Source organism: Erinaceus europaeus, chromosome 2 (genome assembly GCF_950295315.1).
Source record: "Erinaceus europaeus chromosome 2, mEriEur2.1, whole genome shotgun sequence".
NCBI classification, from domain to species: domain Eukaryota; kingdom Metazoa; phylum Chordata; class Mammalia; order Eulipotyphla; family Erinaceidae; genus Erinaceus; species Erinaceus europaeus.
In genome coordinates this window covers 145,430,822-145,502,910 of record NC_080163.1, presented here as the reverse complement: position 1 = coordinate 145,502,910, position 72,089 = coordinate 145,430,822, and positions in this window count along the sequence as shown.

Genomic DNA, 72,089 nt, shown 5'->3' with positions numbered 1-72,089 from the left:
AGAGATAAATTGACAGAGGAATGGGAGACAGAGAGCAAGAGAGAAAGACATCTATAGCACTGTTTTAACACTTACGAGGGTGTGCCATCACCTAGATCTCAACTTCGTTTTGTCATGCTTTATCTTCATTATTTGTTGGAAAAATTAATGAATTACCATTTTAACACATTTTAAACAAAACTGGAGTGTTAAAATAATCTCTTCTTTTATAACCACTTACAACCATTATTACTAGATATAGTAGTACTTTCATTACACAACTGTAAAATTCAAAGATCTGAAATTAGTGTTCCATTATTATGTAGTCTTTATTTTTTTTTATTTTGCCTCCAGGGTTATCACTGGGGCTCGGTGCCTACCTTATGAATCCACTGTTCTTGGAGGCCATTTTTTCCCCACTTTTGTTGCTCTTGTTGTTCCCATTTACTGTTGTTGTTATTGTTGCTATTGTTATTTTAATGTTGGATGGGACAGAGAGAAATCGAGAGAAGAGGGAAAGACAAAGAGGGAGACAAAGACACCTGCAGACCTGCTTCAAAGCCCATGAAGCAACCCAGTCCTTGTGCTTTTCCCTGTGCACTTAACCCACTGGGCTACTGCTGGCCCCCATAGTCTTGTTTTATAAGTAAAGGCAATGCATTAAATCATAGTGCTAATGATAAAACAAGCATCTTCTAGAAATTCAGATTTTCTATTTGTCATTAACTACAAATTTATAGTACTACTAAAAGCCAACAATTCTGAGCACAACTTAGAGAGAACAATTTCAAATATTTTATTTTATTTATTTTGTATTTGAATAGGAACGGAGAGCTATCAACAGGGAACTGGGAAATAGAGATAGACAAAGAGAGGTATCTGCAGTATCGCTTCACTGCTTGTGAAGCTTCCCCCCCCTGTAGGTAGTGACAAGGACTTGAACTGGGGTCTTTGTTGCAATGTAATATATGCACTTAACCAAATACAGTATACCACCACCTGTTCCCCTAAAGGACACATTTAAAAGTAGTATATGAAATGACAATTGAATACTAAATACAATTTTAATACCCTCAACTATGCAAGTCACAGGAGCAAATATAAGAGGAAATTTGCACTGAAAATACATATGCCTGTAAGTTCATATCGAGTTCTCTCAGATAAAATGATACAAGCCAAATTTCTAGTCCTAAAAGTACTATATTCTATGGAATCTTGAACTAATGATCAGATAAAGAATTTTCTGCTAGCTTTAACTTCAATTCAGAAAAATCATCAAATGTAATAAAATTATATTGCATCTTGTATTGTTGATAGTTGTGTTATTTCCTCTCCTTGAGTCATTTCACTTTTTATGTCCTCACTAAAAATGACTCAAAAACTAGTATGAAAAATCCTTTCTGGCTAGTGTATCTAAGAATAATAGGGTGAGGAAAAAATGTTAGCTTGAATAGTTTTACCACATTATCAACAGTAAGCAGGCACTTTAGTCAGATGAATAGTTCATTTTATAGGAATGTGAACTTAGTTTCAAGGAGTTGAAGTCTCTTCTTCAAATTCAGAAATTTAGTCATACTAAGATTAGACCTCAACTCATCACTTTAACTGGAGTCATCAAATGATCTTATTACTCTGATATATTATAAAAACTTTCCAGAAAAAAGCCCAACTAGGAAAGACTGATGTAATACTTTTTCTACATTATTTGTAATTTTTAAGTGAGGGAAGAAAATTAAGATTTGTCTTAATGCTAGCACTCAATATTCACCACCATCCCAAAATTCCAGTAAACTTTATACTTTGGGCCCATTATGACAGTGTTTTTATGTCACCATTAATACAAATCTCTGAAGACTGCATGTACCAATGATGAAACTCCCTGACACTTCTATCTACCATACATTTCCATTTGAATAAACTATAAAAACTTCAAATGAATCTTGCTCACAATTAAATCCATCATTTAATGCCTAAAGTTCTATTACAGATGAAATTTTTTAAAAAGACATTATTTTCAAGAAAACAGATGATTTGTACTTCAGATGGCACATAAAAATCTTTTTATCAGGGGTGGGGCGGTGACGCAGTGGGTTAAGCACATGTGGCGCAAAGCGCCAGGACCGGTGTAAGGATCCCGGTTGGAGCCCCCGGCTCCACACCTGCAGGAGAGTCGCTTCACAGGCAGTGAAGCAGGTCTGCAGGTGTCTGTCTTTCTCTCCCTATCTCTGTCTTCCCCTCCTCTCTACATTTCTCTCTGTCCTATCCAACAATGAACAACATCAACAATGGCAATAATAATAACCACAATGAGGCTACATTAACAAGGGCAACAAAAGGGGGAAAAAATGGTCTCCAGGAGCGGTGGATTCATGGTGCAGGCACTGAGCCCAGCAATAACCCTGGAGGAAAAAAAAACTTTATCCAAAGTTTACAGAGAAAATTATAAGAATTTATGAACAGACACTAGAGATTAATAAATTGGTTTGACATACTCATTCAGCATAAAAAAAACAATCAAATTCACATTTCAACCCCAAAAATGGAAACATGGAGAGTTTCATGGACCAAAGTGATCAGTGATAGAATCATATGTGGCTTAAGTTATTTAAAAGGCAATAAAAATCTCTAGAGACTAGAAACATAGCATATAAAAATGAAATAAAATTTAGTTAAGAAAATCTACCATATTACCCTAAGGAACTCAAATGTTCAAGAAGAGATGAATTGCTAAAGTAGTGGTATACAGATAGATAGATGACAGATAGATAGATAAATAGATAGATATCCAATTGAATATTGCTCAGTTGTATGGCATGTTTTTTTCTACAACTTGAATGACACTTGAAAGAAATAAGTCAGAAGAAGCATTGATTCCATAAAATCTCACTCATAGGTAAGACCTAAAAAAATAAAAAAAATAGATAAAATGAAATGTGAACTTTGATTAGCTATGATCCATTGCAGCAGATCCAAGGACTCTAAATTAGAGACATGGGGGATGTGTGGCTATAAAGAGCTATGGGAACCTAGTGTTTTATGGTGAAGAAGATAAGCTTATAGAGGATATATTATGCAGACACCTAGCATGAGAAGACATAGCATTGTATACCTCTGGCAACACTCTTGAAAATTAACATTTAACCAATAATGTGAGCAAAAATAAAAAAAAAGAAACTCTCAAATGCAGAGTTGTACAAAGTGATTAGGTATACACTCAAAAGTGAAGCTTCTTGAATAACTTCAGCATTTCCTATTACATTGAAAATATATGTTACTAAAGTGATCAATATAATCACAAATAAGCAAGAAATAAAAGCTATAAATGTTGAGGGATAGATTAAAATAATATCTGTATTTGCTGGTTAATTACTTAATATCCTCAACTTTCAACACAGTATTATTATTGTGTCTCCAGAGATACATCACTGAAATTGATTTTTTCAGACAGAAAGAGTGATACAGAGACAGAGAGAAGTGGAGAGAGAGACAGAGAAACAGAGAATGAAAGAGAGAGAGAGATAGAGAGATTCTGACTAAGACCATAGCACCAAAATGTCAAAGCTTCCTTCAATTTCTTGGGTGTGGTGCTTGAGCCAGTGTTACAACACATGACAAAGCAGCACACTATCCGAATAAGTCATTTTTCTAGCCTCAATCATAAATCTTTAAGGAATGCAAAACAACAATACAGTATGGCCTATATACAGGAAAAGAAAAAGAGAAATCATAAGTCAAATTTAACAAAAATATCAAGCAACCTTTATACACATAGTCAAATTACGTAAGGGAACCATACTTAAGGAAGTAAAATAAGGGACTAGTCTAGTGAGATATCCCATCTGGCAGCACACCTGCCTTGCCATGCACAAGGCCCAGATTCAAGGTGCCAGTGTTACAGCATTTGGGGAAACATTGGCATCACACTGTCTTCTGACTATCAATCTATCTACCTACCTACCTATCATCTATCTCTTTCTCTATTATCTATCACTTTATCTGAAAATCACAGTCCAAAATAGAATAAATGCTATAGAAATCTGGATAAACAAAAAGCCATAATTGCCAGAGCTATCCTGAGAAAAGAATAATGGAGACATCACATTCCCTGTCTTGCGACTATAGACCAGAGTAACAGTAGTCAAACGGGAATTGCATGACATCCTATTTGTAAATATCAGAAGCTGAAAATTTTTGCCTTTTTCATTGGACTAGACCACATTTTTAAACGTAAACTGAAAATAAATGGGTGTTATTAGATCACTCTTTTTGAAAGTGGAAAATAATCTTGCACAGGTAGTTAATCATGATTATTTATCCCACCATATTATGTTTTGCTCTGTTCTGTCTGAGAAATGAAGCATATAGTGAGCCTTATGTACAAAACTCTTAGAGAGCTTCCCACTGTGCAGTTCTTAGCTCCTTATCCCACTTTGAAATCCAGCCTATGTGAAGCAGACATTATTTCTTCACTATTATGCATAATAAGTATTACAGTCTATTTGTCAATGATTAATTACTGTATTTCTCAAGAGACAAAATGCTGAGTGTTTTCATATGCTAATATATGCCAAGCTGCCAATGCTAACTCAGCTCTCTAATCCTAACACTCACCTTAAGTGAAAGAATATCACTGTTTACTGCCAAGTTGTCATTTGCTTGAAAATGAAATAAATATCTAAGGAGCATTTTAGTGATAGACCTGCTTTTCAGCTGACAGATCATTCCTTGTTATCAAAAGGCAAATATATGTCAATGTGTGCATTACTTAAGACTCATGAGATAATTGCTTCAATTTGTCTGACAATCTGATAATGTCATTTGCACAACTGTGAATGATGTCAACAATGAGTGAATGTACTTGAATGATATTAAAGGTGTTAAACACAGTTAGGGGGAAAGGGACTCCCATTGAAATATCTTTGCCAGATAAAATTCTAGATAATTACTTGCTTCTTTAAAATTCTATGTCCTTAGTATGGACAGGAAAATGTTTGAAGACATTTTCTCTGTCTGGAGAAAAGACAAGACTGTCTCAGAGAAACATAAGGACAGCCCCACCTTTGAAAAAAAGAAGTTCTTCTGACATTATCCTCCCTTTTATAATACAAAACAGAGTAATATTTTTATATATATTTTAAATTTTTTATTATACTTATTTATTTTCCCTTTTATTGCCCTTGTTGTTTTTATTGTTGTTGTTGTTACTGATGTTGTCGTTGTTGGACAGGACAGAGAGAAATGGAGAGAGAAGGGGAAGACAGAGAGGGGCAGAGAAAGATACCTGCAGACCTGATTCACCACCTGTGAAGTGACTCCCCTGCAGGTGGGGAGCCAGGGGTTCAAACTGGATCCATACATGGGTCCTTCCGCCTCGTGCCACATGCGCTTAACCACTGCACTACTGCTCGACTTCCAATATTTTTATACTTAAATGTGACAATAAAAATCTAGGTTGCAAGAAACCTATTTTAAAAGGGTGTGTTTTCTAACTGGAAATAAGGATCTCATGTCGGGCTGATGGTGGTGAATGGTGAAGTCCACTATTGGGGGCCCTTTTTCCCCTCCCCCCACACACACACAACCTGCTGGGTTAGTGAGTGAAAACCAGTAGCCTGTGGGAGGCAGCTGCTTAGGCCTGTGGCTTAGGTTTAAAAGTTGTTTAAGAACTTGGGGTTCTGAGTTGGCTGGTCAACAGGAGCATTTTCTCACAAAGTATCCTGAGGTTCTTCAGTGGTGGGATTGGCATATTATTAAAGTTGTCTTTTTAATATATTAAATAAAAAGTAAGCAAAGCAAGTTTAGATTTTAATAATCTTTGTAGGATCTTTAAGGTCTAACACAGCTTCAACTGTCTCTTCAGCCCTGTTTTTTGATGACCTGGACTCAGAGCTAGTGTCCAAACACTTGTCATTTTGTATCCTGATATCCCAAAATGGGAAAAAAAATGTTACAATACAAAGGAATTAGTCTTTTATAATATTCAATTCTACTAAAAAATTCTGCATCCTTGATTTAAATTTGATATTGTATATATCATCAAATGAGAAATCAAAGACTCAAAGTGATGTAAAACTATGCCTATTCTTTCAAGAACTACTTTAAATTTAAAATCATATTAATTGCTATTTTCAAAACTGTCTAATAGTGGACAGGCAAAATCATGTAAAATGATATCTGATGGATGTGGACAAAGTATTTCATATTGCATGTTTTTTAATTTTTTTAAAATATTTATTTATTCCCTTTTGTTGCCCTTGTTTTATTGTTTTAGTTATTATTGTTGTTGTTATTGATATCATTTTGTTGAATAGGACAGAGAGAAATGAAGAGAGGAGGGGAAGACAGACGGGAGAGAAAGATAGACACTTGCAGACCTACTTCACCTCTTGTGAAGTGACTCCCGTGCAAGTGGGGAGCCTGGGCTTGAACCGGGATCCTTACAATGGTCCTTGCACTTTGCGCCATGTACGCTTAACCCACTGCGCCACCACCCGACTCCCTGCATGTTTTTTTTTCTAGCTAATTATAGCTTTCTTGTTTGCTTAAATGAATATTATGCCATTTATAATGCTAATGAATTTTATGTATATTAATTGTGCTAATAAATGAAAATTAATTATTACTTTGACTGGCCCAGACTATGAATTTAAAGTATCTCTTTCATTATTATTAATAGAATAACATGTACATTAAGTCAGTTCTTAACATCTTTAAACTGCAATTTCTTTATCCATGAACTGTATATAATATTAAATCAGATATAACCAATTAATATGAAGTGTAACAGTTATGTTAGATGCAAAAATTGGCAAGTTGTATACAATAAATATGTTTTGTAGAAAATATTGTCTTTATCTTCTCCAATATACAATTAAAATAGAGAAATATAGTATTTTCTCACAAGAAGGCATTAGCAAGCTTCAAAATTAACTGCAATGAATTTCTATTTTATTATTCACCTGAGCTGGTACTAGCAGCAGATTGTGCCTGGAGTAATTGTTCAGATCAGTGGTCTATGGCCAAGGACAGAAGAAATGAGACTTTTAATTAATCCACAGTAGAAACCTGAGAGATATAATAATAGTTGAGGCATCTGCTGAACTATAAATCTCTGAACAGAAATGACCCTTTGTTTGACTTCAATTCAATATTTGGATAATTATAGATGCAACATGAAGTTTATCTCAAATAAAACATTCTTATTTAACTTAGAATGTAAGCCTATAGTGCATTAGTGCATATACATTTGAATTTTACCATAACTGAATACAAAAATAGAGGCTTAACAAATTTTATTGAATTCACACATTTATCTTACAGACATTTACTGAAATGATAGCAGATAATTCATTCTTTCATTTTTATAATTAAAATACCTAAATACTAAAATAATGAAAAAGAAGTTATTTGCATGTGAAAATAGTGAACAGATATTTGGAAGATTTATAGCAATTATATCATTGTAATATTTTTTAAGAGGGTGGAAATCTTAAGTGTTGAGTTGGGGATAATTAGATAGCTCAGTGGACTATCCCAGAACGCCTATATCTAAGTTTCCAGGTTATTTCCAGAATTTTGTGTAAGCACTGACAAATGGTGTTGTTTTATTATCTTTCATAAAAATGAAATACAGAGGGAGTCAGTGGTAGTGCAGCAGGTTAAGCGCATGTGGCACAAAGCGCAAAGACCTGTGTAAGGATACCAGTTCCAGTCCAGGACTCCCCACCTGCAGGGGAATAGCTTCACAGGCTATAAAACAGGTCTGCAGCTGTCTCTCTTTCTCTCCCGCTCTGTCTTCCCCTCCACTCTCTATTTCTCTCTTTCCTATCTAACAATGACAACATCAATAACAACAACAATAATAACAACAACAATTAAAAAAGGGCAACAAAAAGGGGAAGATAAATATAAATAAATATAAATTTTAAATGAAATATAGAGTACTTTTGGCCATATGGCTATGGGGTATAAACAGAATAACTTTGCTCTACCCAGTCAGCTAGGAAAGAAACAAAAATCACATGAAAACAAAATATGAATCTCACAAAGACACTGGTGAGTACAGACACATGTGTTGCTTGAGGACAGAAAAGGATTTAGGGAGAGTTTCCTGGGACCAAAACGCCAAACTCAGGGATATCTGGCACATAAATTGGAAACTGGCAGCTGAGGTACATGACTTCAGATCGTGAGTTAAATAAATTGAGAGAGAGAGAAAGAGAGAGAGAGAGACAGCACTTATGCCACCAAGAGTACAGACATATGTGGACTGAAAGTGGATAAGGGAGTGATTCCCAGAACTAAAGACCAATACTCAGGAAAGACTGGCACCAAATTTGAAGATTGGTAGCTAAGGCACACCACTTCCAGGTATGAGTTTAAATAACAACAAAACTGTTTAAAAGAAAAAAAATCACCTAAAAACTCACAAATTTACAACTATGATTTTTTGGGTTTCCAATGCTGTTGTTCCACAGAAGCCAGAACAGCAGAAGGGAGACCTTCTAATGACATGGAAAACACTGACCCAGCTTGGTAATTCAGAATTAAATCTCCTCTCCCCCACTGAGATATATAAACAGGGAAATTGAACACTTCAGCCACAGTGCTTCCAGCTGGCACAACAATGGAAGCCACACTAAATGTGGAAACTGAGAAATACACAAGACAGAAATGACAGAAACACCAAGTGGCCAGACAGGCACAGCTCTAGAACAAATGACAAGAGACCCAGTTGAGAAAACTCAATATAAAGTCAATTCAAGAAACTAAAGAATCAAGAACCCAGTAATCATTTTTACCAAGGAATTACAAAGTACAGAAAAATACCTCTGAGCAGAACTACAGGGCATAAAGGGCAATCTGAATGTAGTTCAGGTTGAGGTAAGAGGCCTCATAAGCAGTGTTAATCAGATAGAGGAGAGAATATTAACACTAAAAGGCACAGCCACCACACTCGGCATTTAAAACTCCTGGAGAGGAAATGTCTGGGAAAAATGAAGCACTTCTCTATGAAATAGCAGAGTCTATCAGAACGAAGAACATCAGTTATTGGTATCCCTGAGGAAGAGAGTGAGAGAGGAAATTTTTAACAGAAAATTTTCCATGCCTGAACAATAGTCTAAATATAGAAATACAGTAAGGTGAATGCACACCTACACTTCTTAAACCAAAATGACACACACAATGACATATTATTGTAAAACCATGAATAATGAAAAAAAAAAACTGAAGGCAAAGAAGGGAAGTCATAAACAAAGGCAGAACCATCAGACTTTTACCATATTTCTTATCACAAACTCTAGAGGCAAGGAAGAAATGTAATGGCAGGTTAAAACTGGATTCTTGTGCATTGTAACGTGTGTTCAACTGGGTGTTCAGCAGAACAATTGAGAAGGAAGTAGGAAATACGGGAAAGAAGAGAGACACCTGTATGTAGCACTACTTCACCAGTCAGGAAGCTTTCCCCCTGAAGGTGAGGACCTATGCATATGACTCTTGAGGTGTTTTCCTGACATTTTTTGTAACATTTACTGAGTGATTTTCCTGTCATTGTCATCCAATGCATTCATAAGTTTTATTTTAATTACCTAAGACTATTCATTATTTTCCATTTATTTTATATACAGTATTTTTATTTCTTGGTTAAAAGTATTTGCATATTTTTAAAAATATTATACATTTCCTTTGCTATGAGATCTGGATTTTTTTCTTAAGATTGTTAATTGACTCTTCTATTCTTTTGTCTCTCTTTTTTTTTTAAAACCTGTCACCAGGGTTTGAACAAGTCTTTCTGTCTATATAATTCTACTACTCTCAGCAGACTTTTATTTCTTTCAAATAAGGACAAAAACAAAAATAAAGCAATTGCACTACACCAAACTGAAAAACTTCTGCACATAGAAAGGGCCCATCACCAAAACAGAAAGTTAACTTTCTGAGATCAGTATGTTTCATATATCAGATAATTCAGATTACTAATAACCAAAATATAAGTAGTAGGTAGAAGAGGATAGTACGTTAAGGAGAGGGAGGAGAACCACCACAGCATTGCATATGATGAATCGAACATTAAAAACATATAAATAAGCAGTAAAAATAACAACAACAACAATAATGGAAATAGATGGCTGCCAGGAGCAGTGGATTCACAGTTCAGGTATCAAGCCCCAGCAACAACCATGGAGGAAAAAAAAAAAAATATATATATATATATATATATATATATATATATATATGACAATGTTAAAAGGTTTCTTGAAGAAAAAGGCACACCTTAATAATACAAATATTAATTTGAGGATCATGAAATTCTTCTCCAGCTGAATTTTGGCCCAGGAAATTAAACATACAGAGCCAATAAAGTAAGTGCTGGAAAAGGAGCTGTAGACAGTAATTTCAATGTCAGGAAAGTCTGCCTCTAGTTCAGAAGTTAAAGGAAGATAAACACTTAATTAGCAAAGAAGAGAGGCTTGTGCTAATGTTTAAAGAATCATCAATCACTGGAAAGATATTAATTGTGATTCAAAAATGTGACTCTTATTTTCAAACATAGCTGATATAATTAAGTTTACATAGTGGGCCTATAGTACTGAATGGATGAGAAAATGACCTGAATGGAGGATATGTTAACCATGTAACATAGCATGGTATGATAAACTTCAGTTATGTATCCCTCATTGCCTAGTGATTTTCATTTATTCCTGGAAGAACTGTTTTATCAACAAAAGGAGAAAATACCAAGTTACAACAGTAATATTCTGCTCCAGGTTTTGTTTTGCTCCGAGGAAAGAATTGTAGCACATTTTGAAGGGGAGATTCTAAGTGACCAACCTATCTGAAAAAACTTCTTGCTGGAGCTCATGTGGGTTAGTTCTCAGCCAGGAAGGTAAATGACCAGTTGTCCCTCGCTCATTCAAGAGACAACGCGATATAGGCAAGAGACACTGGGGAGCATTGGGACACTCTCATTTAATGGCAGATGAACATAGGTTTAAATAGAGAACCAAACAAAGAACATTTTTCAAATATATCAGAAATTACAGGTTTCTTAAAGGTCAGCTTGTCCCTATGGAAGGGGGCTGGTATGACAGGAATTGATGAGATACATAAAGGTCAAGACAATTATTCTCCATGATGTAAGCAACCTAATTATCCAAAGGTATTTATAGGAGTTAAATCAGCAGGGTGAGATAGAGAGAAGATAAACAGAGCATGATAGTTATCAAAGCTATAAGGAAATAAAATTTGGAGTTTCACTGACTGATGTCAGGGAGGTGTTTGATGGAGTATACTTTCTCTAGTGATCAAAAGTGAGGTGATTGTGTTAACTCTGGGTGACTATGTGAACTTTGAATGAACCTTAAGGCAGGCAGCCATGTGGCATGCAGTTAGTGGGGAGAGGCAGTGAGATCTCTGTGGGCTTGAGAGTCTGAAAAGGGAGAACTGAGTCTGAGAGTCTGTTTTCCCCTTTGCTCATCTCAGTGAGAGAGGCTGACAAGGGGGTGTCTTTCCCAGACCTCCATCCAAGGATGGTGGGAGTTTTCCTTAAGCTTTATCAAGCTTACACATAGTCCCATAACTTTTCTTCCCTATTGCACTAATTTTGTACTTATTAATGATACGCAAGAAAATGTTCTGAATGGAGAAACAATCTTTTGCAGTTTCTTATCCAACTCAGTCTTTTCATTGAATCATCATCATTAAGAACTATAGAAAAGCAATCTTACTTATGCAACAAAACCACTTTGGATACTGTGATATAAGAGAAGTCTGAAAAGCCCCATGCTCATAATTATTGCAACAGATATATTAAAGTCAAAGATCTGCATCTGCATGATAACAAACCATACATACTCCCCAGGTGGCTTATTAAATTGTAAACATTTTTCCAGGCAACATTTTAGAAAACTACCTTGACATAAACCACTAGTACATTGTCTTCTTTATTATCTTTTTGTCTTAAACTTTCATTTTCATTTTCAGTTTATTGGGAGATAAGCGATCTATAATATGGTTGTTGACATATGGGCACACCAATACCCCATAGCCTTTCTCAATACCTCCTAATTCCTCCCTCTTCAGTTTTTTTTCCCCCCACATTAGTGCAGTATGCCCCGCCAGTCCAATATTCCCTTTGTGTTTTCATTTCCAGTTTTTTTTTTTTATGTTCCACTTACAAGTGAGACTAAGTGGTACTTGTTCTTCTCTTCAGACATATTTTAAGAAGTTCTGACACAGAAAGTCATACTATTTATCAATGCCACAATAACAAAGTTAAGCAAAGTACTTCTACCTTTTCATTTTTTTGAATTCCATGTTATTCAGAATTTAGATATTTATCTATAGTATAAAATAGGGAATAAAAGAAAATTCTCAAGCAATGGCAACAAACTGTTAATAGTAAATTTTAACTTCTTTTCAATCTATCTAGTCCTTAAGAAAAATTCAGAAACTTACTTTAAATAAATGCCTTATTTAAAAGGACACTTGTAGAGAGGAATAAATGTAATACTCTTGAAGTCAAAATAATATAGCTTATAACATTCCAGAAATCAAATTATTTATTTCATGTTTGATATATAGTGCCTTTTTTTGCCGAGGTAGTAAGGATTTAAAATATTCATCTGTTCAAGTACATAAAGAATACTTTGATGCAAGACTATAAAAAATTGATAATTATTGGTTACAGCCATCAATGGGACAATACAACATGATAAAAGACTACTTAAAATTTGAATATTGTTGTATGTCTTGAGAAAAATCACAGGCTCCATTTCAGTCACTTAAACCCATAAAATGGGAGTGGAAAAAAAAACAAATGTCTGTTTAATATGCTGTATCAACAAACAATATGCTTAGAGCTTTATATATGATATATCACTTAGCCTCAGTAACAATGCAATATGATAACATTATTCTAGCAACCTTTCATACAAGAAAATTGAATCTCAGCATGGTCAAATTATTTGACCAATATCATGCAAATACAGAAAATAAACCCACTTTGGCCTAACTACATAGCTTATAATTTTCATTGCTGTTTCAAATTATGCTTCAAAATGAATTACTTTTAATTTTCTTTCTGTAGAATTAACTAAAAGCCTCTATATTAAATTCAAACATTCCTCTGGGGCACAGAAAGGATAAAGTCACTTGTGTTAATGCTTCCTTACTGCCACTGCCTTCTGCCTATGAAAATGTTTCAGTTTGAATAGTTTCTCCCGTCTGCTGGATTGGAAACTTGATATCATATACATCACTAGGAATTCAACAATACTGGCTTTAATAGTCTCTCTCACATACTCTGTGTACATGGAAAATTTATATTAACATTATGAGATTCAGTTTCTTTACCTATCAAATATGGTTTCTAGTAAAACAGCACACACTTTTGAGAGTGGTTGGAAAGATAAAAACAGTTGAGATTTTTTTTCTACCTAGAATATGTGAAATATTTAATGAAAAAGTTGTTATATAGTAACTATCATAATATATGGTTATAACACTTTACTTCTTTCCTTTTATTTTTTTAACCTGAGCACTGATGGTTTTAGTGTTGCTGGGCATCGAACCTAGTAGCTCAGAGCCTCAGGCATGAAAGTCAATTGTGTAACCACTTTGCTATCACCCAAACTCTATTTGTAATACTTCCTATTATCATTACAGGTACTAATCTTCAAAACATGCTATAGTCATTTCTCTTATAGTCCATATTATTTTTATCATAAAATAAAATAGCCACTATGCCAATATAGAAAGATATTTTATTAAATAGATCTTACCTCATTCATCATGTCCTAAATTTGAGTCTAGATTTTATTGTAAGAAAGCTCTTTTATTTGACTAAACCAATATGTTAACCCTTAAATGTTACCTTATCAAATATTAATTCATTTAGCTTATCTATTATATCAAGACCAAATACCTATATTTGATAGTACCACTCATTACTGTTATATGTCTGTTTACCTGTTTAATGTTAAGTAAAATATTGCTATAAAGTAAGATACATAAGTGCATATGATTAATAATGGCATTTTCAGAGATATGCTTTCTTTCTTTTTTTCCTTTACATTTGAAGTAATTATAGACCTACAATAAGTTGAAAGGAACAGTGCAAACATGTCTTTTGTACTAATAGCACAATTTTCCATAATGCTAACATTGTACATGGTTACTGCCTGCAATCAAAACAGAAAATCTAAGATATCAGCACTAAAAAACTAGTGAAAGATCTTGTTTCACTGGCCTATATATGAAATTATTGTTATACTTTTATTTGTATTTCTATGGCCTTTAATACTATTGATTAATTTTGTAACCAACAAAATCAAGACAAAACTAATCTCTCATCGTGACACACTTTCATACTCTCATTAAATCACCACTTCTTTTACCTAACATCCTCTAAACCACTCACAATTTGCTTTATTCCGTGTTCTTCAAAGAAACAGAAGCAGTAAGAATGTGTGTGTGCACTCAGTCACATTAGAGAAACCCCAACCACACAGGTTAAGTTAACTGACTGAAAAAGTCCAGTAACTAAAATTCTATTTTCATCTAGAATCACTCACTAGTATACCCAGAAACAAGGTTGAATATGAGAGCTGGTTTGTAATGTTAAGCTGGCATAAAGTTAATTATCTCTGTTGCTCAATTATCTTGAAAGTGATATATTCATTAATATTATATGTACACATTTGAGACTGGTCACTTTTACTTAACATTATATCCTTAAAAGTCATCAAAGTAATCATGTGTACTAATAATGTGTTCATTTTAACTGCTGTGAATTGTTCCCATAATTTAATTGAATCAGTATATAAATCTCAATCTGTGATTGATTTTGGTCTTTGAAAAGCTTGTAAAATATTTGCATTGTTATTTTTTTTTAGTCATACTATTAACCTGTCACTTCTCTTGACTAGGACACAGCATATACTTGAACAAGTGGTAAAAAATAATTAAAAATTTGATTGGCATTGATCTCAGCTGCATAGAAAAGTACGATTTCCAGCTTTATGCTTATCATACTTCAGTGTCTGCTAGCTTAACACCTCCTATAATTGACATATATCAGTGTCAAATGCATTGGGACATTTCTCTATTTATGCCTTCCTGCTTTTCTTTCCTCTTTCCTATTACCAAGATAGGTTACTTGACAAATGGATTCAAAATGAAAGAAAATCCTCACTAAACTGGTAACCAACTAGGTTATTTCCTTTCTTTAGAAAATGTTTTCCGTTGGGCTTTGGTACACCCAATAAAACATACACATTACTATGTGTGAGAATTCAGGTGTAAATTCCAAGTTCCTTACCTTCATGATGGAAGCTTCAGGAATGGCAAAGGAGTACTACAGGTGTTTCTCTCTCGCTCACCCTCTGTATATCTCTCTGTCTGAATCAGGGAAAAAAAGGTGTGAGAGAGAAACAAAAAGGTCAATAGGAGCAGTATAGTGTGATATTGGCATCTAGTTGTATTAATAACCCTGGTGGTGATAAGAAAGAGGGGGGGGGAGAGGGATGAATCTAGAAAGAGAGGGATGTTAGAGGAGAGAAGAGCTCAGATTTTTTTCTTGTTAAAATTACCTTAAAAAACAAAATCCCTAGAAGTTTTGGTTAAGCAGATATGAAATGATAATGCCCTGGAATATGAATTTTAATATTCTGTTAAAAAACTGACATGTTTTAAGAAAGATAGGTAGTGTTTGAGAATACAAATAATAACAAAGTGTCGATTAATAAAGACAAACATAACAATTAATTACCTTTATACTAATTCCTTTAAAACTTTAATCAAAGAGTTATTTGGGAGTGCTTAAAGAATTGTTTCCAGGGGCCAGGTGGTGGTTCACCTGGCTGAGCGCATGTGTTACAATGAGAGAACCTATAAATTTAAAAATGTTGAAGTCATCCCAAGCATTTTCTGACTACTGCAGAATTAAACTAACATTCAACACTAAATTGAATGTTAAAGGAAGTAGAAAAATATAGAGACTCAACAGCACTGAATAGACTGTGCTAGGGCACAGTTGTTTGAACTTTCAATTCTTTACTATTAATTTTGATCATCTTTCTATATGCTAATTTGCTTTTTTAAACATTCCTATGTGTACAATTCTTTGATAAATATTCCTCAAACATTCTCTCTATTAAGAGGCATTTTTTTTTCTAGGAAACAAAATTTTAACTCATACTTACATGACTGCAAACAATGAAAAAATCAATTGAACAGAAAGACATATTTTCAGTATAAATTTCCTTAAGGTTAAACACAAGGTTTAAATGTTGAATTTACTTTTCTTTAAAGTTTAGTTAGCCTTTATGCTGCTTGAGTATTGTTCAAACTCTCACAGACTTGTGTGGAAATTGAGAGTGGAAAATAAATGGTGTTGTTAGTAAAGCTGAAAACTCTGTGGTATTTAATTATGCAGCAACCAAAAATAATAAATTATATTATAATAATAATTTTTTTATCTTATAGGACTTTGAACCCTGATGCTGCTGTTTAACTTTGTAATAATAGTGAAAATTCAAGCATAGAAAATATACAGACGAGTAGGTACAACAATAGACAATAAGGGATTGGCAAGATAGCTCATCATGATAATGCACCTGCCTTATGATATGCAGGACCCAGGTTTGAATCTGCCTCCCACAATACTGAAGGAAGGTTTGGTGCTGTGGTGTATCTTCCTCCCCCTCGCTTCTCCTCTCCCTGGCCCTGGCCCTCTCCCTCTTTCTCTCCCCCTCTCTCCTGTCTCCCTTCCTCTATCTGAAAATGTACACTGGAATAGTGAAGCCCCAATGATGGCAGAAAGTAAAATGGCCAATAAAACTTCTCTTAAAAAATAAATAGGTGTATTTTCTATGGCTCACTCTGTTTCTATACAAAAAGTCAGCCCAGAACAGTGAAGTCCTAAAAACAAAAATATCTATATCACAGTACACCATTTTCAACCTCCTAAATCTGTAAATTATAAAGTTAAAGCTATTAAGTAAAATTATTTTAACTACACAAAAAGGAACACAATTGTATGACATTAGCAAAGATATTAATTGTTAAACTTACATTTGAAGATACCTCTGCTTAAGATTTTTATCATGGATACTGAAATGAAATAAATTGGAATAGAAGCTGTAGGATGATTTATCTGATAACTTCTGCTAGGTATAAGGAGATCAGGAGGATGACAGAGATGAAATAAATCAATTTTACATAAGTGTAAGCAATGGATGTGTGTAAGAAGGTAAGGAACAATGCAAGGTAGTGGTATACTAGGTAGAACACACATATTACCATGCAGAAGGATCTGGGTCCAAATCACAGTTACTATCTGCAAAAAAAAAAAAAAAAAAAAAAAAAAGCTTCATTAGCAATGATACATTAGTGCTAAAGGCATCTCTCCTTCTGTCTGTCTCTTCTCTCTCTCTTTGTATCCTTTATCAAAATCCATATACAGTGTTTTTTTCTGGAAAATGGCAGACTGAGAAGCTGCTAGTGGCTTGAGCTCCAACCACATTGACTGGAAAGGGTAGGATTTTCTGCCTTTAGTAGGCCAGTCAATAAGGGGTCCTAGTGGTGACACCAAGGAGGTGACTATAACTTAATTTGGGTTAAAAAATAGAGTAAAAAGAAAGGGAAAAAATTTTTTTCTTTTAAATTATTATTCCCAAAGCACACACTCTCCCTCCTTCCCCTCCCCATAAGCAGTCCCTGAGGACCAGAGATCTGCTCCTAGCAGTCTCCCCTGCTGAGCTTCTTTCTTTACCAAGATTACTGTCCCACCAGGGGGTGTCATTCATTCTAAGTCTATTCCCTTCTGAAACTTTTGGCCTTTTTTCTAAGTAGCCAACCAGCTGCCTCTGCTCAGGGGGCCTGAGGCAATCTGGAGCCATGCAAACTGAAGACAGGACAGATTTTTTACTCTGTTCTATTTTATTATTAATACAAGATAAACACGTACCTCTTTCCCCCCTCCTTCAGGTTGATCAGAATTAACTGAGTTCTTGCTAGGGGACCGGGTGTCTTATTCACTGCTAAAATAACTTGTTTCACTTTTCCTTCCAACCCTACCCATTCCCTTCCCCCCGATAGCTAATTAAATAATAAATAAATAAATAAATAACTTCCTTTCAGTGCTCTTTTATTACTGTTCTTTTTCTTATCTTTATCTTTTTTCTCTCTCTCTTTCTTTTTTCTTCTTTTTCTCATTCTTGTCATCTTTCCTTCCTCCTTCAGCTTTCTGAATTCACTGATACACATTTGGGAATTATTTTGGGGAAGAAATCTGACTCAGAGTGGACTCTCTCTGTGTGTATCTCTGCTCAACTTCCCTTTCTCCTTTAGCTACCCCTAGAATATACAGTGGATAGTAGATTTGCATAACTGTCTATTCCTGCTATTCTTGTCTAGGCCTGAGGGTTTTGTTTTTTTTTTCCTTTCTTAACAATCAGCTTCCTCTGCTCAGGAGGCTTGAGGCAATCTGGGATAGGTTTTTTACCCTGCTATATTTTATTATTAATATAAAGGCATATCTCTCCCCCCCCTCCTTTAGGTTGACCAGAATTAACTCTTAGGGTATCTTTCATTGCTAGGGTAGGGGGCATCTTATCTATTGCAAGAGGAACTTATCTCGTTACTCCTACCTCCTCTACAGACTCTCCCCTTTTTCCTCCTCCTAGCTATTTAAAATAAATAAATAAATAAAATAAAAGTAATCAACTAAAAATACTTTCCTTTCATTGCTCTTTAATTACAGCTCTTTTTCTTATCTTTTCTCTTTTTTCTCTCTTGTTTCTCTTTTTTTTTATCTTGTCATACATTTCTTCCTTCACTCTTCTTTGTCTTTCTGAATTTGTGAATTATTTTGGGGAAGAAATCTGACTCAGAGTGGACTCTCTATGTGTGCATCTCTGCTCGACTTCCCTTTCTCTTCTTGCTACCCCTCAAATATACAGTAGATAGTAGATTTGCATAACTGTCTATTCTTGCTATCCCTTCTTTCTTTTCTCTTTCTTTTCACTTGGACTTGGCTGCTATTTTTTCACGGACTGGAGACATTGTTTGGCTATCCGGTAGTGATTAAACTGCTCAATACTTGCTTCAGTTGCTATTGTAATTCCTGAGGTTGGTGACTGCATTTGTCATAAAGATATTTAGTACAGTGTTTCTTGTACTCAAGACACAACAACTGAGGAACAACAGAACATAAAAATAAGAAACACATAAATAAAAAAAATGATTAGATCAAAAACAAATAAAACTGCTACTCCAATGAATGAAAACAAAAGTCCAGAAGAAACTACAAATCAGCCAGAAGTAACCATATATAAGAAAAGTATGCAAGCAATAATAAACTTATTAATCACAGAAATGAAAAAAAATTGGAGGAAGGGAATGGAAGTATTAGGGAAACAACAGCTGAGACCCCCAAGGAAAATACTGATTATCTTGAGGCAACTAGAGAACTGAAAGCTGAAATAGCTGAACTGAGGAAAGAAGCTGAGGGAAGGGAAAGCAGACTAACAGAAGCAGAAAACAGAATTAGTCAGACAGAGGATGAGTTAGAGAAAACTAAGAAAGATGTGAAAGAGCTCAAAAAGAGATTGAGAGACACTGAAAACAACAACAGAGACATATGGGATGATCTTAGAAGAAGTAACATTCATATAATTGACCTGCCAGAGGAAGAAAGAGAGGAAGGGGAAGGAAACATTCTAGAGGAAATAATAGAAGAAAACTTCCCAGACCTAAGTAACAGAAAGGACATCAAGATTCAAGAGGCCCAGAGAGTTCCAAACAGAATCACCCCAGACCTGAATTCACCAAGACATATCATAGTCACAATGAGAAGGAGTAAGGATAAAGTGTTGGTATGTTTCATAATGGTTTGCTCCCCTTCCCACCGACCTCTGAGAGTATTGGTTTGGCCCTTGCTAGTTTCATGCCCCACTTTATCCCCGCCCCCAATGCTAAGGACATGCAGAGTCCCAGCAGCAGCGGCGGAGGGAGAATGATGGGGAAGCACATGGTGTGGTGATTTGCCCGTTCGTGAATAAAGATTAAACTGCAGCTTCTCAACCCAGCCATGTGCCCCCGAGTCTGTCTCTGTCTACTGCCTCGACGCTAGCCTGGCCTGATGGAGCCTCCAAACATTAACGACAAATGGCGCCCATGTGGACCTGACCTGCGCATCTCTCAGATAAGTGAAGACAATTTGGCTACCCATGTACTATGGCCTTCTCTTCTGCTTGTGAAGAGATCTCCAAAGGCCTATGCTCTTTCTTCATGAGACTGTTTCACTGTTTCTGGAACATTTATCTCTGGACCACTCTGTGGTTTCTGCCCAACACCAGCCAGCAGGAGCCCAAAGCCAGCCTGCATGAGCCGGCTTTCCGACGCGTGGCACGGGGCATTGGGCTTGGGCTCCCTCCACGCTGCTCGGCTGCTGGGCAGCAGACATGGTAGGGCCATGGTGGCCTATCCTGGCCACCACCCCAGGGCACCTCTGCCGGAGCCATCTGCATGGCTTGCCCGCCCGCCCTCGTGCTATGAAGTCTGGACAGATCCCGGACCACCTGGAGACCGCGGGTTCCCTGCTGAAACTGGGCCCCCTGGCCGAGATCTCCAGCTTGGGTCTGAAGGCAGACAAGCTAGAATATGCAGAGATTTATCCAGAGATCTCAACCTGCAACTCCTAGAAGTGAAGTTTCCCAAGAGGCCACCGCTGGACAACACACTCCCCGAACGGCTAAGACAGTACAGATCTGAATTCGTGTTTGAAATGACATGTCTTCATAACAAGTTTCTCTCCTTGTGTATTAAACACCATGTTTACATGTGTGTTTAAAGTTTGGTAAACAGTAACTTTAAGGTTAAAAATGTAACTTTAAGGCTAAATTCTTACCAGGCAAAGTTAAATGAAAAAGGTTTTCAACGTAATTCTCATAAAGATAAAATTAATTTACATTTAAAGTCTGAGGTAAAAATTAGTTAAAAATCAATATATTTTAACTAAGTTGGTCAAAAAAAAAACCTGCGCACACCTAGGGTGTGTCTTCAACTTGAATGGGTGCAACAAAAGGTTAAAAAGACGTTGTTGATATGTAAAAGTCTCAAATTCCTTCTCAATTAGAATTGTTAGGTTGCTATGGTTATGCTAATAATTCTCATGCCTGAGGCTTTTTTCTTTCTATGGTTCATGTTTGCCTTCTGCATGGCTGGCCCACCCGCCCTCATGCTATGAAGTCTGGGCAGATCCCGGACCCCCCAGAAACTGCAGGCTCCCTGCTGAAACTGGGCCCCCTGGCAGAGATCCTCAGCTCGGGTCTGAAGGCAGACAAGCTAGAATACGTAGAGATTCATGCAGAGATGGCAACCCACAATTCCTAGAAGTGGAGCTGTGCGGGAGGCCCCACCTCCATATGGTGACCCCCCAACAACAACTAAGACAGTACAGATCTAAATTCGTGTTTAAAATGACATGTCTTCTTCGTAACAAAGATTTCTCTCCTTGTGTATTAATGACCATGTTTATGTGTGTGTTTAAAAATCAATATATTTTAACTAAGTTGGTCAAAAAAAAAACACCTGCGCACACCTAGGGTGTGTCTCCATCTTGAATGGGTGTAACAAAAGGTTAAAAAGACATTGGTGATATGTAAAAGTCTTAAATTCCTTCTCAATTAGAAATGTTAGGCTGCTATTGTTATGCGAATAATTCTCATAACTGAGGCTTTTTTCTTTCTATGGTTCATGTTTGCCTTTCCACATTCTATTGTTGGAACTTTAAACAGCCTTAGAATTGTGCTGGAAGGGACTTCCAATTGTAATAGAGTTATAAATTGTGGTAAACTTCTAACCTGCTACAAGTTTTGTTTCATAGTAAGTAAATTACAGCTGTCAAGCCCTCTACAGAAAAGCTGAATTCTGATGGCTGACATTCCCCATTCAGACAGATGTGCAACAATTCACCCCCTGGCAATTCTTCAGTGTACATCTGCTTTGGACACTTCTATCGGACTCACTGGTACACCTTGGACACTTTGCACAAAACTAGCAGCTTCCCCTTATGCTGCTGGGTTTCTCAAAGACTGACTGCAGCCATGCCTTGGGACGCTAGGCTTCACCATCCCCCCATGATAGAAAATGCCTGTCAAGACAAGTAATGGCCCCCCAGAGGCAGGAAATGTTTTTTTTAAGCTGATAAAGTTTAACTCACAGAGGCAAAAAATGGCCCCCTCAGGCCTTCCCTTGGCAGCACACTGGTTCTTGTTACTTACATGTTTCTCCATGTTTGTGCCAGTTTCTTTTTTGAAAATGCCTGTACGATATAGGTTTCTGTTCACCCCACACCCCTGATACTGTGGTCATTTAGTTAAAAACAAAAGGGGGAATTGTTGGTATGTTTCATATTGGTTTACGGTGGAGGGAAAATGATGGGGAAGCACATGGTGTGGTGATTTGTCCATTCGTGAATAAAGATTAAACTGCAGCTTCTCAACCCAGCCGTGTGTCCCCGAGTCTGTCTCTGTCTACCGCTATGACACTAGCCCGGCCTGCTGGAGCCTCTGAACTTTAACAACAAGAAAGGATCCTAAAGGCTGCAAGAGAGAAACAAAAAGTCACATATAGGAGAAACCTATAAGATTATCTGCAGACTTCTCCACTCAAACTCTAAAAGCCAGAAGAGAATGGCAAGATATCTATAGAGCCCTGAATGAAAAAGGGTTTCAACCAAGGATAGTATATCCTGCTCGACTTTCATTCAAACTAGATGGAGGGATCAAAACCTTCTTAGACAAACAACAGTTAAAGGAGGCAACCATCACCAAACCAGCCCTGAAAGAGGTGCTAAAAGACCTCTTATAAACAAGAACATCACTATAATACTTGCAATATATCAGAGCAAGCAAAATTTTTTTTGAACAATGGCACTACAATACATTAAATCTATAATATCAATAAATGCCAATGACTTAAACTCACCCATCAAAAGGCACAGAGTGGGGGGATGGATCAGAAAACATAACCCAACCATATGCTGCTTGCAAGTCTCCCATCTGTCACAACAAGATAAACACGGACTTAAAGTGAAAGGATGGAAAACTATCATGCAGGCTAACGGACCACAAAAAAAGGCAGGAACAGCCATTCTCATCTCAGACACAATAGATTTTAAATTAAAGAAAGTAATAAAAGATAGACAAGGACATTACACAGTTATTAGAGGATCAATCAGTCAAGAATACATAACAATTATTAAGATCTATGCACCCAATGAGGGACCATCTAAATACATCAAGCACCTACTGAAAGAATTTCAAAAATACATCAATAGTAATACAATAATAGTGGGAGACTTCAATACCCCACTCTCACACTTAGACAGATTGGAAGGGAAGAAGTCAAGCTCTCACTATTTGCAGATGATATGATAGGATACATAGAAAAACCTAAAGAATCCAGCAGAAAATTACTGGAAGTTATTAGGCAATATAGCAAGGTACCAGGCTAAAAAATCAATGTACAAAAATCAGTGGCATTTCTTTATGCAAACACTAAATCTGAAGAAGAAGACATCCAGAAATCACTCCCATTTACTGTTTCAGCAAAATCAATAAAATTCCTAGGAATAAAGTTGGCCAAAGAAGCGAAAGACTTGTATACTGAAACTATGAGTCACTACTCAAGGAAATAGAAACTGATACCAAGAAATGGAAAACTATCCCATGCTCATAGGTTGGAAGAATAAATACCATCAAAATGAATATTCTCCCCAGAGCCATATACAGATTTAATGCAATACCCATCAAAGTTCCACCAAGCTTCTTTAAGAGAATAGAACAAACACTACAATCATTTATCTGGAACCTGAAAACACCTAGAATTGCAAAAACATCTTGAGGAAAAGAAACAGAAATGGAGGCATCACAATCCCAGACCTTAAACTATATTATGAAGCCATCATCATTAAAACAGCGTGGTCCTGGAACAAAAATAGGCACACAGACCAGTGGAACAGAATTGAAAGCAGAGAAACAAATCCCCACACCTATGAACATCTAATCTTTGATAAGGGGGCCCAAAGGATTAAATGGATGAAGGAGGCTCTCTTCAATAAATGGTGCTGGGAAAACTGGGTTAAAACATCCAGAAGAATGAAATTGAACCACTTTATCTCACCAGAAACAAAAATCAACTCCAAATGGGTCAAATACCTGGATGTTAGACTAGAAACAATCAAATACTTAGAGGAAAACATTGGTGAAACATTTTCCCACCCAAACCTCAAGGACATCTTTGATGAATCAAACCCAATTGCAAGGAAGCCTAAAGCAGAAACAAACCAATGGGACTACATCAAATTGAAAAGCTTCTGCACATCTAAAGAAACTATTAAACAGACAGAGAGACCCCTCACAGAATGGGAGAAGATCTTCACATGCCATACATCAGACAAGAAACTAATCACCAAATATATAAAGAGCTCAGCAAACTTAGCACCAAAAGAGCAAATGACCCCATCCAAAAATGGGCAGAGGATATGAACAAAACGTTCACCTCAGAGGAGATCCAAAAGGCTAACAAACATATGAAAAACTGCTCTATGTCACTGATTGTCAGACAAATGCAAATTAAGACATTAAGATGCCAACTCACTCCTGTAAGAATGGCATACATCAAAAAGGACAGCAGCAAAAAATGTTGCAGATGCTGTGGAGACAGAGGAACCCTTTTGCATTGCTGGTGGGAATTTAAATTGGTACAGCCTCTGTGGAGAGCAGTCTGAAAAACTCTCAGAAGGCTAGACATGGACCTTCTATATGATCCAGTAATTCCTCTCCTGGGATTATACCCCAAGGACTCCATAACACCCAACCAAAAAGAGGTGTGTACTCCAATGTTCATAGCAGCACAATTCATAATAGCTAAAACCTGGAAGCAACCCAGGTGCCCATCAACAGATGAGTGGCTGAGAAAGCTGTGGTGTATATACACAATGGAATACTATGCAGCTATCAAGAACAATGAACCCACCTTCTCTGACCCATCTTGGATAGAGCTAGAAGGAATTATGTTAAGTGAGCTAAGTCAGAAAGATAAAGATGAGTATGGGATGATCCCATTCATCAACAGAAGTTGAGTAAGAAGACCTGAAAGGGAAACTAAAAGCAGGACCTGACTAAATTGTAAGTGGGCACCAATGTAAAAACCCTGTGGTGAGGGTTAGACATGCAGCTTCCTGGGCCAGTTGGGGGGTGGGAGTGTTTGTGAGGGATGGGTCACAATCTTTTGGTGGTGGGATGGTGTTTATGTACACTCCAAGTAAAGTGTTGTCATATAAATCACTAGTTATTTAATATGAGAAGGGGAAAATTAATTGTATGTCTCGAAGTTTTTAAAACACAGACTGAGTCTTTTTAATATATAGGCTGTGTATTTGATATGTGGACTCTCTCAAAAGCCTAGACCAAGTAGATCAGAAGCACAGCTATATACAAGATACTGGGTACTGTACAGGAAACCCTAACAAAAGGACTTTTCAAAGTTAACCCAATTACCAAATAATATGATGATAACATTAAATATCCATTGTCTTTTTGAACCCTTCTTCTTCTAGCGTTTGCCCTTCTTCCGTAGCCAGTCAACAGCGTCAGGTTGAAAGCTGTCAGGAGCTGCTTGTTGCTGGCTTTGAAAGTGACTGGGATCCATGTGGATTCAGTCGGCTAGGAAGGATCGTCAGTTTCCCCAATGAATGGGTACTCACAGGATGCACCACGAGAAGGTCGATCCAATACATCCCATGACAGCAGGAACCTCCCTCACATATCCACTATTGAGTCTCTACTTCCCCTTGAACCTTTGGATAGGGCCCAATTTCCCATATGCCTCTCCCAATCCATATCAAATAATATTGCATCTGCCAATCACAACCTAATGAACACAACGATTGCCACCTGAACATGCTTCAGCTCAGACTGTGTCCAGAGACTTCACGTGTGGAATGACAACCCTTCAGCTTCATTACTCAGGTGAGACCTTTCCTTCATAGTATTCTCTAATTCCATCACAGGTGGTTCACTTCTAACAAAGTCCCAAAACCTAGATATACACCAGTTTCTGTGAGATAAAGCATATGTTCACACGTATCCATAAACTACTGCAAAATATATACCTGAAAGCAGTACACTAAAGTTTGCAGTGAGTACCCCCCTAACACTTCCTCTCCACCATTCCAAGCTTTGGGTCCATGATTGCTCAACAATTTGTTTGGCTTTGTATGTTAACTCTCTTTTCAGTCACCAGGTTCCAGATGCCATCAGGATGCCAGCCAGGCTTCCCTGGACTGAAGTCCCCACCAATATGTCCTGGAGCTACACTTTCCCAGAGACCCACCCTACTAGGGAAAGAGAGAGGCAGGCTGGGAGTATGGACCGACCAGTCAACGCCCAGGTTCAGCGGGGAAGCAATTACAGAAGCCAGACCTTCCATCTTCTGCAACCCACAAGAACCCTGGGTCCATGCTCCCAGAGGGGTAGAGAATGGGAAAGCTATCAGGGGAGAGGGTGGGATGTGGAGAATGGTTGGTGGGAATTGTGTGGAGTTGTACCCCTCCTACCCTATGGATTTGTTTATTTGTCCTTTCTTAAAAAAAAATCCATATCCATATCCATATCCATATATATTTATGCCACAGTACATGACTTAATGCTCATGATTCATCATCGAAGCATTCCTATTTAAAATAACTTATAAGCAGAAAGCCTTTCTGTGTGTTTACTTTGTGTAAATAATAGTTATAATTAATATTTGTAATATAACTGAGGAAATTAACATATTTTTCTATGAGAATGATGTCATAGTAGTTAATTTATTGTTTCCTATACATAGGAACTTTATATAACTTCCCTATAAATATAGGGAGGAGAATAACTATCCAAACCAGAAGACTTAATGTCTTCTTCCTAATAACTTACAAAACATTATGAGATGACAATAATTGCATCTCTAGCAGCATAGTAAAATTGTCTGAAATTGATCACTGCTAGATAATTCCTTCCTTGAATCTTCTTAGATAGTAATCTTTAATGCCATTTTTTTTGGTTTTTTGTTACCACTGGGGCTCCCTCCTTGCACTACAAATCCACTCCTCCTGGAGACAATTTTTCTCATTTTTGTTGCCCTTGTTGTTATTGTTTATGTTGCTATTGCTGCTGTTGTTGTTGAATAGGAAAGAGAAATCGAGAGAGGAGGGTAAGACGGGGAGAGAAAGACATACACCTGCAGACTTGCTTCACTACTTGTAAAGTGACCTCCTTGCAGGTGGGGATCACAGGCTTAACCCGCTGTACTATCTCCTGGCCCCCTTGATCAACTTTTTTGTTTGTTTGTTTTTCCATTGTTGTAATACCATTTTATAAAACTTTATTTATTAGAATGCTTGTTTATCCATCGAATAAACTCTTGTATGTAGCAAAACACCTAGCCCAGTCAGTAATAGACACACAGTGAACATTAAGTTCATGCAATCAGCTTCAAGTGAACTGAAGACAGTTTTATATCAAGTATGAGTTTAAAATAATAAAGCAAATTTCAGTGCTGTAGTGAATAACAGGCTATTTAAAGAGTAAAGTACTTTTTTAAAAAAGAAAATTCTGTATGGTATAAATGGCAGATCTATTATACTCAGTATTTTTTCATCATCATTATTCTTGCCTCCATTATCATTGTTGTTGCTCCTGAAGCATTCCCCTGCAGGTGGGGAATGTGGGCTTGAACCCAGGTCCTTGCACATGGTAACATATATGATTAAATAGGTGCACCAGTGCCTGCCCTCCTCACTCGCCATATTCTTCTTTTTATACAACTATATGTATATGTGCCGAACTTTGTCAAGGATTTCTGCACTGCCTTTGGAGAAGCAAACACAACTGATAGAAAATACTGATAATAATTCTAGTTACTGTATCTCAAGTGATGAAGTATCAATTCTTTGATCAAGTTCATATCTTTGGTCATAATATATTTTGTAAAGGAACTAGCTTAATTTACTAACTTGTAAATAGATAATAATATAATTCTAGTCATGAGAAAAATGTCTTAAGTGGCAGAAGCATTGGCAGGCCTGCTGTATGGCACAGCCCCAGCAGGTTAGGGCTAACTGCAAAGTGGGGAATCCTAAGACTAAACTGAAGCTATTTTTCCTTACACTGATAATCTGAAGATTTATTGGCTATTGAAAATACACAAATATTACCTGAGGATGATGGCGGAGGCAAATCAGTGCTGCTGTATGGCACAGCCCCAGCAGGCATGGGCTAACTGCAAAACAGGGATTCCTAAGACTAAACTGAAGTTATTTTTTATTACACTGATAATTTAAAGACCTATTGGCTATATTGGCTATGCACAAATAGTACCTGGGGACAATAAAAGGAGGTCCCTGGGGGAAGTACATTGTAACAACATTTATGGCAGTGAGTTTAACAAGACTAAAAATGGCCTAAGAGCTAAAGCTGCTGTACCCATTGGGAGGCTTTCAGAAAAAGAGCTATTTGTCACCATTACAGCTTCTCTATTAGCTGGACTTGGACCAAAACCCAGAACTATGGGTGGCTTGTAGCATGAGTGGCAGACTGTGATCCCCATCTAATTATAAAGAGGACTTATTGCTTACCCTCACCCACAAACCCCTGCTTCCACTTATAGGCATCCATGACGAATATAGAGGTTGTGTAGTTAAATAGCTAATGTTAGAATACATGGGTAGAAGTTAGTAAACTTCCATATAGCTAAAAGTTAGTGAACTTTCATATATGCAAAGGTTAATAAGAAGAGAGCCCCCATGGTGTGTGCTTACTTTACAGCAGAAGATTTATTTATGTGGACAGCTTACTATATTACAAACAACTTGATTTATAATGTAGTGAGATCCATCCAAGAATGGGTTAAGAAGAAAAGCTATTAGATTTAATTCCCAGAGAGATATGTTTATTCACACAGAAAGTCAGAACAGGGAGATGGTCAAAACACAGATGGTCATTTCAAGGGAACTTTCAAGGGAAAATTTAGACTACTCCTAACCAAGGAAACTTTCAAGGGCAGATTTAGGCTACCCCACACCCAGGAAACTTTCAAGGGGAGATCGGGATGCCCCAGACCTAGGGAACTTTCTAAGGAAAATATACTACTACTACTACTACTAATAATAATAATAATAATGTTATTTAAGGTTATTCTTGATGTTAATGAAAACAGTCATACATGACGTCAACTATATCTGGGCAAAAAATGTTTAAAATAAAGCTCTGCAGAGAGATGTCAGAGACACTTCTCTCCTGCACCTAAAGCAGCTGAAATGTCACTCATTCATCTTGCTGAGTCCCCCTTTCCTGAAGGGACCCTGAAGAACCTGCTGGGGTTGGCTCCCAGCATTTAAGATTTATATTTTGTACAAATATTCCAAACTGACTGCTTCTTCCATTCTTTCCTTCTATTCATTTTTTAATTTCCTTCTTTTTTTTTTTTTTGCCACAACAGCATAATTTAGGCTTCACACGTATACAATTCCATCTTTTCCACTGGCCTCTTTTTAAATTTTTTCCCAGATGCACTTTGAGTTAATAGAGATGGAAATAGAGGCAGAAAGAAGAGAGACACTACAGTACTGTTCAATTACTTGTGAAATTTTACCTTGTGAATATCATCATACATGGAGAGTTGGAGAACTGCCACAGACCTATATCTGTGGCCCTTCACTTTCTTCTTGATACACAGCTGGAATTATCACAAGACTAGAAGATAACTTAAGGGTACATTTGTAAATCATTCTGGGTCTGAAGGAATTATTTGCTCATTTTTTAGTTTATAGTACCTACCATAGTAACTTGAAGCAGAGGATATATATATATATATATATATATATATATATATATATATATAGAGAGAGAGAGAGAGAGAGAGACAGTATATTGAGAGAAGTGATTTGAAGAGGAAGTGCAGATACTTCCCTTAATAGAATCAATGAAGCAATATGTACTCACTTTTGGGTACATATTCTGGGACAATCAGAATTTACTAAGAAATAGAAAATAATAACTATTGAGGAATTTTATGAAACTATGTAACTGTAAGGAGGAAAGAATAAATAGCAGACAAGTAGGTTGTGGTAAGAAAAGCAAATTAAACACACATATACGGATGGGGGGGGGTTAGATCCATATGGTTATGCAAAATGACTCTCATGCCTGAGGCTCCAAAGTCCTAGGTTCAATCCCTAAGCCAGAGCTGAGCAGTGTTCTGGTAAAACAAACAAACAAGGAACAAAATGTGCATGCACAGACACATACACACATGAGCAGAAAAAAGAATTGAGAAGGTGAACAACAAAGAAGAAAGGGATAGAGCAAGTGGAAGAAAAATCAAAATGTATTCTAGTCTCACTTCCTTTTTTATATTATTAGTAAATCATCTGGAGATGGTGTATGAACCTTCCAGCAGGATGACAGAGGAGAAAATGGTTGTTTTTTATACACTTGATTTAACCATGTCTGCCCTGTAACTGGCAGTCGCTGCATTACACCGACAGCACCTGGAAAGGTTGCCTGTAGAACACCAAAATGGTGGTGGGAAAAATGACATGTGACACCAAGGGCAAGATCTGATCCTCGACAAATGAAATCTGTCAGCCATCTCCTCAAAGTCTGCCACCTTTTATATCCCTGCTTGGCTGAGCTAGCTTTATACACAGACTTATTGTTTTATTCAACTAGTTTGATTTTCCTTTTCATGACAACCCTCCCCTTGAGATCATCCATCTCTTTACAGTCTTGGAGAATGACTCTAACTGAAAGATATTTCAATGTAATTTATAACTCTGTACTGTGAACACAGATATGAGTTATTTCTTAGCTCTGGGGAGAACACTAATGGTCAGTCTTGAGTTGCCATTATTTTGAATAAAATTAATGTCAAAACATTTAAGGAATTTTGATGGACAAATTGAATAGAGATGAAAGAAGAAAAACAAAAACTCTAAGAAAAATGTCCAGAGTTTTTTAATAGAAAAAAATAAATTTTAGTTTACTATGTTTATTAGATAATTTTGTATTTACAAACTTCAGAAGCAGCTATAAGGAATGTGAAATAGTCTATGATTCAGTTATTGATAAATCCTGGAAAAATAGCATTCAGAGTTATGTCCTTTTAAAATGCAAGGAACCTTAGCATACACTGGAGAACCTCAAAAGCTAAGATTTAAATTCTCCTCAATTTTACCTATAGACTTGGACATTTCCAGCAGGCTTTTCTTTATTTGTAGATGTTAACTTTATATGGGTTTCTCCCCACTTTATATGAAATGTGAACACTTGAAGGCCAGGCAAGACTATCCTGAAGAACAAATTCTGTTACTTTCTGTGATTATTTCTAAGACCTTCTTTGAAGCTAAGGTAATTAAGAAATTATTTGGGTCCTGGTACATAATGATGGAAAAGGGCCTACGTTGGGAATGAAAGCATTCTCCAGATACCACATGCAGTTGAGAAATAATAGCCATGTATTAACAACGACTAACCCTGCCCCCAGACACACACACAATACAATGGGAAACAAAAGCCCCAAACCATTACAAAAATTATTGCATCTGAATCCCTAATGCCCACTCACCCCATCATCACCAGTGTTCATTAATGTTTGGTTAAAAAACAAAGATATGTAATCATGCAATTCAGTTTCCACACTTTTGTAGACTGAGCCACAAAGAGAATGTCTGGTTCTTCTGTACTAGACATGTATCCCCCATGTTTTCCAAAGGGCATGCTATTCTTTCCCTCCAATTCAGAAAATACTCAAAACTCAGTTCAACATCACCCCATTCCCTGCAAGCACATATAGGTGATCACAAAGATTTGTATTTTTGTCAGTATTCATACCCCTATTGAGTTTCAGTATTTGTTTTCACTAATGTTGATATTCATGAATTACTTAAAAGCAGAGATTTTTAAGTTTGAATCTTTTTAAAAGAAATTTATATTATAGAACATATAAATGACTACGTAATAAAAGTTAAGAATAAACATCAGCTGGGAAAAACAGTTCACTGGGTAGACACATGGTTTAAATACTTGAGGTGTCAAGTTCAATCCTTGGTACTGCATTAGCCAAAAAAGTACCACCTATCTATCTAGTGATCTATGAAATCAGTGAAATAAATATTCAAAACAAAGCATCTGGCAAAATAGCTCACTTGAGTAGTGTGCTGTTTTACAACATGTACCACTCACTACATTGAAGGAATCTTCAGTGTTGTAGTTTCTCTCTCCTTCCTTCTCTCCCTCTATACCATTTTATCTCTATATAAAAAAGTCAACTGAGGCTAGGTGGTGACATATCTGGTTGAGCGCACATGTTATAATGTGCAAGGACCAGATTTCAAGCCCCCAGTCCCCACCTGCAAGGGAAAGCTTTGTGAATGGTGAAGCAGGACTGCAGGTGTCTGTCTCTTTTCCTCTCTACATTCCCCTTCCCTCTTCAATTTTGGCTGTTTCAGTTCAATAAATAAATAAAGACGATTTTTAATTTATAAAGTAAAGTAAATTAAAAATTATAAAAACTTGAAAAAGTCAACAAAAATTGGTAGAAATCTTAGATAAATTAATAAATCAATAAATGTATAGCTCATAATGTTATAAAAAGATTAAACAAATACTAGTTCTGGTGATGTTGTCTTCCTTCAGTAGCAGCAAAGTTGATTCAATTGAAATGACTGAAAAAAAGTTTTCTAAACCACAAGAAATTCTTAATTCTATAATATATGAAAAATTTCAGCCTTATTTTTAATGAGTTCACTTAAGAAACTCTATATAAATTGATGACAAGAGAAATCCGTTTTAATTACAGAATTTAAAACATAGTAATTAACTAAGTACTACTCCTTTGTTTTCCCAATAAATATATATTTGTAAGTAAGTAAGTAAGTACTCTCCTAATATCTTGAGATGACTTCTGAAAAACTGCTCACTCTATTAGTGTTTGTCAGTGGTGTCCTAAATATCACAAATCACAACACTGTCCTATGTTAAATATCATATACATTTAAAATCTATAATGGAATGATTCTGTTTAGTTATGAAGATTAAAATTATTGAGATGTAAACATCATACTATATAAATTGTAAATAAAAAAGGACAATGCCCCTCTATTTCTAGATTTAAGAACTAAGTATCCAAAAAAAATACTTCAGTGATTAGCAAATGGAGTTGGATATTTGACTACTAATTTGAAGGGTAAGACTAATTGACTAGCTCAGTTACTTCCTGGTTCAGCTGTTCAATGGCTGATTGACTAGGTACCTCACAGACTGGTTAGTTCCCATGCTAGCTGACTGGTTGACTAGTAATATAAATGGCTAGCTCCCTCACCCAGTGTCTGATTAAAGATATGACCAGCTGCATGGCTGCCTGATTCACTGTCTCAAGAGAATGGTTGGCTGATGGTCTGACTGACAGTTTGCCTGACTAAATTATTAACAATGTGCAAGAATGCACATATTCTAGAGGTGTTTTCAGCTGCACACTCATATTCTGGCAGACTGCATGATTATGCAGAAATCTTTATTATCTGTCTTGTCTGAGATTGCAAAAAATTCATGACTCAACTTTAGGTGGCTCATTATATCTGAACAACTCGAACTTCCAATGTTTAATAGTCCACATCTGGAGATCATTAGAGATGAATTATGGAATCTATCATAAATATTTTGGTGGACTAAGGCAATAATAATAGTAATAAAATAATAATAACATATTTTATGCTATTTTTATGTGGCCAGATTTACATGAGGATATAGATTATCACTAGTTAGCTCCAGTTTCCCAGAAGTAACTAGTTTGTTTTTTCTGTCCTATATCAGTAATATGGTTCATTACTTTTCCTGTGATGACACAGATTCAAATAAGGCCAAAATACTTATGTCAATAATAAAACATATTTAAAAAGTTATTGAAGACCTCACGTCTCCGAAGCCCTATCCTGCTAGGGAAAGATAGAAACAGGCAAGAGATATAGTCAACCTGCCAGCATCCATGCCCATTGGAGAAGTAATTACAGAAGCCAGGCCTCCCACCTCTGACCTCAAAAATAATTTTGAACCATGCTCCCAGCAGGGGAGAAATGATAGGGGAAGACCAGAGGACTATGAATTCCAACTTCATCATGACCTGGAGGAGAAGAAGAGCGACATTTGGATGCAGTAATAGATGTATGTGTGACTTGGAAAGGAAAAGAAGATGAGGCTTTAAAAAAAGGAATATATACATATATACACAGATAGTTATAAATAATAGTTAACCCATATCTACAATCTTTGGAGAACTGTTGTAGCTTATAATGGAGGAACTAAGGATTCAGATCTCTGTGCTGGTAATGGTGTGGAGTTGTACTAATGTTATCTTGCAATTTTATAGATCAATATTAAATAACTAATAATAAAAAGTAAAAGGTAAATGAGTGCTTGAAGAGATGACTGAGCAGTGGTACACCAGGTTAAGTGTACATATTGTCATGTGCAAGAGCCCAGGGTCAATCCCTGCTCTACACTGTTCCCCATTAGCAGTGAAGCAGGCCTGCAGATGTCTTTCTCTCCATCTCAGTAACTTCTCCTCCACTCTCAATTTCTCTCTGTTTTATCTAATAAAATTAGAAAGAAAGAAAAAAAGAGGAAATGGCCATTAGGAGTGGTGGACTTGGAGTGCTGGCTCCCAAGCCCCAATGATAACACTGGTGGCAAAAGAGAGAGAGAGAGAGAGAGAGAGAGAGAGAGAGAGAGAGAGAGAGAGGGGGGAGAGAGGAGAGGGAGAGAGAATTAAGTGATTAAAGTGTATAAACTACATATATTAAAAAAACAAATAGTAAAATCACTACAGAGGACAAAAAAATAAGAGTACAAGACTCAACTTCAGCTTATATTACAAAACAATAGTTATTAAAACAGTATGATAGTTTCTCTAGCTCATCTTCTATCTGGCTACTTCTGTTTTCTGCATTCCATTATTCTGCATTAATATATCTTAAATCTATAATATCAATAAATGCTAATGGCTTGAATTCACCCATTAAATGGCACAGAGTAGGAAGATGGATCAGAAAGCACAACTCAACCAAATGTCTGGAGAAATCTCACCTAACTCAACAAGACAAACACAGACTCAAAATGAAAAGATGGAAAATTATCATATTAGCTAATGGACCACAAGAAAAGAGCAGAGTTTTTTACTGTGATGAGATACTCCAAACTCAGTCAAATTCTACTCTGTCTTTTCTGGTCTGTTCTTTTTTCTCAGACTTGCTGTTTATGAATGGGATCATCTCATACTCTTCTTTCTCTTTCTGACTTACCTCACTTAACATGAGTCCTTCTAGCTTCATCCCAGAGGGGTCAGAAAAGGTGGGTACACTATTATTAATAGCTGAGTAATATATATATATATATATATATATATATATATATATATATATATCTCACAACTTTCTCAACCATTCATTTGTTGCTGGGCACCTGGGTTGCTTCCAGTTTTTGGCTATTATGAATTGTGCTCCTATGAACATAGGTGTATGGGTGGGGGAAGAGAGTAGATTTTTAGCTTCACTATAGGGGGGCAGGGCTGGGGGGTGGGGACACAGACCTTTGGTGGCAGAAATGGTGTGAATATATACTCCTATTAACTTACAATCTTATAAATCACTATTTAATCAATAAGTGAGGGAAAATTAGATTGAAACTCTCAAATGTTTTTATGCATAGATCCCAGTTCTGAGAATATATTCCTTCGATCTAAGAACTTAAGGTTTCAAATCTGTAACCTGGTTGAATTTTAATAGTGGAATAAAAATTTTAACACATTTCTAATAATGACTGTTTAATTGAAATATTAAATCACCTACCAGCCTTAGACCAGGGAGGCCAGAAGCAATTGCCTGTGTCACTATATAAAATATAGCTATATGTAAATAGCACTAAATGGCATACGTCACAGTAAAGTCTTGTAAGATACAGCAAATCCTAACCATAGGATTTTCAAAGTAAACCAAATTCCCAAATAACTTTGTTGCAATAATAACTATCTACTTCCCTCTTAAACTCCAAGACAACAGGAACCCTTCCCATTCTCTATAAAATACATATTTCTCCCAGTCCTGGAAATTCCAGGGCATGGCTTGTCTTCCTGCATGCTTCACTTGATACATACCATTTGATACTGCATCTGCTGAGCTTAACCAAATCAATGCAACCAGTACCACCTCGATATGTTTCACTTTGGACTGTGTCCAGAGACATCAGGCATAGAATGTCAACCCTTCAGCTCCAACACTCTGCTACCAAGTTGCAGCTGCTACCATGATGCCAACCTGACTTCCCTGGAAAGAGGACCTCACCAATGTACGCTGCACCCCCTCCATACCTCTACATCACTAGAGAAAGACAGAAACAGGCTGGGAGTATGAATCGTTCTATCAACACCCATGTTCAGCAGAGAAGCAATTATGGAAGCCAGACTTTCCACCTTCTGCACCCCACAATGACCCTGGGTCCATGCTCCCAGAGAGATAAAGAATAGGAAAGCTTTCAAGGGAGTGGGTGGGATATGGAACTCTGGTGGTGGAAAATATGTGGAATTGTACCCCTTTTATTCTATGGTCTTGCTGATATTTTATAGATAAATTAATAACAATTAAAAAAAAGACTTGGGGACTTGGGTGGTGCCAGTGGAGAAGAAAAGCATAAATATTGTGGATAATCCACATTCATAGGTTGGAAGAATTAACATCTTCAAAATGAATAGACTACACAGAGTCATATATAAAGTTAATGCAATACTCATCAATGCCCCACCAATGTTATTTAAGAGAATAGAAAAACTTACAAACATTAACCTGGAACCAGAAAATACCTATAATTTCAAAAAGAAAAAAAAAATCTTCAGAAAACAAAACAGAAATGGAGGCATTATACTCATCGGTCATCAGTCTTAAGCTATAATATAAGGCCACTGTAATTAAAACTCACTGGCTCTGGGAAAAAATGAAACACAGATCAGTGGAATAATTGAAATCCCATAAATAAACTCCCTCAAAGCTATCAGTTGGTGAAAGGAGGGTCTCTTTAATACATGGTGTTGGGAAAATTGAGTTGAACATGCAGAAGAATGAAACTGAACCACTTTATCTCACCAGAAACAAAAGAATACTCCAAATGGATCAAGGAGTTGGATGTTAGACCAGAAACTATCAAACGCTTAGAGGAAAATATTGGTATAACTCTTTCTCATCTAAATCTCAAGGACATTTCTGATGCAATTTTAAGGAAGATTAAAACAAAAATTAACCAATGGGACTACAATCAAATTGAAAATCTTCTGCACAGCAAAAGCAGCCATCATCCAAACAAAGGAAGTCCCCACAGAATGGGAGATCTTTACATGCCATATATCAGTCAAGAGGCTAATAACCAAAATATATAAAAATCTCACCAAACTTAGCAACAAGAAAAGCAAATGGCCCAATTCAAAGGTGGCGGGGAGGATATGAACAGAATATTCACTATAGAAGACATACAAAATGCCAACAGACATATGAAAATTGCTCCAAGTAACTGATTGTCAGAGAAATGCAAATAAAGACAACAAAGAGATACCATGTCACTCCTGTAAGAATGTCGCTTATCATAAATGGCAGCAACAACAAATTCTGGAGAGGTTGTAAGGACAAAAGATTCCTCCTGCATTGCTGGTGGGAATAAATTAGTCCAAGCCCTGTGGAGAGTAGTCTGGAGAACACTTACAAGGCTTAAAATGGATGTTCCTTATGACCTAATACTTCCTATCCTGGGGGTATATCCTACAGAGTCAAACACTCCCATCCAAAAAATATATATATATGTACACCTATGTTCACAGCAGCAAAACTTGTAATAGCCAAATTCTGGAAACAACCCAGATGTCCAACAACAGATTAGTGGCTGAGAAAGTTGTATTTATACATAATAGACTACTACTCAGCTATTAAGAATAATAAATGTACCTTCTTTGACTCTTGGATGGAGCAAGAAGAAATTATGCTATGTAAGTTAAGCCAGAAAAAGAAAGAACAGTATTGGATAACACCACTTATAGAAGTTGAGAAAGAAGAACAGAATGAAAAAAAATAATAATAAAAAGCAAAGTTTGACTGAGTTTTGAGTATTGCACCAAAGTAAAGACCTCTTGGTGTGAGGACAAGAGGGTAGATATTTAGCAACACTATAGGGAATTTGGGGGTAGGGAGAAAGATCTTTGGTGGCAGGAATGGTGTTAATATATACTCCTATTAACTTATAGTCTTATAAATCACTATTTAATTGATACGAGTGGAAAAATAGATTGAATGTCTTAAGCTTTTAATGCACATACTTATGTTCTGAGTATATATTCCTTTAATCTAAGTATTAAGGTTTCAAATTAGCCAGTCTTGTCAGTATAGAAGATATAGTTATTTGTAAATAGCATTGAATGACATAAATCATGGTAAGGTCTTGTATAGTACAGTATTCCTAACCATACGGTGTTTAAAGTAAACCAAGTTCCCAAATAATTTGGTTGTATTAATAATTATCTATTCCCTTCTTAAACTCCAAGACAGCAAGGAACCTTCCTCATTCTCTGTAAAACCCATATTTCTCCTGTCCTGGAACCTCTGGGACTCTGTTTGTTTTCCTTCATGCTTCTCTTGATCGATACCATTTGATAGTACATCAGCTTATCTCAACCAAATCAAAGCAACCAGGACCACTTCAATATGTTTCACTTCAACCTGTATACAGAGACACCAGACATGGGATTTCAACCAACCAGACCCAATACTCTGGTGATACTTCTCCTAGTTCACAGGACTCCTTAGTTCCATTTCAGGTGACACACTTCCTAACAAAACTACAGAACCTAGATATAGACCAGGGCCCATGGGATAGGACACATGTGTACATGTACCCATAAGTTGGGGAAAAATATATACCTTAAAGTAAAACTGTGCAAAAGTGTGGAATAGTCTTCAGTGACTCAAAAAGTGAAGCAAGCAAGTAGAAAGACCTTAAAAAGACAACATGAAGCACTTAGCCCAATATTTTCTACTTATACCTAGATACATATACCTATATCCTCAACTATTCCTATTTCCCTCAATCACTCTAAGGTTAACCCTGTCAGATAAAGTAAGGACTACAAAAGCTGGATAAAGGCAAGAGACTATGACTTTAATGATGACCCATTAAAAAAATTTATAAAAAGGAAACATTGACAAAACCATAGGATAAGGGGGGTACAACTTTGCACAGTTCCCACCACCAGACCTCCGTATTCCATCCCCTCCCCTGATAGCTTTCCTATTCTTTAACCCTCTGGGAGTATAGACCCAACGTCACTGTGTGATGCAGAAGATTGAAGTTCTGGCTTTTGTAATTGCTTCCCCAATGAACATGGGCATTGGCAGGTTGATCTATACTCCCAGCCTGTCTCTCTCTTTCCCTAGTGGGGAAGGGCTCTGGGGAAGCAGAGCTCCAAGGTACATTCTTAGGGTTGTCTGTCCAGGGAAGTCTGGTCACATCCTGCTAGCATCTGAAACCTGGTGGCTGAAAAGAGAGTTAACATACAAAGCCAAACAAATTGTTAAAAATCATGGACCTATAGGCTGGAATAGTACAGATAAAGTGTTGGGGGGTCCTCCATTTTGTAGATAGCTAGTAGGCATATTTTACTTTTATTTCAAAGGGTCTATAGCTATACTAGTTTTTTTTTTTTTTTTCCTAAGCCTGAACTCTGATATGCAGGTGGATCCAGGTTATTGCCTGGGGAGATGATGTCATGGCTGGCAAAAGGGCCAGAAAGCTGGATCAGGGAAGACAGTAGCTCCCTAATATGGGAAAGGGGTATAAATATTGTTGACTATAAACCCCATCTATTTTATGTGATCTGGGGCCCATAATTAGCTTAGGAGCCTGTGTGACCTCTGCATCCCTCTAGAGCTGAGCTCACATTCTGTGGTCATGAGTAGGAACATTCCATGCTGCCCCAGTATCAACCCATCTTCCTCAAGTGTAGCACAGAGTATGTTGTTTATCCTCCCTTCTGAGGATGGGACATTCTCTACCATTGTTGATCCAAGTTGAGGGCAATGTCCTATGAGGGCCCACAAAGGGGTCTAGTGTGTTGTTCCTGATAGAAATGACCAGTAACAATGGAGAGAGGGATTTATTCGAGTTGTAGGCCCATCAAGTCTGTTTGGGAATCTCAGGGATCCCCGATTAGGGCACCAGCTGGTGGAATGGCCTGATAGTGACTAAAGAGTCAATTATGACCCTTTTTGTCACTAGCAGGTCACCCCATGATCCCAGGCCCTAGTCAGGGAATCCTGAGATTCCCATATAGATATGATGGGCCTAGACTTGCAACAGATCCCTCTCTCTATCAACATTCGTCATTCCCATCAGGAACATCATCATAAACCTTCTTATGGGCCTTTATAGACCTTACCTCAACATAGAACAACAATAGTAGAAACTGTCCCACTCTTCAAAGGGAGGCTGGTCCAACATACTCTACCACTCGAAGAAGGTAAGTCCTGAAATGAGTTCAGTCTATAATGTTCCTTGTCCTGACCATGGAATGTGAGCTCTGAACAATAGGGATACAGTGGTTATATGGGTTTCTGTGCCCTAGATCACAGCAATGGAGTTTACTGTTAACAGTATTTATACATTTTTCCCACACTTGGGATCTACTCTCTGTCCTGATCCAGCTTTCTAGTCCTATTCCCAACTCTGACACTATCATCCCAGACAATAATTTCATCCACCTGCACATTAGTTGTTGGGCCCAGGCAAAAATAAGCAAAGTCTTGGGTTCTTTGGAATATATATAAATAAGACTTTCTATCTCCTTATAACATGAAGACCCCAAATATGCTATATTCTTACCTTTATTTTCCTGGATTACTAAACAATTTTCTCTATTTTATATCTTAATGCTTTTTAGCTACAAAGTTGCAGATATTTCCATGATGCCAACATGACTACCCTGGACAAGACAATTTCACCAATGTGTCCTGGAAACCCTACCTCTCCAGAGCCCGATGCCACTGGGGAAAGATACAAAGGACTGGTGGTATGGATTGACCTGTCAACACCCATGTCCTATGAAGAAGCAATTACAGAAGCCAGAACTCCCACTTTATTCACTACAGAAAGATCTTTGGTCCATACTCCCAGAGGAATAAAGAATAGGGGACCTTCCAATGGAGAGAATGGGATATAGAACTCTAATGGTGGGAACTTTGTGGATTTGTACCTCTCTTATCCCACAATTTTGTTGATCTTTATTAAATCACTAAGAACAATTTATATCCACAACCTCCCCTGACTAGCCTATTCCTTCTTTCTTGAGTTCCTGAATCTGCTGCAATAGAGTTTAATCCATGGAGTATTCATATAATACAGTAAGTACATAATGAAATAGCTTTATAAATATCTCTGCAATTAGGTGATCAACATTAACATAAGCAGTGATGGCATACACAGTGTGTAACCTTTAATGAAGTAATAAATTTAGTACTTCCTACCTCTGTCTTTCTCCACCTGGAAAACTTTACCTCATCCTGAGAGCACCAACAAACAAAAATATGTTTTTGACAGCTATTCCACAAACTGTCCTTCCCATTCAAACCTTGCATAGTTTCCATAAATAGAAAAACATAAACATAAAGGGGAGTATAAGCAGATACTACTTCATATGGTACCTTGAATAAAATGTTATAATATAAAAATTATATAAAGGAAAGCTTCAGAGATCTCAACAAACTATGGAACTAAACTGATAATAATATACTAGTATATTATTCATTTACTGTGATAAATATTTGATTATAAAGGAAAGTTTTCAAATTAGGAGAAACTGGGTATGAGTTGTACTTGCAATACTAATTTCTCCAAAGTTTTTAAATCTAAAAGTTGTAATATTCAATGTATATATGTGTCTATTTGTCTAGCTATCCCATCTATGTATCTCTATATTTTGGGTTTGAAAAGCAAGAGAAGAACACAAAAATATCGTTTCATATGGTTCTTCTTCTTCTAGCGTTTGCCCTTCTTCCGTAGCCAGTCAACAGCATCAGGTTGAGCCTGATGTAAAGTTTCGAGACCTCCTTTGAATCTGGAGAGGTGGCAGTCGTTGACTATGTGGGTCATAGTCTGTCTGTAGCTGCAGGGGCAGTTCCGGTCGTCTCTGGCTCCCCAGCGGTGGAACATAGCGGCGCACCGGCCATGGCCTGTTCGATAGCGATTGAGGAGGGCCCAATCATAACGTGCTAGGTCAAAGCCGGGTTGACGCTTGCAGGGGTCTGTGATGAGGTGTTTGTTCTTTACCTCAGCTGACTGCCAGCTCTGTTTCCAAGAGACTGGAACAGAGAAGTTCAGTGTAGGCTTAGGGGACCAGATTGGGTGACGAGACGTCAAGCGTTGGACAGGGTGGGCGAAGATATCCGCGTAGATTGGCAGGTCCGGTCGAGCGTAGACGTGGGAAATGAACTTAGATGATGCCGCATCCCGACGAATATCTGGCGGGGCGATGTTGCTAAGAACTGGCAGCCATGGAACGAGGGTGGAACGGATGGTTCCAGAAATTATCCTCATGGAGGAATGTAATTTGGAATCGACCAAGTGGACATGGGGGCTACGGAACCATACTGGGGCACAGTATTCTGCAGTGGAATAGCATAATGCCAGAGATGATGATCGTAGTGTGGAAGCGCTCGCGCCCCATGAGGAGCTGGCCAGTCTTGCAATGATGTGATTCCTCGCGCCCACCTTTGCTGCAGTTTTTATGAGATGTTCGTGAAATGTCAGGGTGGGATCGAGAGTAACGCCAAGATAGACTGGCTGGGCTTCATGCCGGATTCTCGTATCGCCAAGCTGCACATTAAGCTCACGTGAGGCCGAGGCATGGTGTAGATGGAAAACAGATGATACCGTTTTAGCAGTGTTAGGAATTAGTCACCATTTTTTATATTTCATATGGTAAGAATTAACTACATTAAAAACTGGAAATAAATAGAGATGTGGAATAGAGACAAAGCTACTCTGAGAGAATAAAAACTACAGCTATATATTAAAAGGGATTCAGTTTGTGTTTTGAGAAACTTTGAGACATACAATTGATTTTCCCCCTCTCATATTAGTTAACTACTGATTTATATGTCTACATTTTGCTAGGAGTGTACATAAACACCATTAGTGTACATAAACACCATTAGTTTTCCCAGTCAATGCCCATGTTCAGCGGGGAAGCAATTACAGAAGCCAGACCTTCTACCTTCTGCAACCCTCAACGACCCTGGGTCCATGCTCCCAGAGGGCTAGAGAATGGGAAGGCTATCATGGGAAGGGGTGGGTTATGGAGATTGGGTGGTGGGAATTGTGTGGAGTTGTACCCCTCCTACCTTATGTTTTTGTTCATTAATCCTTTCTTAAATAAAAAATTTTTTAAAAAATTTAAAAAATAATAAAAAAAAATTTAAAAACTACAGCTAGAGAAAAAGCTATGAAGAATCCTAAATTGATATATAGATATAACTGTAATCTATGTCTATATTATATGGTAGTGGCACACCTGGTTGTACTGCACATGTTATAACACTCAGATTCAAGTTCAAACTCCAGGTGACCCATGGGAAATCCTATATGGGATAAGCTTCACAAACAGTGAAATGGTGCTGTTGTATTTCTACTTACCCATCTCTGTCTCATATTGTATCTCATCTTCTATATACACAAAAGAAAAAAAATGTCTTCTGGGTGATGTGGAATTATATAAGCATTGAGATGCAGGAATAATCCTGGTGTTAGAAAAAGACATTACAATTAAAATTTTATAATACTGAACACCAATAATAAAAAAACAAGATAAATAACCAAAATAATAAATCTACCTAAATTAGGGAGGAAGGATTTGGAATCATTTTGAAAAAAATATTTGAGCTAGAAAGCAAGTGTTAACGTTTGAGAAGAAAGCCTAAGAAAATACAGGCAAACATTGACTCTGGTGATGCAGGCAAGAACCATTTAGCTAAGGGTTTTATGAGATATTTCAGAGGCTAAGCTGAATTTTTAAAAGTAATGAATTGGAAGAAAATAAGTAACCTGATAACATTTTTTATGTGGAAAGGATAATTCTGCCTGTAGGATCTGAAGTAGGTCAGATCAGCGTGTAACAAAATTCAGGCTAATTATGATGGAGTATAAGATATGTATAATAGCAGTGGGAATGCAAAGTAAGGGGTATAGTTGGAAAACTTTATGTGACACTGTTGAAATATTAAAAATGGGAAATGAGATTTGGAAAAGTCAAAGACGTTGTCCACCTCTATTAAGCAATTAGATTCAAATCTATACTTTCAGAATTCAAAGTCACTGTTCCAATAATTTTTCTGCTATCTTATTCATAGTGAAAACATTTAACTCAAGTTGTGCTTTATAACTATTCAAACAATATATCAATTTATATCTGTTAGAATGTCATACATTAGAAAGGACATAAATAGCAAATGTTGGCAAGGATTTGGAGGAAAAGGAATATTTCTACACTGGTGGTGGGAATGTAAATGGTTCCAAGCCCCAAGAAAAAAGTCTGGAGATTTCTCCAAATATTAAAAACAGATCTACTCTATGATCTAGCAATTTCTCTCCTGGAAATTCACCCAGGAAATAAAAACAGCTATCCAAGGAGATCTATGTAAAACTTTGCTTGTAGTAACATAATTTATAATACCAAAAACATGGAAGCAACCCAGATATCCAACAATATATAAATGGATAAGAAAGCTGTAGTATATATTCACAATTAAATACTACTTAGATGTTAAAATGAATTTGTCTTTTTTTTTCCTCTAGGGTTATTGCTGGGGTTTGGTGCCTGCACTATGAATCCACTGCCCCTGGAGGCTATTTTCTTCCCTTTTGTTGCCCTTGTTGTTTTATCATAGTTGTGGTTATTATTATTCTTGATTTTATTGCTGTCATTATTGTTGGTTAGGACAGAGAAATCAAGAGAGGAAGGGAACACAGAGAGAGGGAGAGAAAGACAGACACCTGAAGACCTACTTTACTGCTTGTGAAGAGACCCCCTGTAAGCGGGAAGCCAGGGGTTCAAATCAGGCTCCCAGGTCCTTGCACTTTGCACCATGTGCGCTTAACCCGCTGCGCTACTACCAGGCCCCGAAGTTATCTTCTTTACCTCATCTTGGATGGAACTTGAGGGATTAATATTATTTAGATAAGTCAAAATAACAACGGTGAATTCTGAATGATTTCACTTATAGGTGAAATATAAGGAATAAGAACAGAGATGTAAAAAAACACAAGTGAAACTTGGACAATGTGTAGTGTCTTACCCTAAAGAAAAGACCCTACAGAAGAAAGTGGAGGGAGAGGGTAGAATGGATTTTGGAGTTCAGATGCAAGATAATGGAAAGTGATAAAATTTGTGAGTAAGAGTGTTTTATAGATATCTATTATTGGGAAATGAGAAATTGTAAAAGTGTGTCAGCAACTGTACTATATACCATCAACCCCACCATAAAATTATGAAAAAATAAATTAAAGAAATGAATAACATAAAAATGTAGAATAAGAAGCTGTCAATAAACTGGCAAAATAGCTCACATGGATAGTGTGCTGGGTTTGCCATACCTATGACCCAGGTTCAAGCTCATGCCCTACTTCATTAGAGTAAATTTTGGTGTCTTTCTTTACTTTCTTATCTCTTGTCTCTAAGTGTAAGCCTATAGCAGTAAAGCCCCAGTGACAGAAAAAAACAAGCTATGATTATTTTTATATTACCAGAGTACAGTCTGCCTATGTTCCAAATTACTGGGGAGGGGGAGGGTTAGAGATAACTGGCCCAGATAGAGAATTTTTCCAAACATAATTTTACCATTATTTCTTGATTGCATTGTAAGGACCAGTAAAAATATTTATAAACATACTTCTGTCAATATGCCCTTAAATTAGAATAGCTATTTTATGGTTTAGAGATAAATATACGATTAAAAATATTTTCAGGAATTGCAGTAATTAATTGTAACATAATTTTGATCTAAGATGTTTGCCTAAATATGAAATGTATGCCTTTATGAAACATTATTTATCATCTATAATTAATAAGAATGTGCACTTATATTTTAAGAACAGGAATTCAAGGACCATATTAAATAGTTCTTTGAAAATTTCAATTATTTATATTTATGAGGAACTGTGAATAAAGAATAGTGAATAGTTTTTTACCTAGTCTTAAATGATAGTTTTTTTCAAGACTTATTCCTTAAAATGGTTTGAGTTTTTTCTATCTGAGTGGTTCTTGATGGAAGGAATGAAAGAGCTTCACGATGACACAGTTCAAGAGATAGTGCATAAATCAGGCAGCATGAATGATCCCATTATCTGGTCATGGACTTCTGGTTGCAAAGAGTTTTTGCCAAAGGTAAATTCACAAATGTATCAACACAGAGAGTCTTTTAAGAGTCAAGGCCTGATCCTAATATATGATGGTAGCATATGTGCAGTGACACAGGACAGACTGGAGTCCTGTCTAGTAGAAATGTAGCCTCTCAGATATTGATTCTCTTTGCTCTGATATAAAGATGATAAGAGAATGCTCTAAAGCAGAAGGAATTGAGAAAGCCAAGTAATACTAGGAAGAATATGCAGATACCCAAGGAACAAGAAATACAACACTTCAGATCTCTAGGCCAAAGAAATCAGAAAACAGCATGCCTTATTTCAATCATATGTGGTATATAAGCAAAACAAGTAAATAGCACCCTATATAAAATAATAAACTTTTGATACTTCTGAGGTGAGCCATTGTCACCTAAAACTGGGATGTTGGCTCTAAGAAACAAATATGATAATGAAACATCTCAATGAATTTCACCAGAGCATAGTTGTGATTTTGGTAAAGAAAAAAAATCATTGTGTAAAGATGGGTGTTAGAGCATGGACAGCAGGAACAGGAGGGCATATAGATAAAGATTCAAATAGATACACTGCACTATACCGACACAGATGTCATAATTGCAAATGCTTCAAGTGCTTGTAAGACAAGCTGAAGAAATCAATTATTACCAAACTTCTCTATAAGGTCTCATATAAACAATAATAATAAAAATGGCACACATAAGAACACCCACAAAGTTTAAAATAATAACATTGAAATATTTTAAATGTACAAGACCATAAACATTAATGGTCTGAACTCATCCAGTAAAAAACACAAGAGTATGAAGAAGGGTCAGAAAACACATTTTAAAGAGATGTTGTTTGCAGGACAACTCAACAGAACAAAAATAGGCTCAACGTGAAAAGATGGAAATCCAGCATACAAGCTAATGAGCCTCAAAAAAGAACAGGGGGGAGGGGTGCGTGGTGGTGCAACTGGTTGAGTACATATGTTACTATGTGCAAGGACCAGGGGCTGAACTCCTAGGCTCCACCTGCAGGGGAAAAGTTTTGCCAGCGGTGAAGTAGTGTTACAGGTATCTCTATGTCTTTCTCCCTATCACATCCTTCCCTCTTAATGCCTGGTTGTTTCTGTCCCATAAATAAAGATATATATGTTTTAAAAGAGCAGGAATAATTTTTCTCATATCTGAAATAATAGGACTTTAAAATAAATGATGTAATAAAAGGTAAGGCTAGACATTATGTAATGCTCAAATCAGTCAACCAAGATAAAACTAAATATCGGTTATTTGGGTAAACAAAATTGACAAAACCTAGGACAGACGCACTAAAACAAGGGAGGAAACTCAAATAAATAGGATTGTAAATCAAAGAGGAGATATTGCAACAGACCCACAGAAATCCAAAATATCATGCAAGGCTTCTTTGAACATCTATAAGCCACCAATATAGAGAACCTCAGACATGGAAAAGTTCCTAGCTGCATTTAACTTTCTAAAATTAAACTGAGAGCAAGTAGAAAACATATACAGACCAACCATACTCAATGACACTGAAACAGTCATCAAGAGTCTTCCCAACAAATAAAAAGCAGGCCAGATTGCTTTACAAATGAATTCTACAAAACCTTTAGGGAAGAACTAACACTCATACTTTTTATACTCTTCCAAAATATTGAAGAAACATGAATACTCCCCACCACCTGTCTATGAAGCCTACCTACATCATCCTGATACCAAAAGAAGATAGAAACGCAACAAAAAATAAACCTATAGATCAATATATTTGATGAACATATATGCTAAGATATTGAACACAATTCTATCTAGACAGAGAATAAATTATAAAGATTGTACATCACAACCACGTGGGATATATTTAAAAAATGCAAGGTTAGTTCAATATACATAAATCAATAAATGTGATCCACCACATCAATAAAAAGAAAACAGACAGACACATGGTTATTTCAATCAAGTTTTATCTCTGTATGTGTTTTTATATAGTTATTTCAGTCAAGTTTTATCTCTCAGAAGGCTAGAAGTAGACCTACCCTATCATCCTGCAATTCCTTTCCTGGGGATATAGCCTAAGGAACCAAACATACCCATCAAAAAAGATATGTTCATACCAGTACAGTTTGTAATAGCCCAAACCTGGAAGCAACCCAGGTCCCAAACAAGATGACTGACTGAGAAAGTTGTGGTAACATTCACAATGGAATACCAAACTATGAAAAATAATAAATTAAAATGTTATATTAAATAGTCCTCCCCACTGCACTGGCACCACAGGCAGAGTATGACTCTTTTATCATTGAGATTGTTTTTCTCTTGTTTCTTATAAAATCATTATTATTTTAATCAATTATTTACTTTTTGAGGAGGCACAGACTTGTACATACATATATGATTTTCCACTAAGTTTTTTTTTTTAATTCAGGGAACAAGTATGTTGGGTATGGAAACAGAGAGAGAATGAAGTGTTACCAGCAACTCCTATGTGATGTTGGGGACCACACTTTACATATATGCATGGCATAGTATGCATCATATGTGGTGAGCGCTCAGGTCTATCTTCAGGAGCTTCTAAATCCAATTACCACATCTCTTTTGTTTAAATTATTTTTTTAACACCTATGGGCATCTAATCTTTGATAAGGGGGCCCAAAGGATTAAATGGAAAAAGGAGGCTCTCTTCAATAAATGGTGCTGGGAAAACTGGGTTGAAACATGCAGAAGAATGAAATTGAACCACTTTATCTCTCCAGAAACAAAAATCAACTCCAAATGGATCAAAGACCTAGATGTCAGACCAGAAACAATAAAATACTTAGAGGAAAACATTGGTAAAACACTTTCCCACATACACCTCAAGGACATCTTTGATGAATCAACCCAATTGCAAAGAAGACTAAAGCAGAAACAAACCAATGGAACTACATCAAATTGAAAAGCTTCTGCACATCCAAAGAAGCTATTAAACAAACAGAGAGACAGAATGGGAGAAGATCTTCACATGCCAGACATCAGACAAGAAACTAATCACCAAAATATATAAAGAGCTCAGCAAACTTAGCCACAAAAAAGCAAATGACCCCATCCAAAAATGGGCAGAGGAAATGAACAAAACATTCACCAAAGAGGAGATCCAAAAGGCTAAGAAACATATGAAAAACTGCTCTAGGTCACTGATTGTCAGAGAAATGCAAATTAAGACAACACTAAGATACCACCTCACTCCTGTAAGAATGGCATACATCAAAAAGGACAGCAGCAACAAATGCTGGAGAGGATGTGGGGACAGAGGAACCCTTTTACATTGCTGGTGGGAATGTAAATTGGTACAGCCTCTGTGGAGAGCAGTCTGGAAAACTCTCAGAAGGCTAGACATAGACCTTCCATATGATCCAGTAATTCCTCTCCTGGGGTTATACCCCAAGGACTCCATAACAGCCAACCAAAAAGAGGTGTGTACTCCTATGTTCATAGCAGCACAATTCATAATAGCTAAAACCTGGAAGCAACCCAGGTGCCCAACACAAGATAAGTGGCTGAGAATTCTGTGGTATATATACACAATGGAATACTATGCAGCTATCAAAAAAATGAACCCACCTTCTCTGACCCATCTTGGACAGAGCTAGAAGGAATTATGTTAAGTGAACTAAGTCAGAAAGATAAAGATGAGTATGGGATGATCCCACTCATCAACAGAAGCTGACTAAGAAGATCTGAAAGGGAAACTAAAAGCAGGACCTGATCAAATTGTAAGTAGGGCACCAAAGTAAAAACCCAGTGGTGAGGGGTAGACATGTAGCTTCCTGGGCCAGTGGGGGGTGGGAGTGGGCGGGAGGGATGGGTCACAGTCCTTTGGTGGTGGTAATGGTGTTTATGTACACTCCTAGCAAAATGTAGACATATAAATCAGTAGTTAATTAATATGAGAGGGGGAAATCAATTATATGTCTCAAAGTTTCTCAAAAGACAAACTGAAACTTTTTAATATATAGGCTATGTATTTGATATGCAGACTCTCTCAAAAGCCTAGACCAAGTAGATTAGAAGCATCCAATAGCACAGCTATATACAAGATACTGGGTACTGTACAGCAAACCATAACAAAGGGACTTTTCAAAGTTAACCCAATTACCAAATAATGTGATGATAACACTAACTATCGATTGTCTTTTTGAACCCTAAGACAGCAGGAACCTCACATCTCCACTATAGAGCCCCTACTTCCCCCAGTCCTGGAACCATTGGATAGGGCCCACTTTCCCGTATGCATCTCCCAATCCAAACCAAATAATATTGCATCCGCCGATCACAACCTAACCAAAGCAACGATTGCCACCTCAACATGCTTCACCTCAGGCTGTATCCAGAGACTTCACGTGTGGAATGACAACCCTTCAGCTTCATTACTCGGGTGAGACCTTTCCTTTTATAGTACACTCTAATTTCATCTCAGGTAGTTCACTTTCTAACAAAGTCCCATAACCTAGATATACACCAGTTTCTGTGAGAGATCTTATGTGCACATGTATCCATAAACTACTGCAAAATATATACCTGAAAGCAGAAGTACACTAGAGTTTGCAGTGAGTACCTCCCTAACACTTCCTCTCCACTATTCCAAGCTTGGGATCCATGATTGCTCAACAAATTGTTTGGCTTCATATGTTAACTCTCTTTTCAATCACCAGGTTCCAGATGCCACCAGGATGCTGGCTAGGCTTCCCTGGATTGAAGACCCCACCAATGTGTCCTGGAGCTCAGCTTCCCCAGAGACACACCTTACTAGGGAAAGAGAGAGGCAGACTGGGGGTATGGACCGACCAGTCAATGCCCATGTTCAGCGGGGAAGCAATTACAGAAGCCAGACCTTCTACCTTCTGCAACCCTCAATGACCCTGGGTCCATGCTCCCAGAGGGATAGAGAATGGGAAAGCTATCATGGGAGGGGGTGGGTTATGGGGATTGGGTGGTGGGAATTGTGTGGAGTTGTACCCCTCCTACCTTAAGTTTTTGTTCATTAATCCTTTCTTAAATAAATTTTTTTTAAATGCAAAAATAAATAAATAAATAAATAAATAAATTTTTTACTTTACAGAGGAGTTGGTAGTTTATAGTGCAATTATTTTCCTAAATATTTGTAGTACATATCACACCCAAATTCATAAATGACATATCATACTAATGGCCCATTCAAAGAACAAGATTGCTAATTTAGAAGAGAGTTCAAGTTATAAGGCTTTCAACTCTGATTTTGAAAAAAAAAAACATAGTACATGATACATATTAATTAAGTTTTTTATTTTCACTAAATTAGTAAGACATTTGATAGTTCATTATGACTCTTATTTATGAATCTATATATCTAAAATACAATAAACTCACACCAATGCCAGAAATAAGTCATATGAATAGTAAGAGATTTTTCTTATTATTCTACCATTTAAATATTTTATCTGCATAAATACTGACATCAATTATAAACATACAGCCTACTTAATGATAATGTGGCATAATTCTTTTGTTTTAACTGGATACTCACTAGTTCTAGTGGATGATAAAAATTTTTCAGAGTTCTTGTTTGCCATATTTGTTTGAAGAAAATTAAACAAATATTTTTGATCAAACTATGAGAAAAAAGTTCTATATGTTAGATGCAAATATTATGACTTTTATAGATGAGTAAATATTATTTGAAAAAGTTTATTGCAGTTCCAAATTTAACATGGTTGGGTCTCAGATTTAAATTCAGGTTTGCCTAACAATAGGCCTTCTGTGCTTTAATAATAGGCATAATTACTAAATAAGGTTAAACAGATATATTTTCCTTCTATTGTCACTATTGTAATTAAAGAACATTTATACAAAAAGTATTTGTAGATTAACCTAGAGCATCAGAACACTGTAAAGAAAAATTTCTTGTTGTGTGAGCATTCTATCTCATTTAAGATTTTTCACTCCTCCTTTGTTTTATTTAAATGCCTTAGCTCAATACTACAATTCTCTTCAGAAACTAAGAGGGAAACAGGTTATAGAACAAAATTTGTTTATGGAAAATCATTCTACAGTGCTGTCAGCTCAGTGTAACAACTGAAGAATTTACAATGTGAGCAAGAATTTAATGCTAACACCAGGAGACCCATTGTCCAACCATGGGTTTTGTCAGGGAAGCATATGCAACCACTGGGAAAAAGCAAATACTTTAGCTAGAACTTTTTAGAGACATAGTTTGAAAGTTTCACAAGTCTAAAAATGTCTTATTATCTTCTCCTATATTATAGGGACAGCAGACATAATTCATTCATACTCACTGCTACACTCATTCATGATTTGTGTTATATTTGATCATAAACTTTCTGACATACTTTTTATTAAATTTAATATAAATTACTCACTAAAGATTACACTCAGATATCAAAATGGGAAGCATATTTTGGTCAACATAGCCATTTATCCTTTTTGCTCTCTTTTCTAGTGTGTAGTATATTATTTCTTCTGCTTATTCAGAAATTCACCAATGAATTCTACATCACATAGCATGACTATGCATACCCTATAGACAGAGACTAGGTCAGGATCATATATGCATTGTGACCAGGTATATTTCAACAAAAGCTCAGTGGAGAAATAAAAAGTAATTAGTCTTGAATTAATGTGTTGGAAACTTAGTTTTGTTCAGCCAATAAGCAGATGTGTGATGACAGGAAAGTCACTTTTTCTCTCTCTACCTTAGCAAAAACCCACACTTCTATATAGTGAGCAAAAGAGGACACCAGCTAAGGTCATATCCCTCCACCCAAAAAACTTAAATATAGTGTTCCCAGGTCTTACTCCTATAAATCTTATATATACATATACATAAGTCAGCAGTCTTATCTTCTCCTAGTTAAGAAGTTCTCAAATGATGAAATCATCTGTCTCAGCTAATTTTGAATTGAGCTTGAATCATGTTATCTGAGATAAGCCAAAAGGCTAGGATGAAGACTATGTAATTTCAATTATAGGTTAAAATTAAAGAAACAAAGATAAAAAAGGAAAAACAAGAAGTGAAACATGGAGTGGGCGTATTATATCTCACCAAAGCAAAGGACTCTGGGGAAGGAGAAAAAGGAGCACACAAGAGCAAGTGGAGAAGGTGTTGGTTTTCCATGGTATATGAAAAGACCTAAGTTAGAGGTGAGAGTGTTTTGCAGGCACCTATGACGAGAATATGAGAAACTGTGCCCATATGTCAACCAATGTACTGTAAACTGCTAAACCCCCAGCAAAATATTTTTAAAAGAAGCTTTCTTATTGACTAATTTGGCTGAATTTCTTCATAAGAGAAACAATAACAAAACAGAAAATGTCAACAAAAGCAAACACAGCTTTTGCATTGCATGTTTATTATAGTGCTTTTTGAAAAGTGTCAAAATTATATCCTCAAAAATTCAAGAAAATCCAATTAAAATCAAGGTAAAGAATTATGCTAATAATATGCTATTGTATACTTAATATATTTCTGTTTTTAGAAGTCTTTAGGAAATGCATAACATCAATTATCAAGCAAGGTGTTTATTTAATTACCTTTGCTCCTCTAATTTCTCTACCTAACTCACTTTCTTTTGTCCTATTCTACATATATATATCTTTCTTCCATAGTTTATTATTCTTTCTCCTCTTTAAACATTTTGAAATCAATCATTTCCCTTGAGTACACAGTTTCTTTACTTATTCACTATATGCATTATACATATCCTTATTAGAATCACAGTCAAAAGAAAACAATTTCTATCTCTGTAGGGAAATTGTGAGGATGTGGTTGAGCTTGGCAGGGCTTGACTTGAGGGGACATCCATCCTGCCAGTCTCTCTCTCTCTACTGAGACGTCGAGCAAGGAGGGACACAGCCCTCCAAGGTTTGCCTCTTCTTATCAGACTCCCTGCCTCACAAAGCACCCTGCATTCCTGATACTATGGCCTGCTCTCTTATTATATACATAATCATTATTTTGCCTGAAAGATTCCCACCCATTCCATTCCTCTGATCTATCTCCTTTCTACCCTCAAGACCCTCCCTGCCTGCAGGGTATTATTAATCCTACCAGTTAAAACCCTCTCAAGTTGCTAAGGAAGTTCCTACCTTTCCCAGCCCCTTTTTGCCTTTCTCCATCCCTTTCCAAACCATGTCAAGCCATTTCCATTTCCGACCTGACACTCCTTGGTCTGACTTTTAAAAAGCCTTGGTTCTCTGATCAATAAAGAGTTGAATCACCTCGCCACCACCAGCTCTGTTCCTCGGTCATCTTTCTCATGTCACTGACTGAGTAGCAGCTCAGGCTGGCTCCAACCGCGTTCTCTCCAACCAAGAGAGTACGCACCCGAGAAGAGGCACCCCCACGCTAGCCCGGCATATCTCTATCTTTTTCACTGATAAATCCAATAATTTCCAAAAATTCTTTGTTCACAATAGATGTTTCCAGTAAATTAACAGAGACACTGCTGCTGAAAAACTGAAAATACTATTTAGATAAACTTAGGCTGCATTATAATACCATACTATAACAGAAAGTTCACTGTTCTCTTTCCTCTTTAATTTCTACATTTTCTTTTTTGGTAGGACAGAGAGAAACTGAGAGGTGGACTGGAGATTCAGAGATAGGTAGACAGATACAGGTGCAACTATACTTTAAAGAGCTGATTTTACTCCTTTTGACATGTTTAGGTTCTTCAACCTGATCTAAGCTGTTCTCTTAAAAGCTAAGAGAGCATATGTTTCAGAGCTACACTATGATGCAAACTTACTATTTTAATCACTTTTTCAAGAGAACTGACTTGCAACAAGAACTTCCTCCATCTGTACAAGATATCCATCAATATGTCAGCATTATATTTCAAAAATAGTCTCTCTGACCATAACACATCTGTTAGCACTAACAGAGTTGCTTTGCACTTTTCTATGATATAGTTCTGAGGGGTATGCAATATAGTCCTTAAGGTTTTCTAAGTGATAGAAATCTATGTTTAAATTCTATTTCTGAAATCCAATTTTCAATTATGTATCAAAATCAGTATGATGCATATCTTATAATCGTATAAGTCACTATTAAATCACTGTGTCAGGAAAGAAATGGTACCTCTTCAAAGTAAGTGGCTGCACTCAACATAATGAATTCTGGGGAGGCAAGCATGACATATTTCAACACTTGGTATACTTCATGTTCTTGAAAAAATCATATTCTTAAACTCAAGATTTGTGTTTGCCTTTTGAAAATAAAATCAGAGTCAAACTGTCAATATTAATGTTCATGTGCTGTGAATAAATGATTTCCATCAAAGTTGTTGTATATAGGTTAAAGATTATATTAGTAGAAAAAGCTAGAGATACAGATGACGCATAGGTAAGAGGGCAGCTGACATGTATTTTATTGAGCCTGTGGGGATCTAGAGAATGATAAATACACAATGGTTTCCCACGGATGTGCATATGCTGTGAGAGAGACAAAAATGTCTCATTAGCTATACTCTAGGGTGGGGTTCACTTTCCTGCATGCTTCTCTCAATTCATACTAAATGATACTGCATCTGCTGATCCAAACCTATCCAATGCAATGAGTACCACCTCAGTATGCTACACTTAGCAATGTGTCCTAGACTTCAGGCATGGAATATCAACCCTTCAGCCTCATTAATCAGATGAGACCTTTCCTTTCTCATAAAACTCCTTAATTCCATTCCAGGTGGTCCACTTTCTAACAAAGCCTCAAAACCTAGATATACACCAAGTCCCATGAGTTAGGACAGATGTACACATGTATGCATAAATTAGGGCAAAATATATACCTGAAAGCAAAAGTACACAATAGCCTGCAGTGAGTATATGCAACAAGCAAGTAGAAAGACCTAAAAAGATATCATAAAGTTCCTAATGAAATAGTTTCTGTTTATAAAGGACTACAAAAGCTAAATAAGGGAAAGAGACTGGCCTACTTTAACAGTGACTCTTTAGTCACTATCAGGCAACCCCATCATCAGGGGTCCTAGTCTGGAAGTCCTGAGATTCCCACACAGACATGATGAGCCTAGACCTTGAATAGATCCCTCTCTCCATTGTGACTAGTCATCTCCATCAGCAACAACATAATGGACCCCTTTGGGAGTCCCCATAGGACCTTGCCTTCAATGTGGATCAACAATGGTACAGAATGTTCCATCTTCCAAAGGGGAGTTGGATAACACTCTATCTACCATCTCAGGAAGATGGGTACTGAAATTGGTGCAATTTGGAATGTTCCTACTCATGACCACAGAATGTGAGCTCAGACCTATAGGGATACAAAGGTTACATATGCTGAATATGTCCACATCAAATTGATGGGGTTTATAGTAAATTATATTTATACACCTTTTTATACAATATTTGGGAGTCTCTTCCCTGATCCAGCTGTCTTGCCCTTTTCCCAACCATGACAGCATCTTCCTAGACAATAACTTGGGTAAACCTGCATATCAGAGGTTAAGCTCAGGAAAAAAACTAGTATAGTCATGGGCCCTTTAGAATATAACTAAAATAGGTCTAGTAGCTATCTACAAAACAGAGACCCCAAATATTCACCTGCAATATTCCAGCCTTTAGGTTCATGATTAGTCAATAGTTTGGCTTTATATGTTAACTCTATTTTCAGCCACCAGGTTCCAGATGCTAACATGATGTGAATCAGACTTCCCTGGGCAGACAATCCCACCAATGTGTCCTGGAGCCCAGCTTCCCCAGAACCCTGTCCCACTAGGAAAAGAGAGAGACAGGCTGGAAGTATGGATTGTCCTGAAACACTCATGTTCAGCAGGAAAGCAATTACAGAAGCCACACCTTCCATTATCTGCACCCCATAATGACCCTGGGTCCATACTCCCAAGAGATAAAGAATAGGAAAGCTATCAGGGAAGAGGATGGGATACAAAGTTCTGGTGGTGGGAATTGTGTGAAATTGTAACCCTCTTATCCTATGGTCTTGTCAGTGTTTCAATTTTATAAAAAAAAAATAAAAAATTATTATATTAGGAAGTCAGGCAGTAGTGCAGCAGGTTAAGCACAGGTGGTGCAAAGCACAAGGACTGGCATAAGGATCCTAGTTCAAGCCCCCAGATCCCCACCTGCAGGGGAGTCGCTTCACAGGTGGTGAAGCAGGTCTGCAGGTATCTATCTTTCTCTCCCCCTCTGTCTTCCCCTCCTCTCTCCACTTCTCTCTGTCCTAACAACAACGACATCAATAACAACAACAATGAAAATCAACAAGGGCAACAAAAAGGGAAAAAATATGTGTGTGTGTGTGCGAGCGTATATATACATTTTTTATAAAGCAAAGCAAAACTATGATTATATTAGTAGGAGAAACTAGAGATATGGATAAGGCATAGGGAAGAGGACAGCTTACATGTATTTCATTGGGCCTGTGGGGTTCTAGAGATTGATAAATACACAATGGTTTCCCATAGATGTGAATATTCTGAGAGACAAACTGTCTCATTAGCTATACTCAGTTACATTAGCTGTTTCATGCTAACCACCCTAACAGTCATTTCACCTTTGAAGAGGACAAAAGGGCTTAAACACTTTAGGTAAATTCTTTCTCACTCTTTTTTTTTTTTTTTTTTTATGAATAGCTCTTGCAGAATCAAAACCTTCTACCCTTTCACTCTCCACATTTTCACATGATTTTCAACTTTGTAACATGGTATACATTTCCCTGAACTCTGAGAGAGAAAAGTGTTCTGTGAAAATAAAAAAGTCACTCCAGCAAAGAACTTGAAATAATTCTAAGTGTCCAAGTTAAGTAGAGGGATTCCAGACAAAATTGAGGTTCAAGTATTTTTGGTGCATTTGATTTCTGTCTTTATCTATTTAAAATTCATGCACTTAAGAATAATTTGCATATTATATAGACATTTCCCCTGATATTTTTTAATCTTTGACACTTCATATCATTACTAAACCAATCACTGTAGCACCTACTTCAAAAAATGATACGTTATATCCCTTGAGTTTATTAATCATAGAACAATCTTGGTCCATCAAAATTGTTTGATATGTGTAGCAAAAAGGGAAAAAAATCTCTTCTCTTTGAACTTTTGAAGACAATCACATTAGGGCTTAACTGTACAGCACTCTCGTGTCAATTATGAAAACATTATTCAATGGTTCTACTCAATTCGTTTGACTTACAGTTAACCCCGCAACTTTCACTATTAACTTTACTGTCTACATCTTTTAATATCTGACACTTACATATTGTAAATGATTGGCAAGATCTCTGAAATACAATTCAAAGTCAACTAGTACAGTGTTTCCCAGAGTAGGGGATGTAAAGTTGGTAGATAAATCAGAAAGGTTCTTAGTGAAGCACACAATAAAATTTTAGATAGCATATGGCACCACAATAATGAACCTTCTATCTTATAGTGAGAACTTGATTCTCATCTCAACATTTTTCCCCATTACCTCTCATTATAAGGAAGAATGAATCGGTATATTACTAATGTGTCTTTATCATGCCTTCAACACTTGTCATTATAATCAAGAAAGTATGAATTTCAGACACAGACTCAAAGTTTTCTTCTGTAGATGGTAAAGGTATATATTTTGTTATTTTAAATGTTAGTAGCATTGTGTTTAAGATGAATAAATACGACCGTTTTCCACTTATTATAATGCTAAAATGTTTAAAATACATTTACAACTTAAACAATGATTTAATCTTAAAATATCAACAAGTAAGATGGAAAACATTATGAATAAATAGCAAATAATAATTAAAGCATTTCACTGACTAAAAGAAGTGACTTCTTATAGTCTTCATCTTATAGTCTTCATCTTATAGAGAGCTGAATTACTCAGTGAACAAAATTGCTACAGACTGAATTGTGTTCTTTCCAAATTTATATAATAAAATCCTAAGCCCAGTTTTCTAATATTAACATTTAGAATAGGATCTGTAAAAAGGTCATTAAAGTTAAACTAGGTGACATGTGTAGATCCCAATTCAATCTCAAAGATATTCTTACAGGAAGAAAAAGTGTACATACAGAATACCCACAAGGGATCTGGACAAATAGATAAAAAGGATAGTATGGAATGATCTCACTTACAGGCAGAAGTTGAGAAAAAATATCAGAAATGAAAACACATATCAGACTTCAGGCTCAGAGAAAAAAAAATAGTATAGCTACAGGCCCTTTGGAATATAACTAAAATATGCCTACTAGATATCTACAAAATGGAGGACCCCCCAAAACTTTACCTGAACTATTCCAACCTTTATCTGAAACTTTAGATCCATGATTGGTCAACAATTTGTTTGGCTTTTCATGATAATTCTTTTTTCAACCACCGGGTTCCAGAAGCTACCATGATGCCGATCAGACTACCTCGGAGAGACAACCCCACCAATGTGTCCTGGAGCCCTGCTTCCCCAGAGACCCACTCTACTAGAGAACGAGAGAGGCAGACTGGGAGCATGGATCTATCAGTCAATGCCCATGTTCAGCAGGGAAGCAATTACAGAAAGCAGATCTTCCACCTTCTGCATCCCACAATGACCTTGGGTCCATACTCCCAGAGGGATAAAGAATAGGAAACCTATCATGGGAGGGGATGGGATACAGAGATCTGGTGTTGGGAATTGTGTGAAGTTGTATCCCTCTTATCCTATGGTTTTGTTAATGTTTCCTTTTTAAAAAAAATAAAGAATGAGAGAGAAAGCATGCAAGAAAGTAAAGGTTTAAATAAAAAAAAATACTACTTATAAAAGAAAAAGAAAAAAGATGTGAAAACACTAAGCAGAACTTGGATTGCAGTTGGTGTATTGCACCAAAGTAAGACTCTAGGGTGGTGGGGGGAAAGGTTCAGGTCCTGAAATACGATGTCAGATGAGGACCTACTTGGGGTTATATTACTATGTGGAAAACTGGGAAATGTTATCCATTTTTTGCATGTACCGCAGCTTTCTTCACCATTCATCTGTCTTTGGGCATCTGGATTGTGTCCAAGTTTGGACTACTACAAATGTGTTTCTATGAGCATAATTACAAAGTGATAACATCTCCTGTTATGTCAGCCCTATATATTCAGAGATAATGAACTTTTTTTTTTTTTTTTTTGCAATCACAGCTATCACTATGGTTCAATGCTTGCAACAACTCCACTACTTGAAACATTTTTTTTTTCTATTTTTTGATAGAGAGAGGGGGAGACAGAGGGGAGAGATACAGGAAACATGGCTCCATTAGTTCAGAAGCTCACTCCACCCTAGGGTTTAAACCTAGTAATGTGTGTAATCTACTGGGTGTACTACTTCCAAGACACTAATCAGAGATAATGTCTTTCAACTCAGTGTTGTCATTGTGCTACTGTTTCTACTCCCTACTTGAAAATATTTTTTGGATTCCTTGAAAACAATTTAGGAAATATGACCTGAAACAGAAACAAAACTGTCTTATTCATATTCACTGAAAAAATAATTACAAATTATTACTGGGAAATTCATCTTATTTTTTAAACAAACTTTAAATGGGATATTGTAAATTATATGATATGAAAATATGTGTTTTTTTTCTATTTTATTAATAGGACTGTATATTAACACCATTCCAACCACCAAAGGTCTGTGTTCCAACCCCCAAACCCATATAGGGAAGATGAAAATCTATCCTCACCCTCCACCCAGAGGTTTTTTACTTTGGTAAAATACTCCAAACTCTGTCAAATTCTATTTTCTTTTGTTTTTTATATTGATAAATTCTACTATAACTTTCCTTAGCACTCATAGTGAAGCTATTAGTTTAAGCCTATCTTTGACATGTCCAAGAAAATACCAATATTGCTATGCACATTTATTAAAAAGAATATTGCACCTTAAAAATTAAACAGCTAATTGATGCATCAACCTTTAGTAAAAAGCACATTGAAAACACAGATTTTTCTTTCTTAAAGATTTATATATTCATTATAACAAGGTAGCATGGGGCGGGAGAGAGACAGAGAGAAAGGGAGAGAGAGAAAAGAAGACAGAGAAATCAGGAGGTGGTACACTTGGTTAAGCATAAGCATTACAGTGCATAAGGACCCAGGTTCAAGCCCCTTATCCCTGCCTACAAGGAAAAGCTTCATGGGTGGTGAAATAGGTCTGCTGGTATTTCTGTTTCTTTTCCTCTCTATCTCCCCTTCCCTACTCAATTTCTCTATATCTAATACATAAATAATTTTTTGAAAATGTTAAAAGAGATAAGCATATCTCTAGCAAATAAAATACTGAGAATCAAACTTATGACTTCATTCTTCCAAGTCCAGCACTTTTTTTTTCATGTACATATATATTCTTTTTTTTTAATTTAAGAAAGGATTAATCAACAAAACAATAGGGTAGGAGGGGTACAACTTCACACAATTCCCACCACCCAATCTCCATATCCCACCCCATCCCCTGATAGCTTTCCCATTCTCCATCCCTCTGGGAGCATGGAACCAGGGTCATTGTGGGTTGCAAAGGTAGAAGGTCTGGCTTTTGTAATTGCTTCCCTGTTGAACATGGGCGTTGACTGGTCAGTCCATACTCCCAGTCTGCCTCTCTCTTTCCTAGTAGGGTGGGTCTCTGGGGAAGCTGAGCTCCAGGACACATTGGTGGGGTCTTCAATCCAGGGAAGCCTGGCCAGCATCCTGATGGCATCTGGAACCTGGTGACTGAAAAGAGAGTTAACATACGAAGCCAAACTGTTGAGTAATCCTGGACCCAAAGCTTGGAATAGTAGAGAGGAAGTGTTAGGGAGATACTCACTGCAAACTCCAGTGTACTTCTGCTTTCAGGTATATGTTTTGCAGTAGTTTATAGATACGTGTGAAAATATGCTCTCTCTCACAGAAACTGGTGTATATCTAGGTTTGGGGACTTTGTTAGAAAGTGAACCACCTGAGATGAAATTAGAGTATACTATGAAAGGAAAGGTCTCACCCAAGTAATGAAGCTGAAGGGTTGTCATTCCACATGTGAAGTCTCTGGACACAGTCTGAAGTGAAGCATGTTGAGGTGGCAATCATTGCATTGGTTAGGTTGTGATCGATGGATGTAAAATTATTTGATATGGATTGGGAGAGGCATACAGAAAAGTGGGCCCTATCCAAGGGTTCCAGGACTGGGGGTAGTAGGGGCTCTATAGTGGAGATGTGAGGTTCCTGCTGTCTTAGGGTTCAAAAAGACAATTGATAGTTAATGTTATCATCACATTATTTGGTAATTGGGTTAACTTTGAAAAGTCCCTTTGTTATGGTTTGCTGTACAGTACCCAGTATCTTGTATATAGCTATACTATTGGATGCTTCTATCTACTTGGTCTAGGCTTTTGAGAGAGTCAGCATATCAATTACACAGCCTATATATTAAAAAGATTCAGTTTGTGTTTTGAAGAACTTTGAGACATACAATTGATTTTCCCCTCTCAAATTAATAAACTAGCGATTTATATGTCTACATTTTGCTAGCAGTGTACATAAACACCATTCCCACCACCAAAAGACTGTGACCCATCCCTCCCACCACTCCCACCCCCCACTGGCCCAGGAAGCTGCATGTCTACCCCTCACCACTGGGTTTTTACTTTGGTGCCCTACTTACAATTTGGTCAGGTCCTGCTTTTAGTTTCCCTTTCAGATCTTCTTACTTAACTTCTATTGATGAGTGGGATCATCCCATACTCATCTTTAACTTTCTGACTTAGCTCATTCAACATAATTCCTTCTAGCTCTGTCCAAGATGGGTCAGAGAAGGTGGGTTCATTGTTCTTGATAGCTGCATAGTATTCCATTGTGTATATATACCACAGCTTTCTCAGCCACTCATCTGGTGTTGGGCACCTGGGTTGCTTCCAGGTTTTAGCTATTATGAATTGTGCTGCTATGAACATAGGAGTACACACCTCTTTTTGGTTGTTTGTTATGGAGTCCTTGGGGTATAACCCCAGGAGAGGATCATATGGAAGGTCCATGTCTAGCCTTCTGAGAGTTTTCCAGACTGCTCTCCACAGAGGCTGAACCAATTTACATTGTAAATGTAAAAGGGTTCCTCTGTCCTCACAACCTCTCTAACATTTGTTGCTGCTGAAATTTTTGATGTATGCCATTCTTACAGGAGTGAGGTAGTATCTTAGTGTTGTCTTAATTTGCATTTCTCTGAAAATCAGTGAACTAGAGACATTTTTCATATGTTTCGTAGCCTTTTGGATCTCCTCTGTAGTGAATGTTTTGTTCATATCCTCTGCCCATTCTTCGATGGGGTCATTTATTTTTTGGTGCTGAGTTTGCTGAGCTCTTTATATATTTTGGTGATTAGTTTCTTGTCTGATGTATGGCATGTGAAGATCTTCCCCCATTCTATGAGGGGTCTCTCTGTTTGTTTAATAGTTTCTTTGGATGTGCAGAAGCCTTTCAATTTGATATAGTCCCATTGGTTTGTTTCTTCTTTAGTCTTCCTTGCATTGGGTTTGATTCATCAAAGATGTCCTTGAGGTGTAGGTGGGAAAGTGTTTTACCAATGTTTTCCTCTAAGTATTTGATTGTTTCTGGTCTGACATCTTTTGTTTCTGGTGAGATAAGGTGGTTCAGTTTCATTCTTCTGCATGTTTCAACCCAGTTTGCCCAGCACCATTTTTGTTTTGTCCCTATCAGCTTTTGGTATCAGGGTGATGTTGGCTTCATAGAAGGTGGAAGGGAGTATTCCTGTTTCTTCAATCTTATGGAATATCTTAAGAAGTATGGGTATTAACTGTTTCCTGAAAGTTTTGTAGAATTCGTTTGTGAAGGATCTGGTCCAGGACTTTTGTTGTTGGGGAGATTCTTAATAACGGTTTCAATTTCTTTGTCTGTGATTGGTGCATTTAGATTTTGTAGTTCTTCTTGGTTCAGTTTTGGAAGTGCATAGGTTTCTAGGAATTGTCCATTTGTTCAGATTCTCTAGCTTGGTGGCATATAGTTCTTTATAGAAGTTTCGCAGGTTTCTCTGGATTTCTGTGGTGTCAGTTGTCATATCTCCTCCATCGTTTACACTTCTATTAATTTGAGTCTTCTGTCTTTTTTGTTTGGTGAGTCTGGCTAGGGGTTTGCCAATTTTGTTTAATCTTTCAAAGAACCAACATTTGGCTTCATTGGTCTTTTGTATGGTTCTTTTATTTTCGATGTTGTTTATTTCTGCTCTAACTTTAGTGATTTTTGTCCTTCTGGTTGCTTTAGGGTTCCTTTGTTCCTCTTCCTCTAAGTCCTTGAGGTGTGCAGTAAGGTCGTTCATTTGAGCTTCTTCTTGGTGTTTAATATGTGATTGTATGGCTATAAGGTTCCCTCTCAGTACTGCTTTAGCTGTGTCCCAAATATTTTGATAGGTTGTGTCTTCATTTTCATTAGTTTCCAGGAACATTTGAATTTCCTGCGTGAGTGATTCTCTGACCCAGTGGTTCTTAAGCAGCATGTTGTTTAGTTTCCAAATTCTGTGTCTTTTAATAATTTTCTGTTTGTTGTTAAATGTTAGTTTTACTCCACTGTGGTTTGAGAAGATACTTGGGATGATTTCAATGCTCTTGAATTCATTGATGCTGTCTTTGTGGCCTAACATGTGGTCTATTCTTGACTATGTGTTATGTGGATTTGAAAAGAAGGTGTAATCCAGTTTTTTGGGGTGGAGGAGTCTGAAAATTTCCAAGGGGTCTAGTCTGTAGATCTCTTCATTCAATTCTCTTGTAACTTTATTGGTTCTCTGCTTTGTTGATCTGTCTAAGTGTAAGAGTGGGGTATTAAAATCTCTGACTATTATTGTATTACTATTGATGTATTTTTGAAATTCTTTCAGTAGATGCTTAATGTATGTAGATGGTCCCTCATTGGGTGCATAGATGTTAATAATTGTTAAGTCTTCTTGGCTGATTGATCCTCTAAGCATTATGTAATGTCCTTGCCTATCTTTTATTACTTTATTTAATTTAAAATCTATCGTGTCTGAGATGAGAATGGCTGTTCCTGCCCTTTTTTGTGGTCCGTTAGCCTGTATGATAGTTTTCCATCCTTTCACTTTAAGTCTGTGTTTATCTTGTTGTGACAGATGGGATTCTTGCAAGCAGCATATGGTTGGGTTATGTTTTCTGATCCATCTCCCCACCCTGTGCCTTTTGATGGGTGAGTTTAAGCTATTGACGTTTATTGATATTATGGATTTAATGCATTGTAGTGCCATTGTTCTAAAAATAAAATTTGTTTTCTCTGATATATTGGAAGTATCATAGTGATGTTCTTGTTTATAAGAGGTCTTTTAGTACCTCTTTCAGGGCCGGCTTGGTGATGGTTGCCTCCTTTAACTGTTGTTTATCTAAGAAGGTTTTGATCCCTCCATCTAGTTTGAATGAAAGTCTAGCAGGATATATTATCCTTGGTTGAAACCCTTTTTCATTCAAGGCTCGATAGATATCTTGCCACTCCCTTCTGGCTTTTAGAGTTTGAGTGGAGAATTGTTTAGATAATCTTATGGGTTTTCCCTTGTATGTGACTTTTTTTTTTCTCTCTTGCAGCCTTTAGGATCCTTTCTTTATCCTTACTTCTTCTTATTGTGACTATGATGTGTCTTGGTGTCTTCAGGTCTTGGGTTGATTCTGTTTGGTACTCTCTGGGCCTCTTGAATCTTGATATCCTTTCTGTTATTCAGGTCTGGGAAGTTTTCTTCTATTCTTTCCTCTAGAATGTTTGCTTCCCCTTCTTCTCTTTCTTCCTCTGGCAGGCCAATTATACCAATGTTACTTCTTTTGAGATCATCCCATATGTCTCTGTTATTTTTTTCAGTGTCTCTCAATCTCTTTTTAAGGTCTTTCACCTATTTCTTTGTTTTCTCTAACTCATCCTCTGTCTGACTAATTCTGTTTTCTGCTTCTGTTAGTCTGCTTTCCCTTGCCTCAGCTTCTTTCTTCATTACAGCTATTTCATCTTTCAGTTTTCTAATTGCCTCAAGATAATCAGTATTTTCCTTAGGGGTCTCAACTGTTGTTTCCCTAATACTGCTATTCCTTTCCTCCAAAGTTGTTTTCATTTCTGTGATTAATAAGTTTATTATTGCTTGCATACTTTTCTTATCTATGGTTACTTCTGGCTGATTTGTAGTTTCTTCTGGGCTCTTGTCTTCATTCATTGGAGTAGCAGTTTTATTTGTTTTTCATCTACCCATTTTTTTTGATTTATGTGTTTTTTATGCTCTGTTGTTCCTTAGTTGTTGTGTCTTGAGTACAAGTAACACTGTACTAAATACCTTTATGACAATTGCACTCACCAACCTCAGGAATTACAGTAGCAACTGAAGTATGTATTGAAGTAGTTTAATCCTTACCAGTTAGCCAAACAATTTCTCCAATCCGTGAAAAAATAGTAACCAAATCCCAGTGAATAAAGAGAAAAGAAAGGATAGCAAGAAAAGACAATTATGCAAATCTACTATCTACTGTATATTCTAGGGGTAACAGGAGGGGAAAGGGAACTAGAGCAGAGATACACACATAGAGAGTCCACTCTGAGTCAGATTTCTTCCCCAAAATAATTCACAAATTCAGAAAGGCAAAGAAGAAGGAAGAAATGTATGACAAGATTAAAAAATAAATAAATAAAAGAGAGAGAGAGAGACAAGAGAGAGAAAAGGTAGAAGATAAGAAAAAGAGTTGTAATTAAAGAGCAGTGAAAGGAAATTCCCAAATGTCTATCAGTGAATTCAAAAAAGCACCCTGTTTGGTGGTGTGTGGGATCCTTCTAGAAGCTGGTCCCCAGGGACTGCTTGGGGGGGGGGGGAAGAGGTACGCTTGAAAATTAAAAGGAAGAAAAAGATTTTTTTTCCCCTTTTTTCCCTACTCTAATTCTTAACCCAAATTAAGTTATAGTCACCTCTTGGTGTCACCACTAGGACCCCTTATTGGCTGGCCTGCTAAAGGCAGAAAATCCTACTGTTTCCAGGAGATGTGGTCGGAGCTCAGCTGCTAGCAGCTTCTCAGTCCACCATCTTCTGGGAAACCCCCCCCTCCAGACTTTTGTAAAGGATTTCTCGAAAATGAAAACTAGCTCCAAGTCCTTTGATCCAATGAGAGCTATACTCAAGAAGTCTTCGGATCCGCCCTCAGGATCGCGGTGGTCCCCGGAGACTCCCAAGAGAAAGCCCCAGAGCTACAGTGCTCCCTCCCAGTCCTCTGCCAGCTGCCCAGCAGCACTCTGCAACCGGCGGAGGAGTCACTTTCCCGGGCGCAGGACAGTGCTGGCGCACCCGCCTTGCCCGCCGCCGCCTGGGAAGTCTAGAACAGCCGCCCGCTAGTCCGTGCCACCTTTACTCTAATTCTTAACCCAAATTAAGTTATAGTCACCTCCTTGGTGTCACCGCTAGGACCCCTTATTCGCTGGCCTGCTAAAGGCAGAAAATCCTACCGTTTCCAGGAGATGTGGTCGGAGCTCAGCCGCTAGCAGCTTCTCAGTCCGCCATCTTCTCCATCAGTCACATTCTATGTTTTATATTTTCCTTTTTGCTTTAGATTCTCATACAATTCAACTTTAAATGATCATTCTCTATAAACATATAAATCTGTATCATTTATACTTGATTTTCAGCACTGAAAAATTAAGCATATTGTAATGAATTCAGTATTTCTTAGTAAATACATTGGAATTAATAGGCAATAAGTACAGCTAGTTATTCCAGCATGCCTAATACTAAAATTTAGAAATGTATTTTGTATTATACTTTCATTGTTTTGGTTGTCAGGGATTGAATCCAGGACCTCATAGATGTGAAGAATATTCTTTGTCACTAAATTTTATGCCTGAACCATAAATTTATTAGGTACAAGAGAGTATTTAGAAAGCAACTTTTTCAGCTTATATTAATATGGTTAAAGTATACTTAGAAAAGCAGAATTTTATAGAACCTAATGTTTGCGGCAATGACTGAAATGCCAGAGGGTTAAAGAATAGGAAAGCTATCAGGGAGTAGATGGGATATGGAGTTCTGGTGGTGGGTACTGTTTGGAGTTCTCCACCTCTTAACCAGTGGCCTTGTCAGTGTTTCCATTTTATAAATTTTTTAATGCCTATACTATGTATTGTTAAAATAGGAAAAAATTTAAGTATAAATTAGGGTCATGATTATAATTATGACAACTTGTGCATGAAACAATTGCTCATAAGAAAATCTAGACACACTTAAAAGGAAATTGTTATATACTTCTTCATTGATCCCAAGGAGAACTTCATATGCAAGACTCTTCCTCTGCTAAGTTTTTTTTTTTTTGGAAGTGAATTGATATGCCAAAGCTATATCACTGATTGATCAACAGATTATAACTCAGGTACCTACTACTCTCTAATTCTGATAAAATGATTAAATAAACGGGATTTACAAAAATCAAGAACTAACCAAATAGTTCAATACTTCTAAAAACTACTTAGAATTTCTGTGAATTCAGTTTCTTCATGGTACATAGATAAATGAAATCTCCTTGACAAATTTTGAAATTTTTATCTACTGTGTATTCAGCCTTCCCAGTATACTAACTTATCCAAAAAGTTGTTGGGCATTATGACAGCCCCCTCCCCCCTGCATTGATTGATGTTGTGGTCTATTTACATAATGATTGTTTTGCCTGAGACTTGCCCTGCCTGCAGGGTATTGGTTAATACCACTGGTTAGAACCTTCGCAACAGCTGCTATGGAAGCTTTCTACCTTCGTGCTCTTTTCTTTTCTCTACCCCCTCTCCTAGCCATTTCCTTTTTCCACTTGCCACTTCCAGTTAAAGATATATATAAAGGCATTGTCTGATCAATAATGGCATTGCGTTGTGTTCCTGCTCTGCCATGAGTTCCTGGTCTTTCTCCCGCATAGCTGAGTAAGCAGCAGCCCAGGTTGGCCCCAGTCAAGTTCTCTCCAACCCAGAGAGCACGTGCCCAGGAAGAAACACCCTCATGCTAGCCCTGCAAAAAGTCAATTTACAACTGTTTCCTTTCACAACCTTCTATTATTCAGTTTCACTCAAAAAGATTACCCATGTACTGACATCCATCTAAAACTATTAGATATGTATAAAGATGGGAAGAAAATGCATCAGAGATAACAGCATTTTGTGGAAACCATTGGGAACCATGTGGTATTTTATTCTCCAGCAATTATTATTTATTTGAGACAGTAAAAAAAGAAAGAGAGGAAAGAGGATGGGATGGGATGGGATGGAGCAAATGTTGAGATCAACATAAAAAATTATTTGAGAAACATTATAGAATATTTAAATTTTGTATGAGTTAGCCAGATTTCCACCACAGTTGATTCATATTTATATAATATGTAGATAGATGTATGTAGGGGTGTGTGTGTGTGTGTGTGTGTGTGAGAGAGAGAGAGAGAGAGAGAGAGAGAAAGATTTTGTCTTACTATAATCTTTCTTAGTCCTAACTATATTTCTTTTTTTCTCAAAATTGTTTCACAGTGAGTCAAATGAGTATGTAACAGATTTTTTATGGTCATGAGGCTCAAAAAAGTGAAAAGTTAAAGCAAGGTACCCGATGATATTTAGACAAGACAGGAGTGATGATTAGGCACTCTAGTCATCTGGATGCTCAGCATTTTCAAATAGATTCATCATTTATTTGCAGAGTGTCTGTGTCTAGTAGTTACAAATAGATTCAAGAGTCACCAGAATCTCTGTCTTCTGACTTCATTATACCAAAATGAGAAAATGAATAACTTCAAGAGCTTTCACATAGTTAATAGAAGCAGAGGGAAGTTTGCCTTTGATATTCACCTGTTCAGCATACTTAAAAGCTATTCAATAAGGCTATCTTTCTTTTAAAGTTAATATAACAGGAGTGTTTTCACCAGTATTGTGTGTGTGTGTGTGTGTGAGAGAGAGAGAGAGAGAGAGAGAGAGAGAGAGAGAGAGAGAGAGAGAGAGAACACTGAGTAAGATAAAGAAATGAAACACATTTATAGAACAGACAACTCATGTGTTTTCAAAGTTCATCTTGTAATTAAAGTATAATAATACAACACAATCACAGAGTGATACATTGGTGCAGTTTTTTGCTTTGTAATGAGGTGAATTCTATTGAAAAACATTACTGGTATTTAATGGTTGCACATTTATTTAGCAAAATTATCCCCTATCCTTAGGACCTGTAATTCCTTGCTGAGAATTGATTTGGAAATGAATAAAATACTACTTGAAGGTTTAAACAAGAGTTAGTCTCTGCATTTGAAGAACTTATAATTGAACAAGGAAAACCAACCTGCATATAGTTATGATAAGAATCAGAACAAATTATGCTAAATGCAATTAGTCAATGAAGACTAGAGAAAAGTATAGAAGGCAAAAGAAGGCAGAGGAAGTTTCACTTAAGAACTGGCAATTTCAGCAAGTGAAATTTGCTAAGAAAGTGATGTGGAGATTATTATTTTCAGGAGGAAGGCAGAGATATATGCATAGGGTTAGAAATATTAATTTGAAAATCCATCCGAAAGAGAGAAATAATAAGCAAACGTGTGTCATAAACAGTTGACTTTGTGAAGGAAGGGATTTACTAGAGGAAATGTTACTAGAAATTTAGAGCTAGATTCCAGAGGCTTGCATTTTAAAAACTCTTATACCTAAGACTTTTCCTATATACAAAATGATACAATAAATTAAATTATTTGCAAAAGAGTAGGTTCTGTTAGTGCTTATCTTTTTCTTTTTCTTTCTTTCTTTTTTTTTTGCCTCTACAGTTACTGCTGGGGCTCAGTGCCTTCACTACCAATCCACTGCTCCTGGAGGCTACTTTACCCCCCTTTTGTTACCCTTGTTGTTTATAATTGTTGTTATTGTTGTCATTGTTGTTAAATAGGACAGAGAGAAATTTGTTAAAATTTCGGAGGCTCCAGCTGGGCAGGCTAGCTTCATGGGCGGGTAACAGAGACGACCAGAGACAACAGCTGGGCAGGGAAGCTGTATTTCTTTATTCAGGAACAACGATTAATAAACTAAGACAAACTAATCACCAAACAGAACTCTGCTGTCTCTTTGCGGCGGTGCAAGCACTCTCTCTTACTCTCAAACTCAGGAACCCTCTCCAACTCTCGAACTCTGGAACCCTGGAACTCTGGCAGGGTTCCTTCGGGGCGGGGCCAAGCAGGCCCGCGAAACTAACTGGACTGATGCAATTCTCTTGGCGGGGGAGAACTACTCAATGTAAAGCATACAACAATTCCCCCTTTTCTTTTTAACTAAATGACTATAGTATCAAGGGTGTGGGGTGAACAGAAACCTATATCGTACAGGCATTTTTTTAAAAAGAAACTGGCACGAACATGGAGAAACATGTAAGCAAGTAACAAGAACCAGTGTGCTGCCAAGGGAAGGACTGAGGGGGCCTTTTTTTTTTTGCCTCTATGGGCAAAACTTTATCAGCTTAAAAAAAAAACATTTCTTGCCTCTGGGGGGTGTAATTTCTTGCCTCTGGGGGGGCGTACTTGCCTTGACGGGCATTTGC